The 72,089-nt window shown below is 38.6% G+C and overlaps 1 protein-coding gene across 1 annotated transcript; it reads right to left on the reverse strand.

Annotated features, from left to right (window-relative positions):
- Positions 1-11,299: 11,299 nt before the first annotated feature.
- LOC149181368 (protein ENDOPLASMIC RETICULUM-ARRESTED PEN3-like) lies at positions 11,300-44,705 on the reverse strand. Its single transcript, XM_089414169.1, has 2 exons — positions 44,106-44,705; positions 11,300-11,404 (listed from the first exon to the last, which is right to left on the reverse strand). The coding sequence occupies exons 1-2, from the start codon at positions 44,703-44,705 to the stop codon at positions 11,300-11,302; spliced, it is 705 nt and encodes a 234-aa protein (XP_089270295.1).
- Between the last annotated feature and the right edge of the window lie 27,384 nt (positions 44,706-72,089).

Here is a 72,089-nt window from a genome sequence, read left to right on the forward strand (position 1 = left end):
TGCCATATACTTTGTCAACAAAAACCTGTCTAAGGCAGAGTTAAACTATACTGTAACTGAGAAAGAGCTCCTAGCTGTGGTCCATTCCCTAAACAAGTTCAGACACTACATCACTGGTTATCAAACGTTCGTACACACTGATCATGCTGCAATTCGGTATTTGATGAATAAACCTGATGTAAATGCTCGTATCATTAGATGGTTTCTTTTGTTACAACAATTTGATTTGACCACTGTTGATAAGCCAGGAAAGGAAAATGTTGTTGCTGACTTTCTGTCTAGACTAGATTTGCCTGCAGGGGAAGAAGGGATGGTGGATGATCAAATGCCAGATGAACACCTGTTTGCTATTTTAGTACTCTCTCCATGGTTTGCTGATATAGCAAATTACTTGGTTTCAGCACAGTTCCCGCCACACCTATCCTCAAAAGAGAAGAGCAAGATCGTAAGGAAAAGTGCTCCATTCACTTGGATTGGGGGCAACTTGTTTAAACTTGGCCCAGATCAGATTGGGAGGCATTGTGTCAGGGAGGAGGAAGTTTTTGACATCCTCCTAACCTATCATGATGGACCTTGTGGAGGCCACTTTGCAGCAAAAAGGACCGCCTTCAAAATTCTACAGGCAGGCTACTATTGGCCCACTCTTCATCAAGATGTCAGAAGATGCATCAACCAATGTAACCGATGTCAAAGGATGGGGAAACCGACTCCAAGGGATGAAATGCCCCTCCAACCTCAAGTGACTTTCGAGCCATTTGAGAAGTGGGGCATGGACTTTGTGGGTCCTATCAACCCTCCTTCAAAACAAAAGTCTTACATCATTGTGTGCACGGACTACTTGACAAAGTGGGCAGAACAGAAGAAAAAGTGGCTGAGTTTTTGAGGGAAAATATCTTCTACAAGTTTGGTTACCCAAGAGAATTAGTCACAGATCAAGGAAGTCAGTTTACCTCTAACCTGATTGAAGACCTGCTCGCTCATCACAAGATTAAGCATAGAACTTCCACCCCTTATCATCCGCAAGCAAATGGGCAGGTGGAAGTCACTAATAGAGCTTTGGAAGAGATTTTGACTAAAGTGGTGAGCAACAGCAGAAAATATTGGGCAGATCGCTTGGTTGAGGCCACCTGGGCCTACAACACCACTTGGAAAACTACAACAGGTTTCACACCTTATGAGCTGGTCTATGGGAAGAAGGCTTTGCTGTCCATAGAATTTTAATACAACACATTGAGGTTGGCAGCTTAGCTGGACCTAGATCTCAGCCATGCACAACAGGAAAGATTGCTACAGCTGAATGGATTAGATGAACAGAGAATGCAGGCCCTCCTCCACTCAGAGGTGGTCCAACTCCAAAGAAAGATATGGCATGACCGGCACCTTAATGAAAAGAAATTTCAGCTAGAAGATTGGGCGCTGTTATATGACTCAAGATACAAGGATTTCATAGGGAAGCTGAGGACAAGATGGCTAGGACCATATACAGTGGAGAAATGCAACGACAATGGTTCAGTCCTTATCAGGACCATTGATGAAGAATCCATCCCCATGCTCGTCAATGGGCATCGATTGAAAATCTATAGGAAGCCCCTTTCTAAGTAGGAGTTCATCGAAACTCTGGATAAATCAGTACTGGTAGTGGAGCAGGCCCCTGTCTCCACTCCACCCACATCTTGAGCATAAAAAAAAAATTATCCTTGGGTGAAAACCTCTTGGAGGCGCCCTAGCTGTCTCAAAAAAACCTAATCTCTATTGAATAATTGCAGGTTGCAGGAAGGACATTGTAGTTTAAGAGAAATTCTTCGGCGTAAATCACAAGATAAATCATTTGTCGACTCGTTTTGAACCAACTAGTGTGGTTCATCGTCAGGACAAGTTGAAGAAACAGATCCAGCTTAGCATGTTAAATAGTCTGAGCAGAGCCTCCAACGACTATCTTGACCAACGGCTAATTTTGACTTTAGGACCAGAGACATAAAAATTATTATAATTTAATGGAAATTAGTTATATTAGGTGACCAATAAAAAATATATAAATATATAAAATAATTTAAATGGTGTTAATGGTTAGTTAAAAAGGTATTGTTTGATAATTAAAATTATAAGTTATTTAGTATTTAAATGGGAATTAGTTATATAAAGGACCTTTTCTTATAATATATGTATATATATATAAATATAAAGTAATATACATAAAAGTTAGTTAGAATTAATAAAAATATTGGAACGAGAAAATCAAGTTAACTTAAAAAAAAATAAAAAGTGTCGCTCGCTTGAAATACTATCAAGCGACGAAATACTATCAAGTTAACTTAAAATATATAATAATAATAATAAGATAAAAAATAATAAATAAATCAAGCGAGCGACACTTTTTATTTTTATTTTAAGTTAACTTGATTTTCTCGTTCCAATATTTTTATTAATTCTAACTAACTTTTATGTATATTACTTTATATTTATATATATATACACATATAATTTATACATATATTATAAGAAAAGGTCCTTTATATAACTAATTCCCATTTAAATACTAAATAACTTATAATTTTAATTATCAAACAATACCTTTTTAACTAACCATTAACACCATTTAAATTATTTTATATATTTATATATTTTTTATTGGTCACCTAATATAACTAATTTCCATTAAATTATAATAATTTTTATGACTCTGGTCCTAAAGTCAAAATTAGCCGTTGGTCAAGATAGCCGTTGGAGGCTCTGCTCAGACTATTTAACATGCTAAGCTGGATCTGTTTCTTCAACTTGTCCTGACGATGAACCACACTAGTTGGTTCGAAATGCATCGACAAATGATTTATCTTGTGATTTATGCCGAAGAATTTCTCTTAAACTTAATATGGATCACAGAAGCCTCAATTCAACAAAGGACATTGCAGGTTAGGAGGATCACACAAAACAAAGACAGAGGTCAGCACTAGGCTGCAAGCATCCCTCACAATCCATTCCTCCATGACCACTACCCTTTCCCAAGATTTGGTCTCATTCGGACTGAGATTTCACCTTCTACAGGAAGTTCTCTGTCTTTTACAGGAAGTTCTGTGTCTTCTACAGGAAGATCCTGTAGAACTTACAAACAAGCCAAGATTGATCTCTGAGGAGGACCTAAAGGTTGGGAATCTGTCCACAAGGCCTATAAACATCCTTGCTTCCGTCCATCACCATATGTCACCCTCTTCCATCTCTTTACACCTCCGTTGCACTCATCCTTTTATTTGTTCCTGCACAGTCACACACAGAAAACCCTGTTTTCTTCATATTGCCAGCAAAAACTTTTATTGACAAATCAAGCAGCAGTTTCTCACTCACCATACCTGTCACCCTCCATCTAGACTCCTCATCAGCCGAGACCCTCATCAACAATATATCCCTGCTCATTCTAGCTTGCATTCCAGGAGGAGAAGCAACTACAGGACATCCTATAGGAATCCTGTAGCAGCTGATCCCTCTGGAAGACATACTCCAGAGACAGGGACAACAAAGGATGGCAGAGGAGACATGCAAAGAGCTCGTTTTGAACATAAGAACATCAGCAACAGCCAAAGCCAAGCATGCAGTGTGCATGCAACAACAACAACCGAAGGAATGGGTTCCAAAACCCAAAATCTGCATAATACGGCCGCGACCACGTAGGTAAGTGCCTAAACTCATTGGTCAATTGCATAAATCATATTTTAAAAGCTGCATGCCTATGGGAATGGTTCAGATTGAAGGGAATCGGTGGCCAGTCAACTGGCCACCCTCGGCCAGTTACATATCCTCGTGGGATCCAAACGAGCCCTGCTACATTCAAAATTGCCGATTAGATGTGCAGCCAACACGTGTGGAGTGTCCATTCAGGGAGAAATCGTCAGGACTGGTAGTGGTGGCGGTGGATAATGGCAGAGCGGAGGTGATGACGGTTAGAAACACGCAAAAGCATTATGGCTGTGATGTCAGATCAACGGTCTGGTCCGGCCACCTCATCCCCTCACCACAAATCACACCGCAGATTAAAGATGCCTGGCTGAAACATGCAACAACTTCTGTTCATTCTGCACTCACAACGTCCTCGACTGGAGTACGCGTCCACCGCTTCCAAAAACTGTTAACCAGTCATCCTCCATGGGTTTTTCCACCTGTTTTCGAAAATCTCTCGCGTATCGGGCTTGCTCGAAAGCACAGTATCATTCTATAGGAACTGGGGGCCTTCTATAGGAAGGGTTCTACAGGTAAGGCAGAATAGCTCTGCGGAGGAGGAAAACCTGGGATTTTCGCTGAATTTGGAGCTTCAACAAGGTAGGCTCAAAAAAACTCATGTATGCATGATGTGTTTGTGCAAGGTGGTGAATTGAACGACATCAGATTGGAGAACCAGAGCAAAACTCTGCCTGTGTATTGGAAGTGAAACGTCTGCCTGCATAGTTCACTGAGTTTCCCCCAGTTTTTTTTGCATCAAAAATATCCTCCACGTTTTCTTTTTAAATTCTCTTGTAGGGAAGATATATGCAGCCGTAGAGGCCGGCCTATGTGTGTAAAAAAAATAAAAATAAATTTTGAATTTGCATATCTATCTGTGTGCTGAGAAGAGAACTTGTGTCCTTATGCTCTGTCTGTAAAAACAAAAATTCTTCCTTTCATAAACAGACAGTCGAGTTTTGGGTGACAACAGTCTTAAAACAAGGGAATTGTTGCTAGTTGATATTGAACACATGAGAAATTCCTTCTTGGGTTCAGGGGAAACCAAATTCAACTATCCTCTATTTCAGATTGACTATTTGGTTGCCTGAGCATTTCCTTTTCTGAGTAAAACATAAAAAGAGCACTCTCACCATGCTAGGAGGATTCATAAGGAAAGAACCCTCGGACTCTAGCAAACTGCACGAGCATCCTGAGGTGGTGGACCTTTTCACCCGAGCAAATTGGATATCCTTCTTTGACAAAATTCAGGGTCATGATGAGGAGATAACTGAGGAGTTTTTAATGTCCCTGAGACCTTAATTAAGGACACATGCCACAGTTAGTTTTAGGGGCTTGACCCGAGAACTTACCCCTGAGCTTATTAGTTGAGTTACTGGTCTACCATTGGACTCCCTTGGAGCAAAGAAGAGAGGTCATTGGGCCAAGTTGCTAAGAAAACATTCTTTCTGCCCGAGGAGCATCTTGTAGAAGACAAAAACGGGGTTAAAAGAACTAGCTTGCCTCCTCTTTGGAGTGAAGTCAGTTTTCAAATTATGAAGTACATCACATGTGAAGGGAGGTTTAGCATCATATATGGATATCATTTCAGGTTGTTGTGTGAACTAAGGCATGGGATTTACTTGCCTCCAGCCCAGAAACTGAGCATCCCATATTTCCTTCTTCAGTCACTAATTGAATGTGGTACAAAGTTAAATGAAGGGATCCCAGATCAGTCGGCCCATCATGGGCTCATCAAACTATTGGTGGAAGATGCTTTGCACACCTACATTGTCCCCATATCTTGGAAACTCATCAGAAACATGTCCAGGGATGACAACATTAGAACATTTGCTGAAAACATCACCCCATCCAGCAGTGAGGAGGGAGAGCACACTGAAGAAGGTGAGAAAAACAATGATGAAGGAACACAGGACATTCAAACACAAAAAGAACAGAAAGAAAAAGGGGAAATGGGCCAGATTGCTGAACCTAAAACGAAGGAAGAAACAACAGCAAAAACACCAAGGGAAAAGAGGATGCAGAGTAGAAAAGAGAAGGCCGAGAAAGCCCAAATGAAGGCTTCCCCAACCAAAGCAGGCACACAAAAACAAAAGGAAAAGACACACACTGAGATATCAACAACACGGACAGAAAAAATGGACACAGGGATTTCTATAGGAAGCATGGAAAAAGAACAGAAAGAGGAGAAATCACCTGAGATGTTGGCAAGAGAGGCAGTAGTTGTGCTTGCTGCCCTAAGCACACCTACAAAACCAAAAGGGAAGAGAAAGAGGCAAACCTCCATGTACTTTAAAGCAAGGAGAAGCACAAGGATCAAAGTGGGCAGACCCCAGCCATAATCAAAGGAGCCAATTGTCATTGAGGACACAACAACTAAACCAAAAGAAGAGTCTCCTTCAAAGATATACATCACCTATGAATGAGGAAGCCCAAAAACCTCCACCTAGAGAGAAAGAATCGGGATGATGGACTCAAAGACAACTCTACAAGAAGCTGAGACATCTCTACAAGAAACTCTAGCTAAGTTAAAAGAGACCGAGAAATTGGAGGAAAAGGTAGCCAAACACTCACAGGGACAAGAAAAGGCCGAGGAGACACTGGAACCAAGCCATCAGCCTAGCTCGGGCTCATACTACAACCTGTTAGAAGCTGGGAAGATCATTCCCCAGAAGTTTGCTGTGCCACTCTTCTTTGCATTAGAACAAGAATGGGTTAGGACTCACACTTGGATGAGGATTGCCAAATCCAAGGGTGTGGCAGACATAGGCCACCTAGAAGAACAACTCAAGGAATCAAGAAAAGAATTGGCCATGGTGAGGCACATGGAAAGCAGTCAAAGGGCCAAATTACAGGAGGAGAATGAGCTGCTGAAACAACAATTACAACTACAGGGAGGTCATCAGGAAGATAGGCCATCCATTTTGGGAGAGCGGCAGAAGAAATACAGTTTTTAAAACAATAGGTGCAAGAGAAAGAAGCCCAACTAGCCTGCATGGACAGCTGGGTAGTAGAAGCCTTACAATGTAGGCAACCTGCTAAGTCATATGCCTTATATCTTAAAGATCAATGGTTGCAATTTCAAATTAACACCTTGGCCCAAAGGGGCACCATTCCATTTCAGAATTACCATCAATTCATGGATTTGTGTGATAGTAGCTCAGTAGAAGATAAGGCCAAGTTATAAGAATTATATTTACACAACTTGGCCCTTTCAAACATGAACCTGTGGGACCCCAATGCTGTATTGGGAGATGTGCAACTCATGGCCATGACCTCTTGGTTAAACCATGAGGAACAGAGGGCAACAGAGATTCGAGATATTATGAACAGGGAGCTAAGCAAGCCACTCATGATCTTCGAAGAACCAGAAGATCCCTCAGCTTTAATATATGCCCATTAGCACCTGGCCAACAACCCTCAGGTTCTCCCAGATTACATTGAGAGACCAGCTCAGGCCATTGCTCACTTCGAGTACATGGAAAGACTGTTGGGGGATAACTACATTCATGCTTGCACAAGGAGATGGAACACACTGTCCCACAATCTAAAGATAAGAGAATGCCACTCCCCAACCAGGATGAGGGAGGCCTTGGCAAGAGTGCCACTCTATAGACAGTCAATGCAAAATTTGCAGGCCAACTAGATTGGCCTAAAGTTCAGTCCTCCCTTGCTTTTAGGACTACTGGAAGGGGTCAAAGAAGAAGAGGAGCACAGGCAGTAGGAGGAAGTAGAGAGAAAAGCAAGGTTTCATGACCGAGAGGAGGACATCACCTCGGACGCCTGGAATGTTAGAGAGGCAGTCAAAGCAATCAGAGATGAAGAGTTGGATTAGTTGCTCAAAGGATGAGCAACACATTTAGCAGGGGGGTGATGATGAGCCCCAAAAATGGGTATCTTATTGGGCTCATTTTGCCTATTTTTCTCAATTAATCCACCATTATTCATAGTTTATGCATGTTTTTGAATATATTTGTGTTAATTGAATGAATGAGAATAGTCACTTGACCATGAAGTCTAATACGTGCTATTTGCAGATTTTTGGACATCTTTTGGACCAAGGTCAAGAATTTATGAGCCAGTTGATAGCCAAATACGAGGGAACAAGGCTGAGGATTAGTAGGAAGGGTGTCTCCCGCACTAAATGGCCCCTTCCTCGAGTTCTCCACCATCATCTCGGAGTTCAACATCCCACCAAAGATGATTTCCAAGGGCAGCCGAGCAGCTTTTGTGAAGTGGCTGATTACTTGCAGTTTTGAGCAGCCAATCCCCTCAATTTAAGGAGGGCTATTGGAGGTCCTCGTGGGGCATAAGGAGGAGAGCTTCAAGCCTTGTTTTTTTTAGCTCTTAAACAATTGTATTTCGCACTTTAGTGCTGCTCTGCCTTTTAGCTCATTTTCGAGCTTTTGCTGTAAACATTTTTGTGACATGGTTATTTTTTGAGTAATGGAGATAAATTTCATTTTGCACCAGCTCTGAGCTTTTCACATGAGGCTGTAGCTCTTGGGGTTGGGCACAACCCAAGTGCAAGTACCTCCTTTGTGTACTATTATGTGTTTTCTTTGCATGCATAGAATAATTTCTGCTATTTAGGTTAAGATCTTGCTTTGTTACTTTTGATGATTAAGATAGTTTTTTCTGCTTCAGGTTGATTTGACAGGTTGATAACAGAAAATATCTTCAAAAAAGGCCATCAAGCAACCCTTGATCTCACCTCTCCCTCCTTGGGACCATGAGCTGAGACTAAGGTGTCCTTGCTGCCACAAAAACACTATTTTTGCCTCCTCATGCAATTGCTAGTGTTAGATATTTAGTTAGGAACGCTGATACCAGTTGTACTTGCATGTTTAGAATCTGTTCTTGCTTAGTTTCCATAGTTATCTTGCATGATTTTCTGCCAATAAACTTCTGTTCATCATTTTTCTGGTTTGTAGGTCAAAGTAGGTCAAAATAGCTAGATCTCTGGTTTTTTTAGTATTTCTTCAATCATTTGAGAAATAGTGTGCAGAGCATCCGTAATACCTCCCTGTATATCCTTCCTCCATCATACCACCTGCTCCAGCCCCTAATTCCAGATTCCTTCCCTTCATTCGCCACCCTTTTCCAACTTGACCTAATTTCCATATCTTTGTGCAACCTTGCTCCCTCCATCCTTGAACCAAATCCAACCACCTTCATCACTTCTTAGCTTCATTTACGAGGTCTTAGACCCCTTCACATCCTCATCCATCCTTCATTTCCACTTTCCCACAGTTTTTCCACCATTAACCCTCCAAAATCCTCTCTCAGCTCTTCCTGTAAAACATCCTGTAGAACCCCTGCAGACTTCCTGTAGAAGTTCACGTGAGCAGTTTTTCGAGATCTGATCACTGTGAAACCCTCTGGAAGGGTACTAGGGACCCCTTAGGCCCTCTTCTCACCTTCCCAACCTCCTGCAAGTGCCTACCCCATTTCCTTTCGTCAATCAACCTCTACACAGTTAAAAAGAGTTAGAGCACAATAATTCAGTAAAATTACTCAAAAATGAAAAAAGATGTTTTTTCCATATTTTACTGCAGAAGTAGCTTAGTCACATGCATTTTTCCTTTCTAAAAGTCAATGGCATCCATTTCCACTGCTTTCATTTCTTTTCTTGCACCGGTAGGGTTAATCGGTAAAACTAGGGTTTGCATTTCTTTTCCACTTTCAGCTTCTTTCTGCAAGTAGACTAGCCTCCTTTGAGTTAGCTTTCATCCATCACAGTTAAAAGCTTCTTCTAAGAGATCATAGAAGTTGGCTTAAGCTCCTAGCGGACTTGTGCCAGCTTCTCAAGTGACAGCCTGCGGCAAGAGCTAGTACTTGTGCGTATAGCACTATCGCTTCCAAGTTTGTTACGAACAACCGGGTTGATAAAAGTAAAGAAGGGAGTCCCAGGAGTTGCAACATCATTGCCGCAATACTGGAGCTCACTAGTCAACCAATGACATCAAACATCCCTCAACGAACTTTCCATACCTACCACGCTTACCATTCCATGGTTGGATGTTACCGGTCGTCATAAGACCGACAAATGTGGGCGTTGGTCGATCGACGACATCAAACATCCTTCGACGAACTTTCTATACCTACCATTCTTTTCATTCGACAGTTGGACACTTTGGTCATCATAATATTGACTACAATGAATGTTGGTCAACCAACGACATCAAACATCTTTCGATGAACTTTCCATACCCACCATGATTTATGCTCAACAATTGGAGGGTTGCATGTCATCATAACTCCGTCGATCACCATTGTCGGAAGACCAAAAAACTAGAGTATTTATAAAAAAAAAAATATGAAACAAAAACAATCCATATGACCCTTGTTAAGATCCTTTGGGATCTAACGAGGCTTATTCTTCCTATTAGTGATATCCATTAGAATGGTTACAATGAAACTACTCACATAGTTCCCATGGAAATGGATGTGATCCACAGGGCACTACCGAAGCAATGAGAATGAAATCTCATTTTTATTTGTGAAATATGAATAGGATTCAAACTATTAGGATTTGTTTCCACTAGCATACCTAGGAGGAACATATTGTCTAAGATATTAAAGGATCATCCTGAAACAATTTGGAGAATAAAACCTCAAGAGAGTTGACTCAAGGTTTAAACCTTTCCTAAGCTTAAATCTATTCGATAGCGCAGAGGAGCATGGAATATAATAATATGAAGCATTTTAGAGAAATCCATAGATGGTAGTTGCATATTAAATAGGAAATGAACACATGAGGGAAGGATGCACAATCAGGAAATAGGGAAATGAAAAAATATCCTCATACCTCCTTGTTATAAGATTAGGGTAAATATGGTCTTTGGGAAGCACAAGTACTAGTATTTATGAACAAGAAGGGATAAAATATGTATGTTGTTTGGATATAATGCATAAGTTACAATAATGCCAAAATTCATGAGCTTGTTGTTTTTCTCTTTACTAGGCATAAGTAGATAAATTGTTGGCTGAAAATGGATTTGAAGTGATTGAAATTGTGTAATATTGAATCTATTTTCTCAATATCCTTAGCAACCAGTTGGGGATATTGATACAAAACTATATAAGGCTCTATATCGAATAGGATTGGAAATCCAAAAAATCTATAAAGGACAAGTGCTTAGAAACTAGAGGGCCGAGATTCATTGTTTTTCTTTATAAGTAGAACCATTGTAGTCATATAATAGGTTCTATCCTAAAGGTTGTAAGATATATTCATATGTTAATAAGAGGCCACTGTTAGCCATTTTTTGATACTCTTGTAGATTTGTGCTTGTTGGTGGGCTATTCTTACCTATCCCACTAGAAATACAATGAGAGTCAATGCAACTGAACCAATGGTTGTCTATAAACTTAAAATCCAATTTCCAGTGTCTTTGAAGTAGGAGAATACTAGGTTTGGTAAGAGACAACTGAGATCAAGAGCCAAATAGAACCATCTAAATTAGGATACTTTCGAAATCCCTTTAATTAAATTTTGTTCATCAAATTGATCTGCTCCAAATGTTACGATACTGGGCTAGTAGCCACGATATCCTAGAGTTGTTGTATAAAGCGATATATCAAACAATTAAATTTCAGAAAATGAGGGTTTTTCACACCTTAAATTCACATTTCCACATCCAAATGGATTTAGTAAGAACACAGATGTTGACAAAGGCAAAAGAACAAGACCCTGTTCACAAATAGGACCAAGCATAATTAATATTCTTTGATGAGAATGATAATAATATAAAAAAACCTATATCCTATGTATTTTATGTCCTATAAAAAATTGATGACATATGCCTATAAGAATATGCATCTAACATAACAAAAAAGGGACAAAAATGCAAAGGAAATGATATGACATGTACTATTAGATATGTAAAGTATAATAGATGTAATGGCATTGACAATTACTCCAGAGAGGAATTGATCCACATTCCATATCTAGAAAATGAGAGTACAATCAAGCAATAATATTCAACTTGGAAAAATGCCTATTTAGAATTGAAACAAAGCATAAGTAGAAAACAAAATTATACATTTGCTACATTGGCTACATGCAGTGACATTCGCACATGAAACAATCCATATGATCAAGAAAGCATACTAAAATCAATGAATATGCTTGGAAGATATGGTGAGAATTATTCAAGGTGTCGATACCAACTTGACCATACCATGCTTGATGGAAAATTTTATGCCATAAGAAATTCATAGAGGTGGTGAGACAACTTTGGAGCATTGTAGATAGAAACAAGTTAAGCCAATTATTGTGAAATTTCAATAAACAAGAAATTTAATATCACAAAGATAAGAAATATTTTGCATATTGGCATGGTAGTCACAAATGATATCACACCACATGTAATATGTAAAGCCCTCTAAAGAAGCTCAAGATACATGGAATTTTTTTACAAGACATCCTATGAAACCAATGTTCTCCATTTTAAAACAAATTCTATAGTCTAAGGATGCCAAAAAGTGACCCAGTCACAAATCATATCAATGTACACAAAAATACAAGAGACCAAGTTATTTTTGTGGGTGAAAACCTATAGAGCAAGTATCTCTCCACTATAACCTTTAATAATTTGCCTTGATCTTCTCAAGTATTTATGAGATATTTACTAAGAAAATAATGGGGTTAGGTTAGGAATAAAGGGACTAATGGAGATGAATATTACCTTTATCTTATCTCCATCAATTTCTCTATCCAAAGAGAACTTAGACATTGATATTATCCACCAATGTTGCTAACTACTTTAGGGATTGTTTTGACCATGTCACAAGTGGCATCATAAGTGGTTTGGAGATGATTACACTCTGTTGATATAACTGATGTCTATAACATCGTGGATTCTTATATCTGTAACAATACCCCCCTTTCTAATATACTATCTTTATCATCATGATATCATCGATCAACCCTTCATCAGTTCATTTTATACAAGCCAAAATCATGTTACATTCATCCATAATGATTGGGATTATAACAACTCCTTAATATCACTAAGATTAAAGCATATCTTATCATTAATAGGGTAGTATTTTATTTTATTTTATTTATTATTATTATTATGTATTTATATTTTTTTATTTATTTATATTTATTTTTCTGAGGAAAACCTTGATGAGAAGCCCAAGGATGCTTCCCCACATTCACAAATGACATCCCTAGTAAACCTATTGTGATAGAATAATGCACCTTACCAAAGGACATTCAAACCAAGCACTTGCTGATATGGAACTAGCCAAATACCCGTCAACATTGACAATAATTGGTCGGGCTAACCACTTGGGCTAATTTAGTTTTAGACCTATAAACATAACAAGTTCACACCTAGCTTTAATAAATGATGTATTGGGTATTCTAAGTTACCCGTAGCATGCACCTCATGTTGTAATTAGTCATCTGCTGCCAATTGCAATGGGAGTCCAATAAATGTAAACAACAAGTTTATAATAGTAACAAAGAAATTTTGCCTGTTTTCTTTGGAATCTGGAAAAATTGGAAGATATTTTCTAGGGAATCACAAAGCTGCCCAAAGCATAATGCAAGACAAATAACATATCAAATATAAAATACATATCAGGGAAAAATATCTGAGTGTGTAATGGAAAATATCCAAGATATTATTCTTATTTTGGCTAAGAATAATTCTACATAGATCTTCATCTCTGCTAGAGGTCCTACAAATTCTTCCTCCTGTATCTTCAAATTTGTGTGGTCTACAAGGAAGCCAAATTTTCAACCATGAAGAAAGAAATATAATATTAGATATTTGAGTAGCCCTGTTATAATCATGACAAGTAGGTGCCATACTTATTCAAATTGAAAGTTCTATCTTCATCTCTACACGGAAATACAATGTAGCTATTTGTTGATGGTGTTGGATATTCCGCCAACAATAGGGGATCTCCCCAGTGTAAAGTCCCAATTAGACCCTACACCGTTTAGAGTGAGTGTCCCATCTAGAATGTCAGTTTGATTGCCATTTTCCTTGACTTAGGATATGCCTTGGCAAATATTAACAACATATGAGAGAACCACTATCACTTTTGAGACACACATGTAACATTAGCTTTGTGAAATGCGTAAGGATAATGTGCATAAAATGGTTCCATGAATAAACTGAATAGCATGAGCCTTTATAAGAACAATGTTAACACTACTCTAATAAAGATACGTGTAAGGAAATAATTGGTAATTGATTGTAAAATAGTTTACAACCAATCGCGATCATGAAAGCATGGAGACATACAATTTCAATTAAGATTTGTATCAAAGACAAAAACATAGTTTGTTCTCTTCAACACATGAGAATGAAAACAAAAACCACAACCATTACAAGAGAAGTCTTACAATGCTTTATGATATATGCGTGAAAAAGTTGCCCAACTCAAAGAGCTTATGATGATTACGTAGAAGTATCAAAATGCACAATTACAAAAGCACTCACTTGATCCAATAGTGGAACATGGAAGCTACTACTTTCTTTTCAAAAGAACAACAATATCTCTCTCATATGCTTACAAGAGAAGTCAAAGCTAAAATTCCTCCCTTTTCTTTGGCCATGAGGGTCTACTTATAAGAAATGAGATGACCTTTCACTTCCCATGTGAATCTTGGATTCCCCTCATGACTCTTCAACTTCTATGTGACCTTTGGACTTGCTTGTGGATTTTCGACTTCTACATGTATTTTCATTTTCTTCCCATTTTCTAATTACAAAATTGTAGCCAAAATCATGAAAATAAAATAAAACACATTTATGTACAAATTTGAGTAATTTGTAGTTCTAGCACTATGACATGGATCTCCTTTGTGATATACTCATACAATGCCTTGTATTTTTCTGCTACGTATTTCACTTTTTGTGATAGCTCGTGCGAAAATTCCAATCTGGAATCCTATTGCAACAACTATAAATTATTCTCCTAATTGTTAATTTTATTTAACAATTTATTTGCATTTTTCTACGACAAATACTGAATAAATCTTTGTAATGCCCTACTTAATCTTATCATGCTAATTTTTATTAGTGTTTAATTTATGTGAAAATATTGACTTATAATTATCAAGAAATATTGGTATATACCTACATTTGTGAAACTGTAATTTTATTTTACTGACATAAATTTTATTATTGTTATTATTCAATTCCCAACTTGTCTTCTCAAATTTAATTTTGGATAGGATATGGTCTCCTCCCATTTATTCCAAATTAAATATCCATATTCCAACTTGTCTTCTCAAATTTAGTTTTGGATAGGATATGGTCTCCTCCCATTTATTCCAAATTAAATATCCATATCCCAAGATGTATTTTCAAATATATTTGGGAGAAGATATGGTCTTCTCCAATGTAATTCTGAATCAAATATCATATTTTATTCCCAAAATGTCTTCTCAAATCTACTTTGAACAAATATATGGTAAGAAAAGTCAAGGATACTAAATGAAAGGATAAGGGGGTAGTCATGACATTAATGATAGGTGGTTGAGTTGGATGGGAGGAAGAGTCATAAAAGGGGAAGGATGATGAGAGGAGAGGGGATCCTTGGCCTTGGTTTTGGTTTTGGAGGATTTTGTTTTGGGAGGAATGTGGAGAAAAAGAGAAGGGAGAGAATGAAGAGATAAATAAGAGAATTCAAACTGGATCTAAAGAGTGTTTGTTTAACTTGGACACACTACATTTGGTTGGACTTGGGCTCGGAGGGCTAGGGAATTTGTGGAGGTTCCCTGGGCTAGGAAATAATTTCTAGTTGGCTAGGAGGCAAATTCAGTCGGGTAGTCGAGAGGAGCATCCCAAAAGAGCCAGGAGAATCTCAACCAAGCTATTGGAATATGTATTCTTCCATTTATTGATTACTTATGTAAATGGTTGCAATGAAATTCTTACTTGTTTAATATGTTGTAAATAAATTTTAATTGTATATTATCATCAAATAAATGTTGAGTTATAAATAAGTTATTTCCCTTCTTATTGTGTTTAAATAAAATAAATTTAGTTTGTAGTTGGAGGACCCTAGGAAGGATCCTCACATATGGTATCAAAGCCACATTCAAACTCTTTGGGACCTTATGGGCTTTGCATATGTTTCGACTGTCCATATGACTATACTCAATCATTAAATTCTGAATTTAGTTGCACGATAGAAAAAAGTAAAGTGGATTGTGCAAACATTACTGCACCAGAGTTCTCAAATTGTGGAAATATATAAAGTTATATTACCCTATTGTTTCCTGCCATTTTCAAAGATATATACAAACGTCCTACACTATATTAAGTGCCCTTGGGTATTCCAGAAAATGAGAATTTATGTGATATATAATATCTACATTCATAACCGTCAGTTATTCCATTATTAAAGTATTATGCGTAACCTAAACCTGACACATCCCAAGAGAGATCCAAACGATAAAATTATTAAGAGTTGTTCATAAGCAAGGTTGGTGTAAGTTGACTGTCGGTGTCGAAGCAGTGACCCAAAAGATGCCTCTGGTAGAGAATCAATTGAAGATCCAAGAACTCTCCAGGTTATTATCTACTCCATACAGTTATAGCGACTGTCTATAGTCATATACATGTGATAAATGTATCTATACTATATAGTCATCCCCGTATAATCTGAACCAATTAACATAATATACTGAAGCCGTTGAGAAACATATTTCACAGGACCGAGCTATTACTATTATTTTACATTTAACTCTATGCGAGAAAGAAGAAATTAATCAATTCATTCTAAAACTATTCATGTTAAAAGGATAATCGATTGATTGGGAAATCCCACTCCATTCTAGAATTTTGACCTCATCATTTTTATTTATTTTGGTTTGATTTCATAGTATTTGTTGGTAAATGAAGAATAAAGCCATACTTAGATTGCAAACCTTTAAAACGATAGATTTTAATAAAATGCCAATCATTTTTTGTTTGTTTGTAAATTTGGCAGTGCTTCCTCTATTTATATTAATTTTCCAAAATCAGAGACTTCCATTTATTCCAGTTGGCTTACCTGCCCGAAGGAAACTAGGTAGCCACCTGTCTACATTAAAACTTGTCCAAAATTTAAATAGGTTTCTTGCTATCCATCTAGCGGCATTGTCTTTACTGTCTATACTATTGCTCAGATAAAACAAATTAAACAAGTAAAAGCATTTCATCAAAAATTTATCAGATTTGAACTGGACTGCTGCATCAATCCTCATCCGAGGATATTACTGGGGCTAGCGCTTTGGCACTGGAGCTAAGCATCTCGCTCCTCTTCATATCTTGTAGTGTCTGCTCAATTCTTCCCAAGGCAAAGTTGTTCCTGTAGGTTTGTATCTAAACTGTTGTTATTTCCCTAAGTAGTTAAGCCCTTACTGGATCCTTTTCCTTGGTATTCTCCTTTGCCTCTCTTCTGCCACCCGCTGCTTGTTCTCAATTCAGGGTCATGGTTCGTGCCACCACATTCTTCATTACCCAATACTGTTGTATTGTTTACCTGAAGAGGGAGTGGCGGCCTCGAGAATTCCCTGGATCGGGAACCATGCTTTCCCACCCCTCCATGGGGATGTCTTGTTTCTTAATATTGTCATTAAGTTCTCTCTCCCAACCAGCAATTTGGGCTTTGATGTATGATGGGTTCCCTGCCATATATGTGTCAATAAGAGTTTTCATGTGTTCACTACCCAGCTTCCTCCCTCTTTTCCTTTGATCCTTGCTCGAACCACTTGTTCCTTCTTCCATATTTTTATCTCTCTTGCCTCTCTTGGGCGCCATGTTACTCCCTGCCTGCTTGTGACTGTATTCTTCTCGTTTTTATTTGTCTTCCTCACTGTGCTGGCCAAGGTGTGAGGTGAGACCTATCACATAGCCATTACATTTATCAGAATTATAATAGTAAAACAAAACAATTTCCCATTTACCCATTTCCTTTTTGTTATCCCTTCCGTTTCCAAAGTTTGTTTCCTTCAAGATTTCTGTCTTAATGTTGCCAATACTCTCCATGTTATGGGTTCCTTCCTTTCTTGATTCTCTTTCCATTTTTCCTCCACGACAACAGTTGACACGCGACCTGCCTGTTCTGGGCATCCTCATGGATTCTTCCCTAGGTAAGGTCGGTTTTCTGTTCCTCTCTTCCCAGGGTCTCTCTGGTTTGGCTACGTCTTCCCTCTAGGTGCTGGCTCTAAATTCCTCCCCTAGAGGTTTTTTGTTTCCTTGGTTCTCTTTTTTCTCTGTTTTTTTCTTCCTCGAGGTGCTTACTTGTTACCTTTTGGATCCCTCCCAGAGTTTCCTATAGGGGTGGCTATAGTCACGCTTTGTCTGAATTTATTTCAAGCTTTTGCCATGGTATAGACCTCTCCCATCCTGGGTTCTAGTCCCTCCCGCCTTAGTTTCCTATCCCGTGTTTTCACAAGCATTTCTACTATTTTGTCTAAACCAGGGTCGCAAGAGGGTCTGGGTTCCTCCTTGACAGACTCATTCTTTTTCCCTATCAGATTTCCTATATTCCTACAGATATTAATCCTGAGCCTTACAAGGTTGGGGAATAGAGGAACTACATACCAACTTGTAGGTCTGGTGTTGCTTCCGTCCACAGTCTGGATCGTCGCTCTTCAGCCACCTTTCCTCTCTCCAGCTCTCATCTCTGTTGTCTGCATGCTTCTAACTATGCCCTGATTTCCTTTAAGTTTTATTCCCCTCTCCTTCCTATCCCTTGCCTTTACTACCACATGTTTGGCATTATTACCTACGCTAATCCTACACCGTCACCTCAGAATTCTACCCTTGGTCCTAGCTGTCACCTCCTCTCATTAATCCTCACTTGCTCCCGACCGCTCTTGCCGTGTACGTGTTGTCCTTGTCTTGCCACTTTCTGACATCCTTCTGCTTGCCCCCCTGCTTACTACCCTGCCCTCTTCGCTGTCATGCTCATCCATCACCGCCCTCATTCTCTCGGGGGTTGTACCTTCTCTGCTCTGCTCAGCCACTTGCCTTCTTACCTGTCTGCTCACTTCATTTCCCTCATCTGTCCGTTCCCCCACTTGTCCTCTTCCTCTCCCTTCCCAGTCCCATCGCTCCGGTCCCTCTAGATTTCCTGTGTTACCCCCCGATCGGGGGTTCCCCTCTCCTCCTTTGTCATGTTCTAGGATTTTTACTAAGTTTTCCATCTCCTCCATTTGGAATAACTCTTCCTCGTTTGCGTCTAAGGTTCTTCCTACATGACTGCTCCCCCAATTTTCCAGGTTGTCTGCTGGTGCATTGCCTTTCCTTCTTACATGGGTGGGTAGGATGTAGTCTATCTGTCTGGTAATTTTTCTAATCTCTTGCACTAGCCAAGCGGTTCTCGAGCTATGGCTGATCTTCTCCCACTGGGTTCCTTGCTGTAGTTGGTTGACTATATCAATTGCCATTTTCGAGTCTCCTTCAACCCGTGGTTTTTCGTATTTCTCTCTTATTGCGATTTATAGCCCCTTTTTCAATGCATGAAGCTCTGCTTCATTGTTTGTAGCATTTCCACAGTCCATCTCATATATTTTGAGGGTCCTCCCCCTGTCATCTTTGAATACTCTGTCGGTCGCTGCCTCGCTGGGATTCCCTTTCGTAGCCTTGTCGAAGTTTAGCTTGATGAACCCCTTTTGGGGTCTTCTGAAGTGGTTGACCTCCTCTGCCTCATTGATTTTGTGTTTCTTGGCTGGCTTGTGCATCATGCTTGGTTTTAGGTTTAGGCATGTCATTATGTTTGTTTCCGTTGGGTTAGTTTTCCAATCCTCCTCAAACCAGATATTGGTTAGAATGGTCTCTCTGATGTTTTGGATAATCTGGTTCCATATTTCTATTTTTACTCTACCTTCCTCCTTGAATATCAATCTATTTCATTCTTTCCATATATTCCACAGTACAAATCCTAGCAAGAGTCTCCATGCCCTATTCAGGATCGTGTTCTAGTATGGTTTTTTCCTCCAGTTCTCTATTGTTGTTTCTGTTGCTAATTTCAAAAGTTTGCTGCTGTTGTTTCCACAGGTTTCCACTAACTTTGCAGGCATTGGTTAGGTGCTCCATTGTCTCTTCCTATTCTCTGCAAAGGGCACATCTCGATGGGCCTTGCATTCCTTTTTTTTTTTTTTTTTTTTTTTTTTTTTTTTTTTTTTTTTCAGTTGGTCCCACGTTAGTGCTCTCCCATGGCTCAGGGTCCAGGTGAAGAAGGCTATCTTGAACCATGTTTTTGTTTTCCATATGCTTTCCCATTTTTTTTATTTCTGGATGTCTATTGTGTCCTACTTTTATTTGGTAGCCTTCTCCTATTGTAAACATGCCTTTAATTCTATGGCCCCATCCTAGAGTGTTTGAACCTTCTTTTATCACTATTTTCCTTGTTGCCATTTCCTTGTCATAGAGTTCCCATTTGGGTGTTGCTGGCGCTTCTGGCCAATTTTGCTGTTGTTTCCACTTTCTCCAGTATCGTTTTGGTTTTGGGTACCAGTAATTTGGTACTGTGTTGCCCTCGTGTAAGCTGGTGAACTGGTGGATCTCTATGAGCTGCGGCTGGTTGTTGAGTTTTTCTCTCTGTTGCCACGCTTCTTCCCAGACGTTGGCCTTATCCCCTCCTCTGACTTCCCAGAAGCTATGGTCTCTAATCAGATCCTTGTTGGCACTGGCAAGATTCTAGATTGCAGAGCCTTTATTCTCATTTTGGCTTCACAACTTTCCTTCTAGGGACCTATGCATGTCATATTTTCTCTCCCATAGTTTTTTCCAAAGGTCTACCCCTCCTTGAATCCATCTCCACCACAACTTTGCCCCCGTTACCTGGTTCAGGATGTAAGGATCTCGAAGTCCAAGTCCTCCCTCTTTTAGGGATTTGCTCAGCCAGCTCTAGGATAGAGTCACCCATTTCTTTGTCGTGCTAGGCCCTTGCCATAGGAATTTTTTGAACATGTCTACCATTTTCTGGCAGACTATTTTAGGGGTGGCTTGACTGGTAAGTTGGTATATCGAGATGGATTGAAGCATTGATTTTAGCAGAATGATTTGGCTCGGAGTGTTCAACTCTTTGAATGTCCAGTTTTGCATTTTCCGTTGAATCTTTCCCATCAGGGTACTCCAGTTGGCCACTCTATTTTGCTGGTCATTTAGCTGGATACCCAGATACTTTATAGGAAAATTCCCAATTCTGAATCCCATGGATCTTGCCAGGAAAGCTTGGGAGGGTGCTGGGGTGTTGAAGAAATATATATCCGATTTCTCTTTATTTATCTCTATCCCAGAGGCACCTGTGAAATCTGTGAGAATTTCCAATATTTTTTTGCTTCTTTGAGCGTTGCGTGTCCATACAACATGACGTCATCAACAAATTGCTGGTGAGTTATAGGGATATCATTCCCCCAGAGTCTTAGGCCCTTATATTGTTCGCTGTACACTTTAGCTTTAATGAGTCTTCCTAGTCCTTCGGGTGCGAGGATAAACAAGAATGTAGATAATGGGTCACCTTGCCTGAGCCCTTTGGTCGCATTGAAAGCTTCTGTAGGTGATCCGTTAAGCAGTATTGACAGAACTGGAGTGGTAATCATTGACATTACCCAAATTATCCATCTTTCATTGAAGCCAAATACCTTTAGGATTTTTTGGAAGTATCCCAAATTTAATCTGTCATAAGCTTTGGCTAAGTCAAATTTTATCAGCATCCCTTTGGTTTTTGAATTTTTCAATGAGTGTATTGCTTCTTGTGCCACCACTATGCCATCTGTTATTTGTCTACCCTTGACAAAACCTGTCTGCTCTTGGGATATCAACCCAGGTAGTATTGGTTTCAGTCGGCTCACCATTATTTTAGCTAAGATTTTATATATAACATTACAGAGAGATATAGGTCGGAATCCTTGTGGTTCTTCCCAGTGCTCTGTCTTTAGTATCAGGGCTAGAAATGTGGCGTTCAGGGCCGAATGCATCCTTTTGGTGCATCTGGATTCCTCTACTACATTCACTATGTCTTTTCTCATAAAGTTCCACGTAGCTTGAAATAATTTTGAAGTGAATCCATCAGGCCCAGGTGCTTTATTCTTTGCCATATTTTTGATTACCTCCTCCACCTCCGTTTTCATTATTACTCTTAAGAGAGCCAAATTATGATCTCTACTTACTAGTTTGGGGATATGTTGACTAATTTTGTGAATGATGTCCTCCCTTCTGATATTTGGTTATGTCAGGAGCCCTTTGAAATGCTGAACCAGCAGATTCTCCATTTTGTCCTTCTCTGTTATCCTATTGCCTTGCTAGTCCTTTAGGGAGAAAATTCTGTTTTGCTATCTATGTTGTACCATTGCTTTATGGAAGAATTTCATGTTTCTTTCTCCTTCTTTTAGCCATTGAATTCTTGACTTTTGTTTCCAAAGGTTTTCCTCTTGTTTTCTCCTTTTTTCCAGGTTATTTAGCACCAGTCCCTCCTCTTTTGGAAACTCTTCACTTCGTCCTTCCTCTATGATTTTTTGTTGTATTTGTTTCATCTTTATCTGGAGTGCTTCTTGTTCCTTCTGTATGTTTCCAAATTCTTCTCTGTTCCATTTCTTTATCCTCCTTTTTTAGGTATTTTAGTTTGAGTTGGAAGGTGTGCATTTGGTTTCTTCCTTCCATCCCAGTCTCAGTCCCTTCCCACAAATTCTTCATTTTATCAATAAAGGTGGGTTTTCTTAGCTAGAATGCTTCAAATCTAAAGGGTATATTCTGATTCTGATGATTCATAGCTATTTCTAGTTTAATATGCCAGTGATATGACCCTAAACATGGGAGGATTATTGCTTCATAGAAAATATCTTTTCCAATGAAGTGTTTTGTTGCTAGGAATCTATCTAACATGGATGCTATCTGTCTGCTCCCTCCCCTTCGATTGTTCCACATGTATTTTCCATTTATGGTTGGAATATCTACCAATTTTAGTTATGCTTGAAGGTCCCTGAACCTCTCCATCTTTGGTTCTTCCCTTTGCAGACCTCCTTTCTTCTCCTCTATTGATGTTGACAAGTTAAAGTCCCCTTCTATCATCGATAGTTTCTCCTCGTGGAGTTTTCCAAGCTGTTGTAATTGAAGGAGGAAACTTCCTCTTTCCGCTGGGATATGAGGGCCGTATACTGCAGAGACTAGAAACCATTCTCTGTTTCCGATTAGCCAGAATCGTCATGTGAGGATTCTTTTCATGCCTATCCAGTAATCTATAGTAATCTCTGTAAGATTCCATAATATTGCTATGCCTCCCACACTTCCTTTTGCATCTATTGGCATGCATTCATATTTCGGTTTTATTTTATTTAGGATTTCCTCCATTTTCCTTCCTGAAATTTTTGTTTCTTGTATCAACATTAGTTGAGGTTTTTATTTTCTTAGCCTTTCCGCTAAGTGTCTCTGTTTTCCTTTACTATTAAGGCCTCTTATATTCCAAGATGTGATTATCATTGGGTTGCTTGGTTAATTTGGTGGAATACTGCCGATAGCGGTACTACCCTCCCTGTATTTACTAGCATTTCTCCCATGATATGTATCGATTCCTGTAGGTTTCTTCGACCTCTTTTCTTTCCGCCTTTTGCTTTGCTATGGTGGTCTTGAGTTCTGTCGTGTTGAAGGCCTAGTTGTTTTGCCATCTCCATTTTCCCTTGTCCCTATTTCGCTTGGTACTGCTGAAATGTTTCTCTGTGTAGTCATTTTTTCTCTTCTGGAATGAATCGTTCAACCAGGTCTCTCCATTCATTTAGTAGTTTCCTCAACACCTCTTCTTCTAAGCTTAGTTCTTCTCCTCTGCTTGTATCTATTTCCATTATAGCGTTATCTATCTTCTCCCTCTCTTCCTTTTCCTCCTTCTTTGTCGGCTTGCTTTGGGCTTTCCTCTTGGGTTTTGTTTTTCCTTGGCTTGTGCTGCTTTCCTTTCCTTTTTCCCCTTGATAGTCCATCGTTTGGGTCTCATTGTTATCTTCTTCTTCTTCTTATAGTACTTCAAAGATGTTTGTATTACTGGGCTGGGCTTGTTGTTCTTTCTTTCCCCCACTTGTGTTCTCTCTTGTTTGTCTTCTTTTTCTTTTTACTTCTTGAAACCCTTCCTTGTCTTCTTGGTTTTTCCTCTGCTATTTATGCCTATGCTCCCCTTCTTCTATATTGAGTGGGAATTCCTTAAAAAGATGTCCATACTCATGACATCTTCTACATTTGAATGGTATATGTTCATAGTCGAGGGCTTGCTGCCAGACCTCTTCATGATACTCTAGTTCTACTGTATCTGGAATAGGGTCAACCATATTCATGTAAACACAAATTCTAGCGTATGAAGTGTATCTTCCTTTTTTTGTCATTTTTGCTATTTTGAAAAAACTGCCTATCATGTTTCCTATGCCCTCTACAATCTCTGGGTCCCAGAAGTCCATTGGCAGGGCAAATAACCTAACCCACGCCGAGGCTGCTAGGAATTTTTCCTTGTCTGGGTTATAACATTCTTCCCAATATCTCATGAACAATCCAACATTATAGTGAAAGTAAGGGCCGTTCTCAAAAACTTTTTCTTTATCTTATAGGTTCGAGAATATTACCGTGAAGAAGCCTCTTGCTCTCAACTTTAGCTCGATGTGGCCTTGGGGTTGCCATTTTTGCTGAATCCATTTGGTGAGGTCCTTTTCCGTTGGCCATACTCCAATGAAATTTCATATGAGTGCATGATCTTTCATATAAATTCTATATCGCTTCAGTTTGTTCATTGGGATTATGAATCTTGGTTTCTCCATCGCACATGGTAGACATTTGCCTTTGCTGCCTACTTGCCATCTTGCTCCAAGGACTGGTCCTGGTTTTCTTGTTTCTCCCGCTTGGTTACTGATGTTCTGACCTTCCCCTACCGCCGCATCTCGATAGGAGGGGATCTCTCCCCCCTCTCCTCCTCTGTCATTCTCCTCTGATTCTTGGTGTCTGGGTCTGTCTCTTGCTGCAGTCTGTATTTCTTCAAAGCGTCGCCTAACTCATGGACGCCTGACCATTAGGGTTGCAGAGCTCATTTTTCACACAATTTTCTTCAATCTCGGGTGAACAAGTAAGATATTCAAAATGCCAATCATTTTTAATCCCATTCCGAACTTGATTATTACAATTACTAAAGATATTATATTTATGTGTGATTACTTTATGAAAAAATAAAACTAGCATATTGAATGATAGATAGAAGCGAAATAGGTAGCTGCGAGCATTTAATTTCAGGCCCCATTTGACTTTCCCAATTAGTATTTGTCGACCAAGATGCGATGGGTGAGTTAGAAAAATTTGAAAAGACTGCACATTAACAAAAACTCGGAAACATTGTTGTGTTGAATGGAAGATGAAAAATGAAGGAAGCAGATTTATTGACCTGAAGTTTTTTGTTTTTGGTAGTGGCTGCCTTTCTCGGTATTATTGTATTAATTTTGAAGGTTTGTGTAACAACCACCACTTCCTTAAGTTTAACCTTTACGGTTGATGTCTTAATTTAATATGATAGTCATAATTCTAAATTAATATAATAGTGTATAGTCATATTAGTCTATAGTCACATAATAATATTTTAAATTAATGTTTATTTATTAACATATAACATTTAAATATAATTGGGATTAGTTTCTGTAATTATTTAAAAATATATATGTATAAAATAAAATCAAATTTATTTATGAGGTAAATTTACATAGGAGTTTACTGAGGCTAATGCCCACCAAAATTACACTTAGATAGCTAAATATGTTTACCAAGAGTTATTGCCCACCATAAATGACGCAATTCACTACATAAATTTACAGAGGAGTTTATTGAGGTTAGTGCCCGCCAAAATTACACTTTGATTGCTAAATATATTTACCAAGAGTTACTGCCCACCATAAATTTACATAGGAGTTTTCCGAGGTTAGTGGCCACCAAAAGTTATGCAAATTGTGGCAGAACCTTTAGATAGAAGAATTATTGACTTAGTAAACAAAGATAACCTATCTATGTATACAAGAAGGTTGTAATTTCCTATAGAGTTAAGTCCCTTTAATAAAATCGAGATTATTTTTTAAAAATTTAGATTAACATTAATATGTTTACCAAGAGTTACTGCCCACCATAAATTAAGCAATTCACTACATAAATTTACATAGGAGTTTACTGAGGTTAGTGGCCACCAAAAGTTATGCAAATTGTGGCAGAATTCACTACATAAATTTACATAGGAGTTTACCGAGGTTAGTGGCCACCACAAGTTATGCAAATTGTGGCAGAACCTTTAGATATAAGAATTATTGACTCAGTAAACAAAGATAACCTATCTATGTATACATGAAGGTTGTAATTTCCTATAGAGTTAAGTCCCTTTAATAAAATCGAGATTATTTTTTAAAAATTTAGATTAACATTAATAAAAAGAATATTATTTTGGAGAAAAAATATTTTCTTACAGCGATATTAATTCATATAATGACAAGATTTAGTGAGAATGTTGACCTTTTAAGTTGCATTAAAACAAGTTGTTTATTTATTAATAATATTCAACAATCTAAATGAACTTAAGTGAAATTTTTACAAGTTACTTACATTATGCTTATGCCATGCATATTTCTAAACTTTTTTTTAGATACAACTTATTGAAATTTTCTTTAGACACAACCATAAATTACACAATTCACTACATAAATTTACATAGGAGTTTACGAGGTTAGTGGCCACCAAAAGTTATGCAAATTGTGGCATAACCTTTAGATAGAAGAATTATTGACTTAGTAAACAAAGATAACTTATCTATGTATACAAGAAGGTTGTAATTTCCTATAGATTTAATTCCCTTTAATAAAATCGAGATTATTTTTTAAAAATTTAGATTAACATTAATACAAAGAAATATTATTTTGCACATTTTTTTTTTTCTTATAGCCATATTAATTCATATAATGACAAGATTTAGTGAGAATGTTGACCTTTTAAGTTGCATTAAAACAAGTTGTTTATTTATTAATAATATTCAATAATATAAATGAACTTAAGTGAAATTTTTACAAGTTACTCACATTATGCTTGATGCCATGCATATTTCTAAACTTTTTTTTAGATGCAACTTCTTGAAATTTTCTTGAGACACAATAGAGTTATATTAGATATTGTCATAGTATTAATATGCATATGTTTACAAAATGGAAATCCAACATATTCAGATTAAAGTGTCAAAGGTGAACACCAATTGATTAGCACATTAGAACCTCCTTTAAGACAATATATAATATTGAAATATTAAAACATGTAGCACTAGCCATTCTATATATATCATTGGGATAGTAAATACCTAACAATAATGTCAGTGTTGAGTTGATTGAGGCCATTAGACACCTACTTTGAAATCACAAGGATAATATAATAATAATAATAATAATAATAATAATAAGACAATCTAGGATTATTGATGGAATTTCAAGAGGACATCTAGGTATAATAATGTGATTAAAAATGGTAAGTTAATGTTTATGTGAATGCTAAAAATATATAAGATGGATTTAGGATGATTGTTTAGGGATATCTAAAGATATTTGAGGGTGGCTACCAGTGCGTCGTAGCACTTTCTTAAATAGCAATGGGAAAGGATTTGGTAGATCCACGATTATCTTCTCAATATTAGAAATACTCGTTTACAAGCATAACAAAAGGAAAACTTATACCTATCATTATGCAAAACATGTGTGAGCTGAGTAAGAATTGACAAGGCCCTTAGTTGTGCTAATAAGGATTGTGTATCATACAGATGTTTGAACAATTCAAAATGGCGAGGACGTGAAGAAATCAAGGGCAAGGAGGGTCATCACAAGGAACTCCTATAAATAACCCATTATCTTCACCGGAGTTGGCTCTCATCTTGCATTCCCTAGAAGAAATTAATGAGACTTTAAGAGGGTGCCAAACAATTGAAGTGGAAGTGGAGCACCCTCCATTAGGATTGGAAAATATCGAGCGATCAAGAGACTCTGATAGAGGACCTTCAATCGAGGACATTACTTGGGAGCTCCAAAAGATTAAGCTCTCAAAGTTTGTTGGAGGTCGTGCCAGTGAATGTGCAGAAGCCTGGTTAGAAGGAATGAGAAGGTGCTTCGCACTAAGAGATTATACTTCCAATTCAAAAGCTAAAATAACAGTATTCCAACTCAGAGATAGTGCTATGAATTGGTGGGGTAATTTAGAGCGTCAACTACATCTCACTCCAGACACAGTTACTTGGGAGTTATTTCAGGAGAGATTCAAGAAAAAGTACCTACCAACATATTATGAAGAACAAAAGGTAGGAGCTTTCCATGCTTTGGTACAAGGAAATCGTACAGTGGAAGAATATGAGATTAGATTCATGGAATTGGTCAAGTATGTCTCCTACATGGATACTGATCAGTGCCAACCAGATCGTTTCATTTATGGATTGAGCCCTAATATTAGGGAAATGGTGTGGATGTGGAAACCATACTCAAGTGAAAAAGCTGTGGAACATGCTCGTTATGTTGAAGAGCACTTAGACTTAAAGGGTGGAAACAAAACCACTTTTCCATAACAACCAAGGTTTATGGGGAAGGCTCCTCGCACCTTCCCTAGGGGGGGAGTTTAAGGACACCACCATATGGAAACAGGGTTGTACCCATAGCACCGATAGTGGGGATTTCAATGGTTACTAGTGCAACTTCACCCTCAACTTCAAGGATTTGTGCAAATCAAGGTCATACACGAGGAGCAACAAGTAGGGGCCGGGGTCCCAAGGGAAGGAACCCTTACCAAAGAACTCCACAACATTCTGTTCAAAGTATACCAAGCATCACTTGTTGGGGATGCGGGGGACCTCATTACTAGTGTGACTGTCCTGAGTTACGAACTGGTAACAACCGTAGAGAAGGAAAAGCACCAATGGGGGGAGCAAGTAGCCACCATCGAATCTATGCAACAGTTGATAACCACAAGTTGAACACCAATCTACTGTGGTAGAAACCTCAGGTATGATAAACAAAGTAAAAGTTAAAATTTTGTTTGATTCAGGTGCTACATATAGTTTCATTTCACCAGTTGCATTAGAAAAATGTGGGTTGGTAGCCTATGAGCACGATGAATTTAAGAAAGTTGAGATGGCTTCTGCGATAAACCAAGCAGTATGACCTAGTGTTGACCAATTTCAGGTAAACCTCAGGGTGTGTATAACTAAGTTGAAGGCATACGTCACAACATTGAGGATGTATAATATAATTATTGGAATGGACTGGCTAGAAGCTAATCGAGCTTTGGTAGATTGTTTCAAGAAGAAGGTGATTTGTTTAGATGATGAAGGTAGGTCAATTGATATTTGTGGAATCAAGAGAGGAGTGTCACTATGATTCATATCCATGATGAAGGTAAAATGTTGTCTCTAACAAGGTTGCAAACTATATGTGGTCAAGGCTGTAAGTGACCAGAAAGGACCCTCCCTAGATCAACACCCAATTTTGTCAGAATTCAAGGATGTTTTTCCTAAGGAATTACCTGGATTACCTCTTGTAAGGGAGATTGATTTCAAAATCTACCTATAACCTGGTGCAGAACCAATATCTAAGACATCCTATAGGATGGCAACTCCAGAACTTTGTGAGTTGCAGATGCAGTTAAAAGAGATTTTAGACTTGGGATTTATTAGACCTAGTATTTCACCTTGGGGTGCAACAATGGTTTTTGTCATGAAGGAGGATGGTTACTTAAGGCTATGCATAGATTATAGAGACTTGAATAGGTCCACAATAAAGAATAGGTACCCGATACCTAGAATAGATGACCTATTTGATCAAATGAAGGGAGCAATGGTTTTCTCAAAGATCGATCTACGATCTGGATACCACCAATGTTATCACCCCAAGAAACTCTCCCAGGTTGTAACTCGAAGATGCTCGGGACATTACAAATTCAACTTAATGTTGCAAATGGATGACTCCAGACATGCGTGAACACCCCCAGACTACAAGGCTTTAGACCACCAATTACTCACAGTTTAAGGATTGGGTGAATATGGAGAATACTGACCACACCAGCAGATGCACAAGACCTTGTGATGGCCGGCTGCAACCAGTAAAGAGGTCTGCAAATCTAATTCCCTAATGCACAGACAGGATGACAACTCTCTGGCATTAGGTGAGAAGAAACCTAAATAACACATTCACTGATACATACACGATTTTAACACAGAGGTAGGATGACAACTCCTCTAATGCTGAACATCAAGAGTTTAGGAAAACTGCATAACAGGCATAGCCTAGAATAGAATAGGAGTGGAAAGTGAGCAATTAACAGCAAAAGAAGCTTGTATTAGCTAAAAATGAAGACGAGACGCTGCAAGTATCAAAGAAGTTACAGTCTCCAGAAGTTGAACCTTACATCAAAACAACAACCATAAACCCTGATTACATCTTGTTTCTGGATATATATAGAGTTTGAATTACAAAGGCACTCGGCAATTCTAAGTATGGAGGGGTCATAATTGACCACCAACCACTTTAACTACCTGATGGAGTCTCTGGTGCAATTTTCCCGCTTCAGTGAACAAATTCGATCTTCTCAGGTGCTCTGCTATCCTCTCAGGTGGCTGGAGTGTCGTATGGAATGAAGTCCCATAACTATTAAATGCATTTACCTGATCGGGCTCTATCCTTTTCCTTCTCAGCCTTACTATCTCTTGAATGTGGTTGTTGAGGAACTACTGCAAATAGTACCGAAAAGTGGTTATCTTCATCCTTCGGGTGCACGGAATGATCAAGGGTCGCGTACTGTATAGTAAACGGACGGGTTGGATGACGGTGGAAGATCAGCCGTAGGATCTAGAAAATGGACGACTGGGATTGTTTGGCGGAGGGTATCGGGAGATACAGGAGCGGGATGATCGTGGGCCATTGGATCTTGGGCGGACAGATCCAACGGCTATCGGTCGGAGGAGACGTGCGGGAGTTAACGGGCGGTAAGTGGTATTGCCCGCACCACTTTCGGACACAGGGCTGTAAAAGGACAGTGGCATGCGATTCCATTCAAAGGGTGATGCATGTCAGCAGAAACCGCTCTCCATCGCGTGTTAACGGGCTGTCACTTCGTGGGCGCGGGAAGAGCGAATGCCGTTCGATCGCGGTGGAGATGATCGGACGGTGGAGAATCAGTCGAATAGGTTTTTCATCGGAGGTGACGGGGGACCGTTGGATCGGGGTACGACAATCAACGACTGCGATGACTGGTGAAGAGTTTGTGAAGGCACATAGTCATATGGGCGTGGGCTTTATGTGGTTTTAACGCCCGGGGCCTAAGGAAAAGAGTTTTATGTGATTTTTTAACAAAAGCATGGGTAAAGGAGATGAGAGGGGAATGGGTGAGGTAATGGAGAAAGGTGAGGATAACCATTTCAGGCCTTTTTTGAGCACGACCAAGGACCAAGTTGGCCTTCAGCTTTAGAAAATCCTGATTATATAGCAGAGCTAACATTGGCTCCTTCTGGGGATGAGATCCTCACTGTGAGGTCTCAAGAACTGCAAATCATTGCCTTTCCTATGAAAACCAAACTAGCCAAATTTCCTAGTGATCCATTGGGCATGGAGTCTAACTGAGTCTACACTAAAAACTGATAAAATAACATATTTACACCCTTAAGGCTAGAAGACCTTAAGCAACATAAATTTTCAAAAACCACCCATTAACTGGGCCATCGAAAACTGTCCCCCCTCCCATACTTTGCAGTATGAAGGTACTGTTCCCTTGGATCTGAGAGATGATAAAAGGCCCTATCCAGAAAGCATCAAACTTCCCATGGTTGCCTTTCTTCTCTTTTAGTGCATCCCACTTTAGAACCAGATCTCCAACCTTAAAACTATCTGCTTTTGTCCTTCTATCAAAGGCTTCATTGATCTTCTTCTGATGTGCCACAGACCTTTCAACCAACTGTTCCCTGATTTGATGTACCTCTACTAAATCAATGATTCTTTTTGCCATGTCTTCTTCCTCATTCTGTTCTTCTTGTAAGAACTTTTCCACAGGGAGCGTTAACTGAATTGGGAATACAGCCTCAGTGCCATATACCAGCTTGAATGGAGAGTTCCCTGTGGATTTCTTGGTGGTCACTATGTCAGCCCACAGTGCATACCTGAGCTTAGAATCCCAATTCTTTTTGTTGTCTTCCAGCAGCTTTTTAATCATCTTTATCAGGCTTTTGTTGGAAGATTCTGCTAGACCATTGCCTTGAGGGTAGTATGAGGTGGAATGGACTAGTTTAATGCCCATTGAATTGCACATGTCCACCAATTCTTTTGCTTTGAAGGCTGTTGCATTGTCTGTGACCAACTTATGTGGACAACCAAATTTGGTGAAAACATTTTCTGTTAAAAACTTCATGATCACATGGTGATCAACCTTTCTGGAAGGGATTGCTTCAATCCATTTAGTGAAATAATCAGTGGCAACTAAGATCCATCTGTGTTGGCCACTGGAATGTGGATGGATTTTTCCAATGAAATCCAAGCCCCACTACTAAAAAGGGCCACTAGCATGTATGGGTTTTAAGGGCAGGGACTTCAATTGTTGCTTCCCTTCAAATCTTTGGCACCTGTCACATGATTTAAGAAATGAAAAGACATCAGCAAACAAGGTGGGCCAATAGTACCCAGCTCTGAGAATCTTGTGAGCTGTAGTTTTCCAATAATGGTGTCCTCCACACATGCTGGAATGAAACTGCTGCATAACTTCCACAGATTGTTCTTTGTCTAGACATCTTAAAAGAATCCCAGAGGGATCCCTCCAATAGAGCAGATTTTCATGGATGCAATATTTTGCTGCCCTGAGCTTAATAGTTCTGGCTTGGCTTGGACTAAGACCTGGAAGAACTTCTAGCTTCAACAAGAATTGAGCTATGGCAGAGTACCAATCACAAGAAGCTAGATTTTCTGCCAATGACTACTTTTTCCTTGGTTCAGCCGCTTCTTCTTCTTCTGTCTGACCATTTTCTGAAATTGTGCCCATGAGATTTATGTCCAGTGTTCTACAATTTTCTTCAGCCAATAATCTGGCAAGGCCCTGACCTCTGACAAGCTTGGTGGGCTTCAATTCTATGCTAAATTCAATCAACTTTGCAATCCATTTAGCCCTTCTTCCATTAACATCAGGCTGCGTTAGGATGTCCTTTATTGAAGAAGAGGGTACATATGCAATTATCTTGGAATGCAGAATGTAAATTCTGAATGCTTTCAAAGACTTGATGAGAGCATATGCCTATTTCTCAATGATATCATACCTCAGCTCAGCGTCCCTTAAGGTTTTGCTGAAGAATGCCACTGGATGCTCTGACCCTTCCTCATCTTCTTGCATCAAAACTGCTGCAAGGGTGTCATTAGAGGCAAATGAAAATATATGGAACTCCTTGCTGTAATCTGGACTGCTTAAAGTAGGAGCTTCCATGATAGCTTTCTTAATGCACTCAAAGGATCTTCTTGCTGCATCAGTCCATTTGATCTCTGACCCCTTTTTCAACATCAAGGTAATATGCTTCACAAGTTCTGCAAAATTTGGGATGAACCTCCTCACAAAATTTATTTTGCCCAGAAAGGACTGGATATCCTTCTTTGATCTCGGGACAGACAAGGTTTGTATTGCTCTTACTCTTTCTGGGTCAATCCAGACATCTGCAGCAGAAAAAACATGTCCTAACAACTTGCCTTCTTCTAAAACAAACTGTGAATTTTTAGGATTGACTAAAATTCCAAACCTTCTGCACTTCAGGAACACTTTCTTCAAATGCTGCAAATGGTCCTGATGGCTACTAGAGTATACTGTTATATCATCAATGTAGATAAGGACAAAATTATCCTTCTCTTCCACAAATGCTATATCCATAGCTATCTGAAAGGTGGCTCCAGCATTCATCAGCCCAAAAGGCATCTTGGAATACATAAAAGTGCCCCAAGGAGTGGTGAATGCCATCTTCTCTTGGTCATCTTGATGTACAACAACTTGGTTATACCTTGAAAATCCATCCAGGAAAGAAATCACTTTGGCTCCTGAGACCTTCTGCAGCAGATGCTCCATCTTGGGTAGAGGATAATTATGTTTCTTGGAGCATTTATTTAAGTTTCTGAAATCAACGCAGAGTCTGATTTCTCCACTTTTCTTCCTTACCACTACCAAATTGGCTACCCATTTTGAATATCTGAGAGGGACTATGGTTTTGGCAACCAATAATTTCTTGATTTCTTTTTCAATCAGAGGAAGGAGCAAAGGGTTTATTGGTCTCAGCTTCCACTTGAAAGGGATGGTGTCTTTCTCTAGAGGAATTTTATGCTGGATGATCTTTTTTTCATATGTCTTCAAGTCACTATATTCCTAGGAAAAGACATCAAAAAATTGCTTCATTAAATTGTAGTATTCAGCACTTTGGGCAACAGATAGTCGAGTGGACAAATTTATATATCTTGCCTGATCTAGATTTCCTATATTATGCTTACAGACTGCAGATTGGTCTTCTTTTTGGGTAGCCTTATAAGGCACATCATTTTGGTCAAACATCTTTTCTAAAGGAACTAGACCCTTAGGTATCTGAATGTTGGGCAGTTGGACAATGCTATCTTTACCAATTTTGTTTCTAAGCCAGAGCTGGGGGCTTTCTTCCAAGGCTTCATTCTCTTGGTCAATTTGCATTTCAGAGAACTCATCAATGACTTGCAAAAACCTATTCACTTCATCATCATCTTCAAAAACTTTCCAATGCTGGACATTATCAGGCAAGGATGGTCTATATTTCATCTGGACTTCATACACTAGTCTGGGAGGCATAAACATGCTAGCAGACATAGCATGGGAATCAACAAGCTGATTTTTAACTTTGGGAATATATTAGATACAAAAATTATCAAAAGAATCTTTGAGTCTCCATACCTCATCTCTATATGCTTTCAGCCTTGGGTGCTTTGCTTGAAAAGTTTTGTTCACTTGCTGAATAATAAGACCAACATCTCCAAACACCTTTATGCTTCTGATTCCTATTTCTTTTGCTGTGTTAAGACCCAATATCAGAGCCTCATACTCTGCTACATTTTTTGTGACTTGGAAAGACAGCTTAAAAGACAGATGTGTGCTTTCTTGTTTTGGGGATATCAGCACTACCCCTGCTCCTGCAGTCTTCCTTGAACATGCTCCATCAAAGAACATCTCCCAAACCCGACTTCCTTGCTCTTCCCCAGCCTGATTCACTGGTTTCTTAATCTGCATTGAGGCCTTCTGAGACTCTTCAATTTGGAGAATACATGCTCCAAAGTCAGTGTCCACAGCATAAATGGGATGATTGGAAGGATTCTCCTCATCACTGATGATGTAGGCCAGTTGTGCTTCTCTGTACAATCTCCTGCTTTCTCCCCCAAAGACTGGGACAGTGGCATAAGATAAATCATTCTGTAGTGTCCCACCTAGTCTCTTAATCCATCCCTTGGAAAACAACATGCCAAACTTAGGGGGGACATCTGCTACTACAATGTCCATCACCATGCTCTTCATGGGCAGCTGAGTTAGGGTAATGGCCAGGTCTTTGATTAATCCTAGGCATTTTACCTTTCTTGAATCAAATGAGAATAAATCATGATATGGTTTGGTGATATCAAGGCCTAACTCTTCCATGACAGCTTTAGGCATTAGATTGTGGCTGGCCCTTGTGTCTAGTAGGAAATTGTGGAGAATTTTGTCATGAATGGTCAAGGAGACATAAAATGATGGAGAATTATCATCAACAGGTTCAGTCATTGGGCTAAGCACAACTGCAGGCTTATCATCTTGCAAATTGACATAGTCGGTGTCGTCTTGTATGGCTTTCAGCTCAAGAGCATCAAGGATATGCTTTCTAAACACTTCACTCCTTGCTAGTTCTATCAGAGGCACATATATTTTTAACTTCTGGACTTTTGATTCAAAGCTGAAAAGGGAAAGGGACTTGTCAGGACCTCTTACCTCTTGAGCTGGTGCTTTGAGGATGACTGGGTCAGCTGCTGGTCTTTTCTGTTTGGTATTCTGTTGCTCTGTTGGGACAACAGCTTTTTGTGTAAGATTCTCCTTGACATTGTTTGCTCTTGACCTCAGATTGTATCTTTGCTGTTCATCAGTCTGCAGAACAACCTCTCTGTCCCACCTTTGACTATTTTGGTCCTGCAACAATGATTCTTCATAGGCAACCAATGTCAAAAAGGCAGCACTGCCTTTATCTTCCATGCAATGAATCTCATCCTCTTCTTCAAGTTGCTCCTCCTCCATGACCACATTTTGAAAAGGAGCATTGATCTTTTGTTCTTTATTTTCTTCTTTACCCCTCTGAATGATTTGCAACTGTTCATTTGCTCTTCTGAATGGATTTGGGTTTCTTGGAGCAAAAGTGTTTGGAAGCCTTGTTTTTCCTGAACTCTGCTCAACCTTCAGCTTAGATATCTCGGCAGCCAATGACTCTATCATTTTAGTCATTTTGTCTAATTTAGGTTCTAAAGATGAAGCAGAGGAAGAAGAAGCGTCACCTCTCTACCTCCTTCTATCAGTTTGACTTTTGAGTTTCTTTGCGGCCATGATATTTGATTCTACCTCTAGGGCTGCATCTTGCATTTCAGCTAGAGTAGCACATCTTCTTTCCCTCAATAATAGGTAGAAATCAGAGTCAAAAGCACTGGCATAGGCAAGTTTGGTAGAGGTGGGGGTAGGCTTTACTTCAGCTGGTATCTTACTATACATACGATTGAATCTTTTATTAAAATCAGGCAATGATTCCCCATTCTCCCTCTTCAGGTTTCCAAACTCGGTATGGTAATATAACAAGTATTTTTTATCTCCCTAGTGCTTCAAAAATGCATCATCTAAGGCTTCAATGTCAGCAATAGACCCAGGGGCCAGTTCTCTGAACCATTTTCTAGCCTCTCCATCAAGGCTCTGGACAAATACTCTCATCCACACATCATCCTCACTGATATCCAGGTTATCAGCATAGCTATAAAAAGATTCAAGGTGTTCTTCAGCTGTTACTCCCTCTGTGCCAGTGAACTTAGGCATGTATTTCTGGTATTCTCCTGCAGGCATGGGATTCAAAGGAACAAGCAAGACTAAGGGTCCATACCTAGCAGCTATGATTCTTTCCATCTTCATGGGTGCTTGCTAGCCTGCCATGACTGGGGTAGGTGGAAGGATACTAGCAGATTGGATGGTAGGGAGCAGTGAAATAGATGACAGAGACAAAGGAATATGATAGACTGTGGGAGGTTTTCTTTGGATTGAGATCCAATGGGGAACTAAATGAACAAGGAGCTTTATGAATCTCTGAGGGTATTTCTTCACTAACAATACTAGGCTCTATATCTTCAAACTGTATATTCTCAGCTATAGGCCCTTCTTGCAGAGATACATAAGGTTTTTTAGGCTTACCTGATCCTGATGCTCCTTTTAGTGATGTTTTCTTCTGCTTAACAATATTCTCAGGGTCAGGCACTGGGCCAGCTGGTGATTTCTGAGGATTTCTCCGGGTATGCCTCACAAACTGAGCCATAACTGTGATGTGGAGTCGCCACTAGGTTGGTTCTCTAGTAGAGTCGCCAGATAGATGATTACAACCAGAAATGTGTCCAGGCCTTGTCTATCATCAAAGCTGGAACTGTGTCGTTCTCCCAGGGAAGCTGAGCTTCAATCTCCTCTCCCTGACAACGACACCAATTAATGTTATCACCCCAAGAAACTCTCCTAGGTTGTAACTCGGAGATGCTTGGGACATTACAAATTCAACTTAATGTTGCAAATGGGTGAATGGAAGGAATGATGCTTGTTCAAGCCAGATAACCACTTCTACTTTTCTTGACTCTAGACATGCGTGAACACCCCCAAACTACAAGGCTTTAGACCACCAATTACTCATAATTTAAGGATTGGGTGAATATGGAGAATACTGAACACACCAGCAGATGCACAAGACCTTGTGATGGCCGGCTACAACTAGTAGTCAGGTCTGCAAATCTAATTCCCTAATGCACAGACAGGATGATAGCTCTCTGGCATTAGGTGAGAAGAAACTTGAATAACACATTCACTGATACATACAAGATTTTAACACAGAGGTAGGATGACAGCTCCTCTAATGCTAAACATCAAGAGTTCAGGAAAACTGCATAACAGGCACAACCTAGAACAGAATAGGAGTGGAAAGTGAGCAATTAATAGTAAAAGAAGCTTGTATTAACTGAAAATGAAGATGAGACGCTGCAAATATCAAAGTAGTTACAGTCTCCAGAAGTTGAACCTTACATCGAAACAACAACCATCAACCCTGATTACATCTTGTTTCTGGATATATATAGAGTTTGAATTACAAAGGCACTCAGCCATTCCAAGTATGGAGGGGTCATAATTGACCACCAACCGCTTTAACTGCCTGATGGAGTCTCTGGTGCAATTTGCCTACTTTAGTGAAAAAATCCGATCTTCTCAGGTGCTCTGCTGTCCTCTCAGGTGGCTGGAGTGTCGTATGGAATGAAGTCCCATAACTGTTAAATGCATTTACCTGATCGGGCTCTGTCCTTTTCCTTCTCAGTCCTACTGTCTCTTGAATGTGGTTGTTGAGGAACTACTGCAAATAGTACCGAAAACTGGTTATCTTCGTCCTTCGGGTGCACAGAACAATCAAGGGTCGCGTACTGCATGGCAAACGGACGGGTTGGATGATGGAGGAAGATCAGCCGTAGGATCTAGAAAATGGACGGCTGGGATTTTTTGGCGGAGGGTATTGGGAGATATGGGAGCGGGATGATCGTGGGCCGTTGGATCTAGGGCGGATAGATCCAACGACTATCGATCAGAGGAGACATGTGGGAGTTAACGGGCAGGGACAGAGGACGGGCAGTAAGTGGTATTGCCCGCACCACTTTCGGACACAGGGCAGTAAAAGGACAGCGGCATGCGATTCCATTCAAAGGGTGATGCGTGGCAGCGGAAACCGCTCTCCATCACGCATTAATAGGCTGTCACTTTGCGGGCGCGGGAAGAGCGAACGCCGTCTGATCGCGGTGGAGATGATCAGACGGTGGAGAATCAGTCGAATAGGTTTTTCATCAGAGGTGACAGGGGACCGTTGGATCGGGGTGCAGCAATCAATGGCTGCGATGATGGGTGAAGAGTTTGTGAAGGCGCATAGTCATATGGGCGTGGGCTTTATGGGGTTTTAATGCCCTGGGCCTAAGGAAAAGAGTTTTATGTGATTTTTTAACAAAAGCATGGGTAAAGGAGATGAGAGGGGAATGGGCGAGGTAATGGAGAAAGGTGAGGATAACCATTTCAGGCCCTTTTTGAGCACGACCAAGGACCAAGTTGGCCTTCAGCTTTAGAAAGTCCTGATTATATAGCAGAGCTAACAAGAGGATTAAGGAAGGTGAAATCTCAAAAAACTGCATTTCGAACTCGATTTGGGCACTACGAGTTTTTAGTTGTTCCATTTGGTTTGACCAATGCACCAACAATATTCATGAGCCTCATGAATGGTGTGTTCAGGAAGTATTTGGACCGATTTGTGCAAGTCTTTCTGGACAACATTCTTGTATATTCCAAGAATGAAAAGGAGCATGAAAAGAATCTAAGGGTTGTATTGACTTGCTTAAGGGAAAATAAATTGTATGGAAAATTATCAAAATGTTCCTTCTTTCAGAAGAAAGTTTATTATCTTGGGCACATCATTTCAGGAGAAGGGATTTCAGTTGACCCAGAAAACGTAAAGTCCATAACGGATTGGCCAGTACCGAAAAATGCTCATGAGGTGCACAGTTTTATGGGGCTAGCAGGTTAATATCGCAGGTTTGTGGAAGGGTTTTCGAGGATTGCAAAACCCATCACCACATTACAGCGAAAAAGGGGTCAGGTATGAATGGACATATGAATGTGACACTGCATTCACTGAACTAAAGAGGTTACTAACTAGTGCACCAATCCTTTGAGTACTGGACATGGACAAAGAATCCACTGTTTGCACTGATGCTTCGAAGAAAGGATTGGGAGAAATATTGATGCAAGAAGGTGGAGTAATAGCTTACGCATCTAGAAAATTGAAGAAACATGAAGAGTTGTATGCTACCCATGACTTAGAGTTAGCAACAGTGATGTTAGCTTTGAAACTGTGGAGACACTACCTTGTTGGGAGAAGATTTGAGTTAAGAATAGATCATCAAAGCCTAAAGAATCTCTTCACTCAAAGGGATTTGAATGCTAGACAAAGGCGGTGGAGCGAATTCATGAGTGAGTATGATTTTGAGATTTCATACATTAAGGGAAAGGAGAATGTGGTGGTCGATGCACTAAGCAGGAGGCCACAAACCTTCTCCCTAGTACCCTTGAGGGTCAATTTGAGGGAACGTGTGTTGGAGAAACTCTTTGAAGATAGTTGGTATCTAAAGGTTATATCAGCACTCCAGAGTGGGAAGCAAATAGAACCAAAGTTTGAGGGATATGTCCTTGAACTAGATGGACTATTGAGATTTCAAGGGAGAATGTACATACCTAAGGAAGGGGGTATAAGAAGAACCATCCTCGAAGAGTCACATAGAGCACTCTATTGTGCACATCCTAGAGTGAAGAAGATGTATGCGGACATGAAGAAAATCTTCTTTTGGACAGGAATGAAGCACGACATAGTCCATTTTGTTGCCAAATGTCTTGAATGTCAATGAGTGAAGGCTGATCATCGCCATTTAGTAGGACTCCTACAACCTTATGACATCCCTTTATCTAAATGGGAGGTAATTTCTATGGATTTTGTTGTGGGTTTTGCACTCACTTCACAGAGGCACAATGCTATATTGGCTATAGTTGATAAATTGACCAAAAGTGCCCATTTCATCCGAGTAAGAGACACTTATGATGTTACTGATGTGGCATGAGTTTTTATAAGTGAAGTTATTCGATTACATGGGTTACCCACAAAGATCATTTCTAATAGAGACTCTCAATTTACATCTAGGTTTTGGACAAGTTTGCAGTCAGCACTAGGGACTCAGTTAAACCTAAGCATTGCATATCATCCAGAAATAGATGGGAAAACTAAAAGAGTAAACCAGGTTATGGAAGACATGCTTAGAATGTACGTCATGGCTAATTAGATGCAGTGGGAAAGGTACTTACCATTGGTAGATTTTGCCTATAATAATAGTTACCATAGTTCAATCGGGATGCCTCCTTATCAAGCTCTATATGGGAGGCCATGTAGGATGCCATTGAGTTGGGAAAAGTTGGAGGATTGAGTAATAGTTGGGCTGGAATTAGTTCAAGAAATGGAGGAACAGGAAAGGAAGATTTGACAAAGGTTAAAGGAAGCGCAAGATAGATAGAAGAGTTATGCTGATTCACATAGGACTGATCAAAGTTATGAAGTAGGAGACCAAGTTTTTATTCGTATCTGAATGAACAAAAGCACCATTCGGTTTGGGAAAGGGACGAAGTTGTCACCTTGGTTTATATGACCTTTTAGGATCAAGGAGAAGATTAGACCAGTTGCCTATCATCTTGTACTCCCACCCCATTTTGATAAAACTCATGATGTTTTTCATGTATCTATTTTACAACATTATGTTTCTGATGAATCTCACAAACTGGATTGGAGGGAATTGCAGGTCTTAGATATGGGAACCATAATGGTTGAACCATTATGCATATTGGACCATAGGGTTCGACAGATTAGACGTCGCATGGTGGACTAGGTTAAGGTCCAGTGGGACAAGTATGGCCCAAGATCTGCTACCTGGGAGGATGCAGAGACTATACGTTGTGACTACCTCCCACTTTTTGAGCATCTGTGATGCCTATTTTGACTTAGATAACTACCTATGCTAAAGCTCTATTTGTAGTTCCATGTTATTTATTTATGTTTGCTATGTAATATTGATGCATTTAGTTGGACATGTGAAACTACTTATATAAATCATTAGATGGATTAGGTATTGATGATTGAAATGTTTGATGTATGACCTAATGTATGACTTACTTGGTTATGATTTATCTAGTGCATGACTTATCAGAGTTATTGTTGTTTCATGTATGGCTTAAGTGGATATGATTTATCTAATGAATGACTTAGTGAAATTATGATTTATCTAATGTAAGATTTATTTCCAGTATGAACTACAAAATTGACACGTGGATACTAGACTTAATAATATGATGTTTAAGATCACGTATCTATATCTATTTTGTTGTTATATATATGCATGAATGAGAACTAACCTGCAGATTGGAAAGAACTATATGATAACCAAGATCTACTCTTCCATTGGGGAAGGTCGAGACATCCAATGAGGAATGGTATGATGTACATTGTTCTATTACATTTGGTATCTACTTGATATGCACTCTTATGACATGGGTAAAATGTAAATGGCAGGTGACAAGACTACCTGACTGGATTATTTGATGACAAGTATCCAACCAGCATTGTAGTGTGGTCCATATTAGGGTGTTGACCCTAGTTGTGAGGAGGGGTGGAGGTATTTCCCACCGTGTAACCTCCAAACCTGGAATCATGGGAGGGCAGTGATGGACACGCTCCCCTAGATGTGTGATGATGATTGCCAGTTGCCTGCTAGGGAAGTTAGGTCGATATAGTCGACGCTTCCGCCATATTGGTTTTATCAGTGGTTAGATTGGTATAGCCGATGCCATAGTATATAACAGAAAAGGATGGAAAGGGTGGAAGCGGAAGTAGGTTAGGAAGGATAGGAGGATATAGATTAGTTGGAGACTCTTGATGGGAAGTGGTATCATTTTTTTTTTTCTCGGTAAAAACTAAATCTATTAAGAGAACATATAGTACAGAGTGAAGTTACAGCCATGAGAAGCAAGAACATAGGTAGCCGGAAAGGATAGGCTATCCACCTCGGCTCCTAGAAGAAATGAGAAGAGAATAAAAGAGAGCAGGAAGTGACTAGAAGAACCGGGGAGCAAAAACCGCATAGGATTCTACCCAACATGGGAGGAATCAACTATTCGGCATTTTTTCCCTTTCTTTTTACTAACTTTGACCCATTCAGGTGGGCCCTGCTGAGCTGGCATGAGTTGCAAACTGAGCTGGGCTGGCTGTGAGGTTTCCTTATCTGAATCCGAGGTGGAGGATTCATGATTCCTTTTCTGAGAGTTTGGCTGGACAGACAGATCCTCAGGCTCAGCCAAGGGCGGATCCTGTGCCATCTTTGCTTCCACGTCTTCCTCACTCTCCTCCTCTTCATCCGAACTGAAATCACAATCGTCCATGGGGGGAGGGTCATGAGGCTTCCAGCTTTTGGATTTCTGCTTAGGATTGGCTCTCTTCTTTTGGGCTGGCATCGAGGGACAAGAGCTCTGAAGGTGCCCTGTGTGATGGCAGTTGCGGCAGCGGAAGGCTGTGTTCTCGTAATCCAAGTTCTGAGTCCAATGGAAGTCTCCAATTTTGAGATTGATCTTGTCAGGGAGACCTTTGCTCATGTCTATTTCTGCACAGATTCTGGCAAAGGTGTAGAGGCCCTTTTCCCCTCTAGAAGTGTCTGTGTCTAGAAGGCGGCCTAGAGTATTGCCGATCCCTTGGAATACAGCAAAGTGCCATAGATGCGCCGGGAGATTAGGAAGTCTGACCCAGATTGGGAGCTTGGTGATGATTGCTGTTGAAGGATCGAAGTCTGGGAACCAGGGGGTGAGGAAGAGACCTGCTGACCCCCAAAACCATGGCCCTGCTTTTAAGGCTCTTTGGTAGTCCTCCTCAAAAGCAAACACTGTAATGAAAAAGCCCTTTGAGCATAACAAAACCTTACAATTGTTGGTCCAGTTAGAGTGAATCCACTGGTAGAGGTCTGCTGTGCGTGGCCATAGTCCATTGAATCTGCAAATAATTCCATGCTCCGCAAACTTTTGGGTTTGCTCATCCAGTGATGGGTGCTCTATTTCAATGGAGGGGGTTTCCTCTAGTTTGTCCACCAGAAAAGGTTTGGGAGCCTGTACTGGCAGAGCTGTCTTCTCCTACTTTTGTGCATGGACAACATCTTTGTATGAAAATGCCTTGTTTGAGGAAGTTTGTCCTACAGCTCCCCCTCTCAAACGAAGGGCTAAAATAATAGAGGCATTTCTCTTAATGCTGTAAAAAGAAAGAGGGTAGAGATCCTCAAGTTGTTTACCTTCGTTGAGAAGTCGTTGAGCTGCAGAGGGTATCCCCAGCTTGAGTTCCAGAGCATGCTTGAGGTCCTGCACTAGATCTGAAGAGCTCACCCATTGTAGCAGAGTTTTGCCAGAGATGATCTTGATTTGGATCTGAAACAAGGCAGGAAGTTCAGGGTTTCTCCTTCCTTTGCAGATCTGAGACGAGAGGGGGCAAGGGCTTTGCAGGGCTTGAGATGACCAGACCTCCAGATCCTCTCCCCTGCTCAAGATCTTGGCAACAGGCGTACCCCCTTGAACAGCCAAGGCAGGGTTCGTCTCTGTAAGAGGAATCCGCGGGTTCCTCGAGTCTGACAATCGCCTGAGGTCGGCCATTGCAAGATTGCCCCTTATATCGTTCACCTTGACGAGACTGCCAAGATCCTCACTCACCAGCACATCTGCGAAGCTGTCTCGTTCTATCATCCTCGGATCCGCGTTAGCATTCGGCTCAGTCCAATCCCACACAGTCTTGTCGGCCCTTGCATCGAACAGACGAATGTAACCGCTGAATCCGAAGGCGCCACCATGTACGCCGTTTTGTCGGCCGACCTCTCGAGAAACCTCGAGTTTTTCCTTGTCGACAACCAGGGTTGTGTTATCTGTCCTCTGCCCATTTTCGAAGCTCGCGAAGATGGAAGAATCCGTCGAGGCGATGGCTCGAACGCAAGGTTTGTAAATCCGTGTGTCGGATTTGTCAGACCAAGGCAGGCTCTTCATATGGGCCGCATTCTTGGTATCGTATATGTGCAACCCTGAAAAATCCTCTGCACCGACGGCCGCTAGGGTTTTTGAAACTCTGTTCATGGTTTCGACATGGGAAGTGGTATCATTATCTGACTTACTTAAATTTTTTTTTTTGACAGAAACGACTAGTATGATGTATTAATTCTCGGCAGATATGCCTCATTTCAGGTTACAATAAAATAGGCAGAACTCGGTTTTCTCCTCGGGTAGGAACCAGATGGTTTCCCCCCTAGTGAGCCTGCAAATTCTGTAGACTATCATTCAATTGATCTTCTCTATCTTTCCTGATTTACATATGTAGACAAACTGCTCCAATAAAAGACAATAAAACATTTTAAACTAATAGTCAAGGGATAGGATCCCAGCCTTCATCTTCGTTTCTTAGCGGGACTCCGTGTGAGAGGAGAGCCACTTTGTTGGCTTCAGCATCAGATTTTTTATTGTTGTCTCTCTTTACATGAAGGAATTCTAGGTTCTGAAAGGAGTTTATCAACATTCTAATTCTGCTCATCAATCTTGATAGCCTTAGATCAGTAGGAAGAGAGTTGTCCACAATGATCTTTATGATGGATTGGGAGTCCCCAAAAACAGTTGCCTCTTTGATACCCAGAGAAGTGAGCTGTTTGAGACCCTGAAAAGAGAGCCAGAGCTTCGGCTTGGATGCTTTTATTGAAGCCCACTCCCCAGGCAAATCTTAGTTCAGTTCTGCTCTCTGCACTTTTGCTTACTCCACCTGCATCGGATATACCAGGATTACCTTTTGCTGCCCCGTCAAAAAAGAGAGTGTTTCTTTCCTTCTTGCTGCAAAACTCAGAAAATTCTGCAGCCTCAAGACAGATTTGCCATTTTTTTAAGAGAGGAGGGAGTCTGGCAATATCAGTGAATTGGAGATTAAGGTAAGCGCCACATACAACTTCTTGGCTGCTTAGATCTGCCCTATCAAGCTGATCACCCAAACAGTCTCTTAGATGACTTTTGATTTTTTCCCGTATGATCTTGAGATCACTCTTTTTGTCTCTGAAAATTCTTTGATTTCTCTCCAGCCATATATGCCAGCAGATTAGTTTAGGGAGGACGAGCCAGGCTTCTTTGATGTGGAAGTTCTGGGGGGAGCCACCTGGGTACCTTAACTTCCAATTTTCAAACAAGTCTGCGTAGCAGTTTGGCAAGGCGAAGTCTACGTTCCACGGTTTTAAGGCTTCAGTCCAAAGTTCAACAAAAAAATTGCAGCGGAGCATAAGATGGGGGGCATTTTCCTCATCGACCCCACATAACGAGCAACGGGATGGCCCTATGTATCCTCTTCTTCGAAGCCTGTCATCTGTCAATATTCTTTGATGGCATAAAAGCCAACGGAAAGTGTCTATTTTTGGAATTGAAGACCGAGACCATATACCTTGCCAAGGCTTCGAGTCGGGGGGGACATGAGGTCGAAGGGAGCGCTGTTTATAACCTTGCGCAACTGTGTAGTGTCCAGGGGTTGGACCCCATCCCCCGATGTCGGGCTTCCTGGTGTTTAATGGAGCTTTACCTGCTAAGAGGGAACGGAAGGAGACGAGATAACTGGAAAGATTGTGGGGAACCTCAAGATTGATCCAGTTCTGCCATTTTCCATTCTCCCAGTGAGAAATATCCCACAGCGTTTTAAAACCCGCTCTGTCCATCCAATCTCTCAACATAACCAGAGAGCGATATTCAGAGAGGGGCTCACTATCCATGATGTGGTCATCCCAGATGTTGATGCGCTTACCATTTCCAGGAATCCAGTGCGCGTGGCAGTTGATCAAGGGGGCCACTTTGATGCACGATTTGTGGACCATCGTTCTAGTTTTTGGTTTGGGTTTGTCGAGGCAGCGGATTCTCTGCCCACCGAAGTATTTTCTCCACATCGCAACCTGAGCCCAACCCGGATTTGGGGCAATTATCCTCCACAGTATCTTTGCACCCAAAGCTATGTTTTGCTTACTGAAGTTCTTGAAATTGAGGCCTCCTTCCATTCTGGGCAGGGAAATTGTGTCCCAGTTTAAAAGGGGAATTTTTTTCTCGTTATCTTTGCCGCCTTTCCAAAAGAAATTCCTGATATAATCCTCCATTTTTCTCATAATACCAACAAGGGCCATCATGACTGCAGATTGCTATATGGGAAGGCTGTTCAAGATAGCTTTGACCAGCACTGTCTTGCCAGCCAGATTGAGCCAGTTGAAGCCCCAGGAGTGAATTTTGAGCCTAAATTTTTCCAATAACGGCAACCAATCTTTGCTGAGGGCCCTTTTTTGGAAAACAGGGAGCCCCAAATACTTGAAAGAGGTCCAAGAAGAGGAGGCTGCGAAGGCAAAGCAGTTGGAGATAGCTTGAAGGAGTCTGGCAGAAGAATTCCAACAGTAGATGTGGCATTTTCCTTTGTTAATTCTACTTCCTGAGTCTTCACAATAAGTATCCAGCACTTCTTTGAAATGATTAGCCGTTGTCAAGGAGGCAGCACCCAGCAGAAGGGAGTCATCCGCAAATAGCACATGATTTATATTCTTTATACCTCTTGCAATGTTCAGTCCCATTATTTCTTGTTCATTCTGTTTTTTGTTTAGAAGGAAACTAAGAACAGAAGCTTGGAGGACAAAGAGCAAGGGGGCGAGGGGGCACCCTTGTCTCAGCCCTCTAGAGGCTTTGAAAAAGTCAGTAGCCCTCCCATTTACCAATGGGGCAATCCAGGGCTCACTAATACAAGCCTTGATCCAATTGATGAATTTGAGTCCAAAGCCAAATTTGTGAAGGACCTCGAACAGGAATCTGTGTCTTACCTTGTCAAAGGCACTTTCAAGGTCTAGTTTAATAACCATTCCTTTCTCTTTCCGATTCAGGCTTGAATGGATCGCCTCTTGGACCAGAATAAAATTGTCAACAATCTGCCTTCCCTGGATGAAGCCTCCCTGATTCTCGGGGATGATGTCAGGAAGGATGATTTTTAATCTGTTTGCAATCACTTTTGTTATCAACTTATAGCCTATATTGCAGAGGGAGATAGGGCGAAATCTGGTGAAAGAGTTGGCACCTTTTTCCTTAGGAATAAGGGCCAAGAAAGCTGAGTTGGTGCTTCCCCCAATTTTCTGACATGCTTGAGATTTCCGGACCATTCTGCATAAATCTTTTTCCACTATCTGCCAACAGTTCTGCAAGAATCTGGCAGTGAAGCCATCCGGCCCCGGGGCCTTATCTAGCTCCATTGCAAAGAGAGCGGTTTTTATTTCATTGTTGGTGACTTCTGCTTCCAAAAACTACTTCTTTCTGGTAGTGATCAGAGAAGGTACCTCGTCCACTGAAGTTGATGCAAACCCCTGTCCCTCTTCTTCATTATACAACTTTTTGAAATGGAGGTAGGCAGCCTTTTTTATGCTTTGTATGTCTTTGTGACTTATATTCTCTTCCTTGATTTCTGAGATGGAGTTGAAGCTTTTTCGGGCTTGGGCTTGCTTATGGAAGAAGGAGGAATTTCTATCTCCAGCCTTGAGCCAAAGCCTACGGGATTTAATCCTCCAGTACTCTTCCTCGGCCAGACTTGCCTTGAGAAATTTTCCTTGTAGCTCGGCTTCCTTATCTAGAGTTTCTTTTGTGATTTCTTCATTTTCCGACTTCATATGATGAGTCTCAAGACATTCTTGGATCTTTTTCCTTTCCACTGCTGGGTTAGGAAGGGATTTGACCCAAGATTTCAATGCAGCTTTCACTCTCCTGAGCTTTTCCTCCCATACAAAGAAGGCAGAGCCGTTAACTGGTTGCTTCCAAGTATCTTTTACTAATTGCATGAAGGTCTATTCTTTAACCCAGAGGGGACTGAATCTAAAGGGAATAGGGCCTTGATTCATGTGTGCCAGTAGATCGAGCTTAATGGGTCTGTGATCAGATACACTGCATGGAAGAATATGCATTCTAGAATCTAAACCAAGGAGAAGAAAAGTACTTTGAACAAAAAAGCGATCTAACCTTGCAATGATGTGTCCCGGACCGAGTCTTTTGTTGGCCCAGGTGTATTTGCCCGATGAGGGTTTTATGTCAATCAAGTCCTAGTCCTGAAGCAGGTCCTCAACCCATTCTCGCGCCGGATCCCTTACAACGCTTCCTCCACGCTTTTCAGCCAGAGAGAGGGTAAGGTTAAGGTCCCCTGCGATGATGACATTCCTTAAATCTTCTGAATCTGCCATATTTCTGATGGATTCCCAATAGCTCTTTTTCTCACCTGCGTTGGTTGGGACATACACATTGAAGAGGTAGAGGGTCTCATTTGAATCCACATGTTGTAGCTTAGTGAGCAGCCAATGGGTGTTGGTGACATCTTTAATCTTTGAAAATTTATTTGAATTCCAAAGGGTGCCCAGTCCTCCTGATGCACCACGGGCTGAAACAACTTGCCCTTCACTTCTTTTCCACAGGTTTCTGACAATATGGAGGAAGGCCTTATCCTCCATTTTAGTCTCCTGGATGAGGAGTATATCAGGAGATTCAGTTCTTATCAGGCTTTTGACGACTTCTTCTTTTGTTCTGCTCCCCATACCCCTACAGTTCCAGGAGACGATCTTCATCACTTGATTTTTGAGTGGGGAGCTCCTTTAGAGCTCTGAGACTGGTTTCTGGTCATCTTCGGAGTTTTTGCCAAAAGTTTCTCGAGGGTTGGTTGGCTCCCTTGGAGTTTATCTTTGTAAGTCTCCTGTTCTCTTTTCTCACGGGCTGATTTTCGGCCTCTCAGGGATCTTCTAGCCGAATTTTGTGAATCCCCTATTTCACCTTACTCTTCTTAGTCCTCCGATCCTTGCTCTTCCTCAGCCTCTTCTGTGGGTATCTCTTTCTGTTTGTCTGAGTTAGGTTCAACTTGCTTTGATCCCGAGGGGGGCTCCATGTGAGGCGATACTTCATTCTGAATCTCTATTTCTTGAGGGTCTTCTGGTGCTGAACTTAACAGCGTGTATTTGTTTCCTTGTTCTTCCATGGGGGGGATTGAGCCCCAGGGCCTGACTGGGGGGCTTTGCCATTTTTATTTTTGGTTCTAGTATTTTTATGAGCGGGTTTGGTCCTTTTGACCTGTGTCCATCCTTCCTCCTTGCTTTTCTCCCCTTCACTATTCTTTGGACAGCCTCTAGCAAAGTGGCCATAGACATGGAACTTTCTGCACTTAAACGGAAGCTGCTCATAGTCCAGCTTTTGAAGATGCATCCAGTTTCCAACCTTTATCTTTATTGCCTCAGGCAAGCCCACCTCAAGATCCACTTCAATGCAGATTCGAGCGCAATCGAATTGGTCTTTGCTGTTGGCTCAATCTATAAACTTGCCCAGTGTATTACCAATGTGTTTGAGGGACTCCCAGTTCCAACAGTGCATTGGCAGATTGGGAAATCTATCCCACACAGGGACGGCTGTGGGAACGTCAATTGCTGGATCGAAATCAGGCATCCACTTGTTGAGATACATCCCTTGAGGGCCCATGAAATAGGGTCCATTGCGGAATATCAATTCCTTATCCTCCTTTTCAGAGAATTCGAAGAGGAAGAAACCCTTCCCTAGAAAGTATGAGGTGACTCTGCTTTTGATCAGCGGTGCCCAGTTCCTTGCTACCCAGCTCTCCGTGGTTTTGGGGGAGGGCCAAAGTCCAGTGAACTGTCCAACCAAAGCTCGCTCTGCCAAAGAGAGGGCGACTTGAATCGGCCCCTCAGGAGGAAGCTAAATCTTAGGAATGCCATCCAAATGCTTGACAAACTTTGTGGCTTCAGTCACTTTCTTCTTTGGGAGAGATTCCAACAACTTTATGAAAGCCTCAGCATCAGTAAGGGGAGGCGATGTCAAGTCCATTTCACCGGCAGCTTAGCTCGGATGGGGCGAGCTTGCCCAGGCTTCAGATCTCATAGTTCTTCAGTCCAACCCAGATGAGTAATGGGACCCCGCATAGGTTGGGGATCAACTCGAGGAGGGAGCGTCAGGTAGGAAGAGAGGCGCCACGCAGAGATGGATCCGCGCAGGGAACCTTCGAGGCGGCCACAGGGCCGAGGTAGGTTTCGAGTGTAGCGGGTGCAGAGTGGGTGGGTTCTTCCACAGATCTTTTTCCGAGTATATTTATCTTTCTTATTGACTGCCCTGACTTACTTAATTTTACTACTATAACTCTCTCTCTATTTTTTTATGCCTTATTGTCAAACTTCTTTCGAACTCCTTGTATCCTTTTCACTCTAACTTCGGGACGAATTTTTCTAAAGGAGGGGTGTATGTAACTCCCTACTTAATCTTATCATGCTAATTTTTATTAGTGTTTAATTTACCTGAAAATATTGACTTATAATTATCAAGAAATATTGGTATATACCTACATTTGTGAAACTGTAATTTTATTTTACTAATATAAATTTTATTATTGTTATTATTCAATTCCCAACTTGTCTTCTCAAATTTAATTTTGGATAGGATATGGTCTCCTCCCATTTATTCGAAATTAAATATCCATATCCCAAGGTGTCTTTTCAAATCTAGTTTTGCAATTCCCAACTTGTCTTCTCAAATTTAGTTTTGGATAGGATATGGTCTCCTCCCATTTATTCCAAATTAAATATCCATATCCCAAGATGTCTTTTCAAATCTACTTGGGAGAAGATATGGTCTTCTCCAATTTAATTCTAAATCAAATATCCATATTTTATTCCCAAAATGTCTTCTCAAATCTACTTTGAACAAAGATATGGTAAGAAAAGTCAAGGATACTAAATGAAAGGATGAGGAGGTAGTCATGACATTAATGATAGGTGGTTGAGGTGGATGGGAGGAAGAGTCATAAAAGGGGAAGGATGATGAGAGAAGAGGGGATCCTTGGTCTTCGTCTTGGTTTTGGTTTTGGTTTTGGAGGATTTTGTTTTGGAAGAAATGTGGAGAAAAAGAGAAGGGAGAGAATGGAGAGATAAATAAGAGAATTCAAACTTGGATATGGAGAGTGTTTGTTTAACTTGGACACACTACATCTGGTTGGACTTGGGCTCGGAGGGCTAGGGAACCTGTGGAGGTTCCCTGGGCTAGGAAATAATTCCTAGTTGGCTGGGAGACAAATTCAGTTGGGTAGTCGAGAGGAGCATCCCAAAAGAGCCAGGAGCATGTCAACCAAGCTATTGGAACATGTATTGATTACTTATGTAAATGGTTGCAATGAAATTCTTACTTGTTTAATATGTTGTAAATATGATTTAATTGTATATTATCATCAAATAAATGTTGAGTTATAAATAAGTTATTTCCCTTTTTATTGTGTTTAAATAAAATAAATTTAGTATGTAGTTGGAGGACCCTAGGAAGGATCCTCACAATCTCACCGCAATCTACACAAATAAAACTACTAAAGAATAAAATGTTGGAAGAAATGCTAGCACACACACATAAAAATAACACAATTATTTTTGGACAAAAGTCCCCAAAAAAACCCAACATCGGAAAACTAGTGCAACAGATGAGGGTTTTATTATTATATAGTAGTGAAGAATCTAAATACAATATGGATGCCTGAAACTGGAAATCCATAGCAATAAAATATGGGCAAAATACTGAAGTTAATTTCCCTTCTCCCACAGGTAATATCTGGCATGACTTGCCTTTAGCAAACTGGCCATCCAAACCCCAATGTGAGCCCTTCTACGTTGTCTCCCACATGTTTGGATTGAAATTGCCTCTAATGAAGTTGTTCTGCCTCTAGCTGCTGAGGAAATCATCTCTCTGACCTTCTAGAACCTCTGCCCGACCTCTTGAACTGAGAACGGTTTTTCTCATCAGCAAATTGATCTTCCTTGCTGAATATGCTGCACAGAGCCTCTACACTGCCTCTCTGGGATAATTTGGCCCTCTTGTTGCTGCCTCTCCAGATCTGGAAATATTTCCTCCAGACTCACTATCCCTACCCCTCTCACATTGCTTCGATCTCTAGATCTCTCTCTGACAACTATCTGCTGCTACTCTGGAAATCAATCTTCTCATAAATCAAACCTCTCAAGTATCTTCTCCATCACCACATCAACCTCCTCTTATAATCCTCCATTGGAGCACCAACAACTAGGATTGAAACTTAATCAATGGCTAGGATCATCTTTGGATTGATCCGTGTGATTTCCTAGATGATTCTCATTGTGACATAATTAATTTTGATTAATTAACCATATTCCCTAAGTTTAGACTTAGGAAATATTTAAAAATTGGTTAATAATCTAGATTAGGTCATTTCTAGGTGAAATTTACTGAAACGATTTATAGGTTTTGGAGATCTAATGTATTCTAGCATCTCCAAAAAATTTCAAGGCTAGAACACATCTGATTATACAAAAGCTAACACTCACTATTAGTGAGGAATGTGTTCTAGTGCTACTACACACCTTGTAGCAACATCCTGTCTCTGCATCATCTCCTGTCATGCTACTGATGTCTGGCCATATTGCCCACCCACCACTATGAAACTCTAATATATGCTCCATATGTGCTGCTATTGACACTGCCACACTGTTACCAACACTACATTTGCACTACAACTCCCTCTCATCTGTTGCTGCTGCAACTACAACATCTGCAACTGAAAAACGTCAAAAATACTGAATCAACTGCGATAAGTATGATGCATCTGTCTCCCAAGTCTATGAATGCACTAGTATCTACACTCTCACTGAAGAATTTGTGTTGTTGGCACTGTGACAACTGTACTACTGCCAACTCTGCACTGCACTCCCTAACATATGATTGCTACTAGTTTATGCAACTACCACTCTAGCATCTGATTGCATCAATTGCCACTGATCCATCTTGCTACTGAATACTGTGGGTCCCCATAGCTAGGTATTGATCCATGACGTGAAATCCTCAAGGATCATGCCAATTTGTAGCACTTTGGGGCTACAACACCAAATCACCCCACCTCACTCCTAGAGGTATATCAACAAACATGGTGAAGTATTCCTCTAGCTTGGAGGAAATCCCATCGAGTTTTGCTGAAGCTGCATGCTCATCCTACTTCTCCTCCTTTTCATTCTTCTTGAGAGGATACTGGGTACTATAGTGACCAAGCTCACCACATCTGAAGCACTTCAACTTTGACAAGTTCTTCTTCTTCTTCCTCTTCTCCCCCTGTCTCTGAATGGGAGCCTTAGATACGAGGGCCACATTCTCCTCCTCCACCTGTTTCGATCATCTACTGCTGCTACTAATGAAGCTCGTCTCAACTCCTCCTGCTACAAAGCAGCCCACATCTTGTCCCACCTTGGTAAGGTATCTCTACCCAAGATACTTTGGATGAATACCTGCCACTCCTCTGAGACACTATTGAGTGCCAATCACACTAGCTCCTTGGGTTAAGGCACTGCCCCAATGACTGACAACTGGTTTCGGACCTCCTAAATCCCAGCAAGGAAGAGATCTATGCCTTCCCCCTTCTACATCCTGATGCATCTCAACTTCTCCTCTATGTACATCTTTTTCTACTCGGAAGTACCTTGGTCTAGCGTGGAGAGTGTCTCTCACATATTTTTGGCCGTTCCCTTGGCCGCTATATGTGAGACGATATGATCCTGGACTCTATCTAGGATCAAACTCTTTGCCTGTGCCATCTCCTTTCTTTACTCTTTTAGCTGATTTTCATCCATGGGAACTGCTACCACCACATCAATATAGGATTTTAGGCCATATTCATCTACAAGGAAGGACATCCTTTCCTTCTGGATGACATAGTTGGAAGCTTCGTCCAACCTCTCTTGATCATGAAGCCCAACATTGACCATATCAATGATCTTTTGAAAACTTCCTCTTTATTTCTGATTGGATTTTGCTTTGCTAGTCACACTCCTTTCTGGAGTGAGAAGATCTTCTCACAACCACTGTCGATCTGCATGGAAAATAAAAATTCTTGAGACTAGAAGTTCCTTGAGGAGACTTTCCCCTCTGTATGTGCTCTTCTCTCTTCCACCTTGATGATGTCTCTACTCTACCATATCGTTGCAAAACTTTTGTGTCCATCTAGAGATCTTCTCAACGAAAAATCTAAGCTACGCCCTCTACCTTTGGAATCACTCAAGCTGGTAGGATCAATTTTTTCTATCCCTCGCTCAGAAAAAATGAACCTCCACAAGTAACTCAATCTCCTGACAGAATGACTACACTGCCCTTGGGAATTTCGGCCTACTGCCCACATTGAGTAGAAAAATTCCTTCTCTTTTCGCCTTTGAGCTCTCCATCTGATCAACTGGGCTTCGATACCATGTGAAAATTCCAAAATGGAATCCTATTGCATCAACTGGAAATTATTCTCCTAATTTCTAATTTTATTTAACAATTTATTTGTAGTTTGCTACGGAAAATACTAAATAAATCTCACTGCAATCTACATAAATAAAATGCATAAGAATAAAATGCCAAAAGAAATAATAACACACAAACATAAAAATAAAACAATTATTTTTGGACAAAATTCCTCAGAAAAACCCAACTTGGGAAAGCCGGTGCAACAAATGAGGGTTTTATTATTATACAATAATGAAGAATCTTAGTACAGTCTAGATGCCTAAAACTAGAAATTAATGGTAAGGAAATCTGGGTAAAATATTGAAGGGAATTTCCCTTCTCCCACAGGAAATCTCTGGCATGACTTGCCTTCAACAAACAGGCCATCCAAACCCTAGAGTGAGCCCTTCTGTGCTACCTCTGTGCTGTCTCCCACACGTGTGGCTCGAAAATCCCTCTGATGAAATCATTCAGCCTCTAGCTGTTGAGGAAAACTTCTCTCCAACCGTTTAGAACCTCTACCTAGCCTCTGGAACTCAGAACAATTTTTCTCACTAGAAAATCGATTTTCCTTGATGAAGCTATTGTGTAGAGCCTTTGAGTTGCCTCTCTGAGATAACTTAGCCCTGTTGCTGCTACCTCTCCAGATTTGGAAATCTTTCCTCTAGAATCACTATCCCTGCTCCTCTCACACTGGTTCAATCTCTAGCTCTTTCTCTGGCAACTAACTATTGCTACTTTGGAAAACGATCTTCTAAGAAATCAGACCTCTCAAGTGTCTTCTCCATTACCACATCAACCTCCTCTTATAGTCCTTTGTTGGAGCACCAACGATTAATATTAAAACTTAATCAATGGCTAAGATCATATCTAGATCGATCCTTATGAGTTTCTAGACGATTCTCACCTTGAATTAATTAATATTGATTAATTAACCACATTCCCTAAGTTTAGACTTAGAAAATATTTAAAAACTGGTTAATAATCTAATTAAGTAATTTCTAGGTGGAATTTACAGAAACGATTTATGGGTTTTGGAGATCTCATGTATTCTAGCCTCTCCACAAAATTTCAAGGCTATAACAAATCGGATGCTACAAAAAATAAAATCTTGGTAATACCTCATTCTTCCCTCTAAAGCATCTAGCAATATTGTCTCCAAGTCCACTTGTATCTTGTTCCAGAGTGCTATTAACTTAGTATGCAAATTGACTGGTTCAGAAACATATAGAAGAATAGTCTTCTTAGTTATTTCCAAGTCTTCTTGAGTAGCTACATGCTTTATGACATCCAAGACATCCTCTAGCTCTTGTTTGATGACTTCTCTGAGATTCACCTCTCTGGGTATACCAACTGAAGGTATCACATGTGCTCAGACTAGAGCGTCCAATCTACTATGCAACATCATATAGCATGATATAGTGTTAGCTATGCTATTTTTCAGCTGATCATGAGTTTGCACAATTATTTTTATCTCCAATCTATCTCTCTCAGCCTCGACCCCTCCTCTTAGATAATTCTGCGGATGCAATTAGGTATTTGGTGCCCCACTCTTGAATAAAGTCTATAGCCATGTGAGTTATCTTTACAATCATCATCCTTTCCTGCAAATCCTTTTATTTTTCAAACAAAGGTGCTACTACCTTGTGATATGCCATAATTTCATCATATACCTACCTCATTACGTCTTCCAACTCCTTTAGTTGCTCAAGTATTTCGGATTACAAACCTTCTCTATTGGAACTGGTAGAAGTCACACTCTAATTTTCTATAAGGAGTTGTTCATTTTGTTTTCTTGCATCAGCCAAGTCTTTCTTCAATTTATCAACTTCAAGAATGAGACAATCAATATTCCTCTCCATAGCTACTATGAAAGCCTTTCTCGCTAAAGCTATTTCTTTTGGATTGGTTATTGTATTTTGCAATGATATCCTTCTTGCGATTTATTGAAATTGGACGATCTGGCTCATTCGGGAAGTATTTACTCCTTTCTAGAGTGATATTATGCTTGAGATGATCGATTGTGAAATTGTAGATATCCAATATTTTGTCTTCTCCTGGTGCTCGGATACGCATTTCTTTGAGAGGGAGATGTCTTCCTGTGAGAGGAGTTAGAGGCTGTATGTTTAACATGGCTACAATCGATTCAGATTCCATATCCTTTGATCTTTTCTCCTTTGTTTTATCATCAACTAGCTCTTAGGTGATTAATTGAGGCTTATATTTTCTTTGACATTTCTTCTTCTTATTTTCTCTTTCTCTCCTCTTCTTAAAGTTGCTTGCTTCTCTGTTCTTTCTCTTCCAACTGCTTATTTAAGGCTTCCTCTTCTTTCTTGTTTCTCATTGCTTCTTTTTTCTTTCTCATTAACTCTAGATTCTATTTTTCGTGCTCCTCCTTTTGTATTTCTTCTTATTTTTGTTTCTTCTTTTGAGATTCTTCATTCTCTTCCTTCTTTAACTTCCTTCTTAGCGTCTTTGTCAGCTTTGATATTTTTACTTCTCTCTCGTGCAAATTCCTTCTCTTATTTTCTCTTCAGTTTAGTATTGTCTTCAATGTTCATCTCCCCTTGGTCTCCTCCTTCTGGCTCATATGGAACATTTGCTAGGATGGAAGGACATGCTTCTCCACTTTCTCCAATTTATTTGGAGGAATTTTAATGATTCTTGATTTCCTCTTCCTCTTTCGAGGAGACTGAGGCATACACCCATGTATATATTAGTTTTGCATAATGATGCATAAATATGCCTCTAGGATCATACCAATGATATCCCATTTTACCAAAGTTGAGGTGCTCTAGTTCTGAAGTTTGTTTTTTTACTACCTTCAAGCTCTTGAGGCTATATGACCCTATATGCAGAGGTGAGATTGGCCATAGAGACTTATTTGACTTCTATGGCGATCCAGACAACCTTGTAGAAAGTTGATAGACGACTTCTTGCATCACAACCTTTTCGTTCACAAATAATGGCATAAGATGTGAGCTTCTATATGCTCCAAAGAATTTGATAAATGTTCCCTTGGGTGGTGTGAAACAATTTTCTATGTATGCTAGTGATTCCCTCACCTTGTCTGACATGCATGGTGCTTCAGTGCCAAACAACATATGATATAATGTTGACATGAATAATTCAATTCTCTTTGCATATAAACTCATATAGCTCATTTCCCACAATATCTTGGAATATATGTGCACCCACGATATTTCTTTAGTATAGGACCATTTCCATTCCATCCTTGGTAATTCATTATTTGCACATACACTGTCTAGAAAATATGAAGACATGTAGAATTCTGGTTGCTCACCTTCTACCACATTCTTTTCTTTTGCAACAACATAGCTATAGGATTAGACCAATTGCAAATAGTTCCTTTGGTAGCACAAGGGTGCACCATAAAAACCCATTTTTATTTGAAGAATTTGATGTTCTCGCATCCATATATCCTAGAACACATGTCCATCAGGTACTGGTATACTTTACTTAACATATTGGTTTTGGATATACCTTCAAGCTTTTAACAAAATTTACTTGGCTCCTACCACCAAGATTTGAGGATTTCCTTAGTACATTTTCTGAAACTGGCATACCATCTAGAATTGAGGTATTCTTCTTGCTTGGGGAGATTGTAATACATATGAATGTCATGAACTTGATATTTAGCTAATACTTTTCCCTTTGAACTCCTGATAGTCATATTTTTAGGGTCAATACGTTGTAGGATCCATTTTATGGTCTCCGCAGAAGGAGATGCAGGATAATGGGAACCAACCTTATGAAACCTGGAATTGTTAATGTTAAAGTACACCTCCCTATCCTCCTCATTTTTTGAGATTTATTTCCTGGTGAAGTCTTTGAATATTTTTGGCTAAGATAGGGATATCAACTTTTCAATGAAACATGTCGTGTATTTGAATATTGACAGTTTGGGCTTTGGACTGTTCACTACACCTTTGATACTACTCTCATCTGTTTCCCTTATTGGTCCTTTTCTCATCACCAGAGACATGATTTTTGTAGAAAATGATACACTGATACAATGAGGATTTCCTATCCCTAGAAATTCAAAATAATTCATGGCAAAGATGCACAATTAGTCTAAAAAATATTTTATCCTGCCTCTATTCTGGTTGTGTAATTTTCATTGTTAAAAAAAGTGTACTAGGGCTTAGCATAGGTGCACTAGAGAGAGGTAAAGATAACTTATATTGGGAGTTAGAGATGTGTAGTGCACTATCATAGGGTTAGAAAATAAACAAGGCATAATGACAATTTATAGGCACAATGGTTCTAGGGTAGGCTTATGCGATGTGCGAGTGTGACTGGAAAAGCAATGACTCACTACTAAGCGAATTCAGAATTTCCATATCTAGGGTTTTCATTGTTATGTATCTATATTGTGTGGGTGCACCATGTCAAGAGGAAGGTCCAATATTGGCGCATTCACATCTTTCAGAGGCTAAGTCATCTGGTTAGGACTTTGGATTTCACAGGGGCACTCCAAGGAGGCTAGGTGATAGTATGAGTGTAAGAAAAGTTCTTGGAGGGTAGACCAGGAATGTGATGGTTATGATATATGTAAGTGTGGTGATTTAGACTTTGAAAATTTTTGTTTAAAGGAAATCAGGTTCAAGGTTTGTAGGTAGACGAAAACTCAAAAAATTGGCTAAGTATAAAGAAGATTGATATTAACAGGGCACAAGTAAAACATTTAAAATGAAAACCTTTTCACATATATATGTGTATATATGCATTCGATCACTCATAGGGATACAAAAAGCTTTGGATTATAAATGGAAAAATTAGGACAAACTTTTAGAAATCAAATGTTAAAACACCAATTGAAAACTCAAGGAATGAAAGAATCGAACCTACCTGAATCGGATGTGTAGCACAATCGCACTTTGGAGGAATACGACGAGATCTTGTGATAAATAAGTGCACAAAGCTTGGAAATGGGTAAAATGAAATAGTGAATTTCCAATTGGGGCCACCCCATTATATAGACCACTCCACACATGTAACTTATTCGTACTTCAAGATGCAACTAAGCGCACGATAGTGCAACAAGTCCTAGGGTTGGGATATTGCTATAAAGTGCATCCACACTAGCAAAGAGAAGTTCACTAGGTTTTGAAACAAAAAGCGTGATTTCATTTAGAGATTGATTCAGAGAAGCCTATGGTGACTTCAAACACTTATAAAATTTATAAGCATGATATTTCAAGATATTGACAGGGGACCCAAAATTAGATTAAGTTGATAATTTTGGAGGGTTTTTGTAGAATCTACAACAATGTTATAACAAAGAAAAATGATCCACTTATGCTGAATCACACAATAAGTAACATAATAAAGAATAACTCCTAACACACCAAAAAATAAATACACACCCATTATTTCCCACCTACCAAAATCCTCAGTCCTTTCACCTCTCACACGTACCTGAGCCTCTATGTGTTTGACACTGTATCTACAAACTGCTACATATAGCTAACTTCTGTTTCCCATGGAAAGTAAGAAATCCAAATAATAATGGCATAAATTAAGGAGAGTATTTCAGGCAATACTAAATAAACTCAATTTCCAATCTACCATATTTGCTACAAAATGGCCTTTATCTAATCCTAGTGCAATGATGAAACTACATATGAATATGACTAGCTTTAATGGTAATTGTTATGACTAATGACCCAATGAAAGTAAAAACGTAACAAAGACTTCCAAGGTGAAATAATCAAAATAAATCTAGCATAACACAACAAACCAATTTCATATGAAGATTATTTGTGTATAAGGAAACAAATCATTTTTTGAGGGCCTACTTCAACTCAAAGACTAAAGTTATTCCATAAAGTTAAACTTAGAGTTCTAGATTCAACATTACCTACATTTGTATTCAGAAAACTATTTAGTGCTTAACTCTAGTAAGCAAACAAGTATTATAATTCATCACGAGTGGAGATGAGAAGTAAAACCGATTGCGTTTGAACTTTTCAATAATTGTAGAAATGACACCATTAATGCATTGTTAAAGAGGGATTGGAAAATATGTCCTCATTTGCATTTGTTTGGCAGGGAAATATTATTTTCATTACTTCATTCCATATGTGAAGTTCCTAGGCAATGTAGACCACTTTATTAGAAGTGTTCTATAGCCTAAATACTTTATCAATATTTCTTTTGATTCATAAATTACCTTCAAATTACCTCTTGAAAACAATATTATTCCTAATATTTTTTCTTATGTAGATAGTAGGACCATAAAACACCCTCCTTGATATAATGGCACATTTCAGGACATAAAGTGCTAATATATATCTTATTTAGGTAAACAAATGTGTATATAGCTCAAACTAGATATAAACATTTGAGGGTCTAGCAAGGATTTAGATGGGCTTCAATTCCCAAAGAATCCCCATGGTGGAATTGGGTCCACGATGGAACAAACCATCTATATAGTTGTGACAAGCCCTATATCCTTCAACAAAATATCTGCAAAAAAGGTAAAAGTTGAAGACAAATGTGAACAAATATTGAATCAAGGTTTTCATATGATGTCCACTTGCCAACATGACCTTGGTTCGCTGGTGAGGTTCACAGAGTATTCCACTCTTATTGTGATCTAACTTCATTGAATGACATGTCAAATTTGGTAGAATAGAGAATCTTTAGACTTGACATATAAGTGAAAGGAATAAACATAGTTATGGATGAAACGGGTAATATTACCTCAAAATGGGTACTCGAGCCCAAAAACCCCAAAAAAACATGAAAAACAACCTAAAAATGAAAAATTTTTATTCCAGAACGATGTTTTTTTTAGGGTAAATTTTCAATATTTTTTTAAAATGGAAGTAAAAACAATTTTTTTTTGAAAAATGGATGAAAAAACACCCTTAAAAAAATTGTTTATTCCGGAATAACAAAAGAAAAATCAGGTTACAATTTTGACATTTTTTAGCAATGGAGTTAAAGAGAAAATATCTGGACTTTGAAAAACTGTAAAATTCCAACAATTCTCAGACATGATGTTAAAGATAGAATATCATGTCTCTAATCCTGACAATTCCAACTATTTCCATCCATGTTGTTAAAGATAAAATATTTTGACTCTAAAAAACCTTGAAATTGTAATTGTTTTCGACCATAACATTAAAGATAAAATATCGTGACTTAGAAAAACATTAAAATCTTGTTAATTTTTCAACCATGCAATTAAAATCAAAGATTATGACTACAAAAAAAATCTCAAGTTTTCAAAACATTTCAAGCATGACATTATGATTTTTTTTTTATGACAAAAAACTTTAAAAATGAACACTCAAGAGTAATTTATTTTTTAAATGCAAAATATATATCGATTTGACACGCGGTGTAGGTAAACTTGACCCATTGTAATGAAAACTTAAAGACCAACCATGAAATTGATACATTGTGGGGGTAGACTTGATTCATTATAACGAAAATTTTAAAATCAACTCTCAAATTGCCCATAATGGGATCAGGTTGTTAGACGAGCATCGACACAAACCCTATAGAAAAAAATGAAAATAAAAAAGTAAATGTTTAAAGAAATAAAAATGAAAAATACAAAAGAAGACAAAAATTCAGATATTGAAAAAAAATAAAAACAACGAAAAAAACACAAAAAAATAATACAAAAGTTTTTTGTTTTTGTTTTTTTTTTTGTTTGTGGTTTGTTGTTGTTGTTGTTGTGCTTTTTTTTAAAGAAAAAACAATGAAAGAAAAAACACAAAAAAAAAATCAAAAGAAAACAAATTTTAAATATTGAAAAAAAATAAAAACAATAAAAAAACATAAAAAAAATAATAAAAAAGATAACAAAAATTCAAATATTGAAAAAAAACAAAAAAAAACACAAAAAATAATACAAAAGATTTTTTAAATGTTATAAAAAATTAAAAATAGTAAAAAAAACATAAAAAATAATACAAAAACACCAAAAATTCAAATATAGGAAAAAAACAATAAAAAAACATATATATAGTTTTAAAAATAATAACAAGAAATAAACCATAAAAAAAACTTAAAAACATGACAAAAAAATCAACTATAAAAAAGACAAAAAAACCTAAAAAAAAATGTAAAAAAATAACATAAAATTAACTTATAAATATAAAAAATTAGACAAAAAATAAAAATAAAAAATAAAATAAAAATAATAATAATAATTTAACAAAAAATAAATAAATTAACAAAATAAAAATAAAAACAATTTTTTTTTAAATATTAAAAAAAAATAAAAAGTCATATATATATATATATATATTTTTTTAAAATAAATAAAAAAAAACTAAAAAATTATATTGAAAAAATAAATATATATATATATATATATATATATATATATATATATATATATATATATATTAAAAAAAATAAAAAACAAAAAAAAAATCAAAATAAAAAGACAATTGAAAAAAAACATGAAAAAAAATAAAAAAAATCAAAATCGAAAATCAAAATAAAACAATAAATAACTAAAAAAACGAAAAAGAGAATTCGTGCACCCCTGCCTATGCCCTCGGCCAACCCCGTCTTGGGGTGCATGAATAATTTTTTTTATTAATTTTTTTATTTTAAAATATTTTTTTAAACTTTTTATTTTTATTTTTTATTTTTAATCGCTCGGTTTTGATTTGTTTTTTAATTTAAATATATATATATATATATATATATATATTTTTTTTTTTAATTTTGTGCATTTTTAATTTTTCAAAATATATATATATATATATATATATATATATATATATATATATATATATATATATATATATATTTAATTAAAGTGTTTTTGTTTTGTTTTGTTTTTTTTTTTGTTTATATATATATAAAACTTAGAAAGATCGTTATGGTTGTATATATATATATATATATATATATATATATATATATATATATATTTCTTTAAATTTTATGTTTTTTTATAAATATTTTACCTTTTCTTTATTTATTTTTTAATATTTTTATTTATTTTTTATTTCGTATATCTATATATATATATAATTTTTTTTTTTTTTTAAATTTTTTTTTATTTTTTTTTTTTTATGGGTGTTTTTTTTAGTTTTTTTTTAATATATTTTTTTTATTATTTGAGTTTTTTTTGGTCATGTTTTTTTTGTTTTTTTATTATGAACATGAAAATCATGAACATTTAAAAAAAATATTCACACTTAATACATAAGAAAATTTGAAGTGTAAAAAATAAGCCCTCTAAACAAAAAGGGTTGATGCTGCATCAACCCTTTTCAAAATCAAGATGAAAATCACTAGCATTTAGAAAAGATGTTCATACTTGCTACATAAAAAAATTTAAAGTGTCAAAAATCAACCCTTTAAAAAAAAGGGGTTGATGTTGCATTAACACTTTTCAAAATCAGCATGAAAATCACTAACATCGAAAAAAAATGTTCAAACTTGATACATAAGAAAATTTAAAGTGCCAAAAATATGCTAAAAATAAAAAGTTTATTTTGGCAGCACTACTTTTCAAATTGGGTGATTTTTTGCTACCTCAAAAAAACGGGTACCAGTTCACTTTCTCATTTGATCGGTAACTATGTTAATAATGTATTAAGCAACATAACCCCTGACCTTAGAGCACATTTCTCATAACAACTTTCAAAGGCAACGATATCCCGTGTTTTGGGCCAATGAAATTCACATTTTTATTGTGATGATGTTTTGTTTAAACTTTAAAAATTAAAATATTAATTAATCTTCTATTTTTTTGCATCTCTATATGTAGAATAAATTTTAATTTTGACCAACCCTTGAATCCTAGGAATCTACTATGAATGTAAGGGAGTATGGAATGTTCCTAGATTTCCAGTTCTAGTAAGATGGGGTGGCACTGATACATGCTTATTATCTAGAAATGAAGGGGTTTATTTTCCAAAAATATGCAATCAGATATCTACTCCTTTGGACCTAAATCTGATGAGGCCCATGTTGCACTCCATTTTGACAATAATAAACATGTGTGATAAACAATGCATTGTCTCAAAGGTTTCATCGAGGAACATACTAAATTTTTAATTTTGACATCATATTAAAATTTGAGCATTGAGAAGTATTTGCAATCTCTCATGTTTCCAACCAGGCATTATGTCATGGTGGTAAAGAAAGGATAAATGGAGTTTAATGATACAACAAGATTCTTATCTACAAGGAAAGTTTGCAACTATTGACAAAGTCATGCAACATACAAAATGGGCATGGATTTTTGGAACCAATGCATGTACTCAAAGGTAGGTTCACATTTTCCTTGTTCTTTGGTATAACACATTAGGAAAAAATTGAAATAGGGATAGAGTCCATTCTTAAACAAATATGGGATATGACAATAATATTCATTTCGTGTAATTTGCACATTATTATCAAAAAAATGTATAAGGAGGATTACTATTACAAGATGCATTCTCAAATATTTTAGGTCAATGGGGATTAAAAAGTACATCCAATGTAAGCTTGACTAATGGGATTTTTATATTCACAACAAATAACTTGGAGGTATAGGACATTAACTTATGACCCAACTTTGAAAGATTGTCTAAAACCAATAAGGTACAAGACATAATATTATGATATATCAACAGAGTGAAGAATTCATTGAGCACAAGTATCAAGTTCCATCCATGCTAACAAAAAAAACATTTTTATGTTAGCTATCACTTAGACATGCTATCATTTGGATCCAAGGGGGCATCAACTATCCATACAAAATATCATTGAATTCTTGTGCTTAATGTCCTACTATCAACTAATATTGAATATTGTAATAATCACACTTATTGGTCCTTGTGGGATACTGATTTAATTGCACCTAGTTATGCCTGATAAAACCTTTGAGGATCAAGTTCTAACCATAAAAAAAATAGTAGCTTCGTAACAAGACTAGTGTGGTATGTATAAGAGGGGATCTATAAAATAACTTCATTGGAATAGTAACATCCCCATCACAATTTTGTAAAATCCTCGTTTGATAAGTAGCAAGTCTTTGACCCAAATGCATGTGATTATTTAGAGGGAATTGAACTTGTGACTAGAGAAGTTATGAGGCTGCATCCTTGTTGGGCCCACATATGGTACTTGTTTAGCAACGGCAAGTGGCATATATTTGGAGGGAGTCACTATTTTCTCTTGGCATGATGAGTAGTTTCTCTTAGAAAATTCCCTCGATAAGATAGATGTGATATATGGACCATAATGATAACGATAATAATACTTATGTATTTCACCATTAAGAAAAATAAGCTTTGAGCTATATTTATCTAATGATTACACATAAAAAAATTAAGAAATTTCTACAACACAAAAGATAAACTTCTAGAGTACATTAACCATTAGGAAATGATATCTCAGAAATTTCTAAAACATATAATATAAACTCAAAACAATAAGCTATTTGTGCCTCTGCAAAAGAAATAAGACTCATAATAGAAGCCATTTATGATGTTTCCTTAGGTGGCCTCTCTAGAGGAAGCCTAGGTTCCAGAGGTGGAAGTACATTTTGAGATATCCTCCAGTAGTTGTTCTACTGATTTAACCAATACTTAAGTAATCAACAAAGTAATAAAATAAATTAATAAACATTTTTATGAATAAATAATAATTAAAAATACTTGAGTGTATAGATACCTGAATGAGATCCTCTTGGTTTTGAGAATAATTTATTGGAGTAGTCTAATCCTAGAGAAAACCTCTCTCGCTTTGATGGAGCAACAACGAAGTCAACCTTGAATTTTCTATTTCTTTGTTCGACTGAGGGAGGTTTATTCAAAGATTATCCAAATCCTAATTTATTCTCTACTAAATAGGGCCAACCTTGTGAAGGTGGAAGCTTTTATTCCCCGCCCTCCCCCCCGCCCTCCTCACATCACTCACAATTCCCGAGTACCCAATCTATCTCCTAGAAAATAATTTAAAGAAACACATTAAGATTCATGCATAAACAAGAGCAAAACAAAAAATCATAAAGAAACCTATGTGTACTTGTACATAAAGAAACAAATAGAAATCATTCATTAATGTATAACATTCATTCATTAATCATAGACACAAAAATACTTCATCTCAATAAATTTTATCATAAAAAATATGTTTTCATAATATGGTACATGATGTTTTTAATTATATAAATAGTACAATCATTTTTTTTCTTTTTCTTTATTTTTGAGATGTATTGAGAAACGATGTGATCAGTTCCTTTTTCCCCTTCGGATGTTATGGTATCTGCAAGTCTTGTTGATGACCTAGTTGTGTACTCATGACGTCAAGGCTGCTACAAGAGGGGAAAATCATCAACTGCAATACGAAAGAAATGTTAAATTTATAGTTATTATTATTATTATTACAAGTATTTCATTAATAAAAAGAGCATTAGAGTGTTATTCACCTTCTTGAGAAGCAAAGGCAAGAAAAATAGTTTTGGATGCAGCCATATGCTCCTCTTCTTGTCTAGCCTCACCTATACCAACTTTGGAGTTGAAACATGAAATGTTATAATTAATACACCATTTGAAATTAAATAATTTTAATTGTAATCATCTCTCTACATGAAGAAAAGGTGAGGCTACCCCATTATTAGTAGAACAAAAGAAGTAGTTTTGATGCAGTTTAGAAACCAAGTAATAAAGGAATGGATGAATCCCAGGTAGATTAGAAGAAATATAACATATGTACAAAAAAGTATACAATATCGCATTCAAAGGAATTATCATTGAAGTAGTTCATTAATAATAAAAAATGCCTTTTCAATGTAATTATTTATGTGGTGCACTAGTCGACACCATTGGAAATGGGATGCTCTGTGCTCCTCTTTGGTAGAGGATCCTCATGATGACATGCTCTGCTATTGAAAGCACAAAATTTATAAGTACACAATCATCAATGAATAAGTAAAACAAATTACAAGTACAAAATTTATAAGTATGAAAATATTAAGTATATGATTAATCTACAACCATATTATCATCATGGGCCTCATCTGTAGCAATATCATGGGGTTGCACGACAACAACATGTTTTGGCTGTACTCCACTTTCAATGGAATGCTTGCTGATATTGTTTCTCCCCTACTTAAAACAAAGCAACACATTAAATTTATGGAAGATATAAAATATGATTGTATTTTACAAATGATGAAAGGTTAATGTGGATTGATTTTTATTTATCTTGTCCTTCAAACTGGATCTTAGCATTTGTCCCATGCTTATTCTACAATCAACAACAACTTGAAAGCCAAACTTGAAATCAAGTTGAAGGTATACCTCTGTGGAAGGTGATAAAACAAATAATATTATTAAGATGTTTGGGTACGTATTGTTAGTGTCAGTATTTTCACACTGTCATCAGTGATAAAAAAATCCTCTTTTCATATCATATTAGGGCCCCATTCTGAAATTTTTGTCATTCCACTAGGTCGTCATGCAAAAATTTGGTCACTGAAGGTTGAATTAGGGTTTCTTTTACTCCTTTTAGAAATTTACCCCTTGTTGACTCATTTCAACCTTGTTGAGTATCCATTGTCCATAAAGTTAATGACATCATGCCATCACATCAGTTACGTCATCTTGAAATTCAGTCCTTCAAGGTCTCATTAGGTCTTTTAGGGTTTTTGAAGGTTTCATTAGGTCATTAGGGTTTCCAAGGTTCCAATAAAACTCCATTCCATTGCATAAGACCGACAAGTAAAGGGTGATCAAATAACATCTCTTCACCATGTGAAGATGGTTTGTAAAGAGAAATGCTTATTTCATCATGTAATTTTATGTTCACTATATGTAATAAGTATTGTTCCTAAGATGTTTACTCAATTCCATTGCGAAAAGCTCAACATCATCCACCTGTCAAAGGAAAAAGTTAGAAGTCAAAGAGCATTAGTGTGAAAATTTGAAAAGTGACATGAAACATTAGAAAATGGGTTTTTCAAAGCATAAATTAAACCCATTCAAATATAAAAGCCCTCAAGGACATCAATTCAACATTCATTTGCAATCCTACACTCTCAAAGCATCCTCAACAAAAGGGAATTTTCAAGAAATTGGGCAAAATAGGGCTAGAGGGCGCGTTTTGAAACTGGAGGGCGTGTTCTGAACTAGTGCTGCGCGTCTGCCTCAAAACGCTGAGTGCTTTCTAAGGGTGTTGCACACCTATTAAGGGAGGGCACACTGACCAGATTGCTGCACGTTTGCCTGAAAATGTCCTGAGATTTCCCAAAGAGCACTACATCATCTCCAAGCTTCAAAATGTGCCACCATCATGCTCTAGCAAACAAGTAGGTTGAAATCATATCACTCCTCTCTTCCATAGTTGAATTATATGGTGGTTCATTGTTTTTTGGTGTCCTACTAAATTCAAAACCCTAGTAACATAATCCCATTCCTAAATTTCATTTTCTAGCATCCCACTACCATTCCTACATTTCAAAACTACCCCCTATTACCTCCCTCATATCACACATCCCCATTTTCGTCTCCTCAATTTCCTCACACCATTCCATAATCTTTACACCTACATTCCATTTCATCATCTCCCTAGGGTTTGACTCTAATAACTCATGTCAGAAGAAGAGAACAAAAGTCATAGTGAGGAAGAAAGACATGGAGGAGGTTATCTAAGAGAGGAGGAAGAATCATTAGACATGAGCCAACCAATACCAGAGAACTCATGGCATCTCCCATCACTGTGATAGGCTTTAAGAATGTGGGATGTTTTGAGTTTTGTGAGAAAGTACAAAGGATCCAACATCATCTTGTGTTGACCAAATTATTCATCACCAACCTCCATGACAACCAAGTAACCCTTGATGATGTCACCTTCACTGTATCTCCTACTATCATATCAATTGTCTCTAGGATCCCAAATGTTGGGGAAAAATGGTTTAAACAAGGAGAATTGGATCATTTCTATTATGAGCCATATCTTAAACCAAGGTACAAGAATGAGAGAAAGAGGATTTTTCCTTTCTCTTACCTCCTATACATATATGTTCCCATGATGAAAATCATTGTGAAGTACTTCACTTGTGAGGGTAGGTTTTCTAGGCTTAATTCCTATCATATCCGGATACTCATGCATTTAACAAGAGTCAAAATGCTCAATATGCCCTACTATCTTTACCAGAGCATTTACAAGATGTCATTCATTGCCCAAAAGGTAGATTGTGATCATCAAATGCAGAGTATCTTTCACCACTCCCTCATCAAGATGATAGTCCTCCATTACCTTGATCAGCTTAACATTGTATGGGACACCTTTATATCCAATGAGATTTTCACTGTCCCACCTATTCAGCATGGCCAAGAAGCACCTTCATCATCTCATCCATCCACCTCCATTCCTCCACCTCAGCCCATACATCATTCATCTTCATCTAATGAGTTAGCCACACCATCACCTCCATCATCACCATTTCATGAATCTATTCATCCACCTGGCAGAGATGAAGGCAGTGAGCAAGAACACATTGAGCATGGTGAGAGCAGCAAGCCTAAAAGGGCTGGTTTAGGTACCTTGACACATACTTATCAGAGAGGTCATAGGCAAGTGTTTTCCCCACAGATTGTGGGAGGGGCCTTTCCTTCTTCATCAGCAAAGCAGGTACATAAGGGTAAGGAAAAGGTGACAAAGGCAGAGATCTAGTAGTAGGAGGAGGACCTCCATGAGATAGAGTAGGATTTTCACTTAGTTGACCTAAGCAAAAATGATGACAGTGAGAACACAACCATTATCATCAAGGAGAATAATGCACTCATAGGAGAGCTCCAGGTCAACTTGCAAAGAGACAAATACATTATTTCATACTATGAACAGGAGAACATGCAGCTTGAGGTCAAACATGAGCTCATGGAGATTCAACTCATCAAAGCAAAGAGAGAGGCTGAAAAGGCAAAGGCCTTACTTGATGAGGCATATGGAGAAAACAGTGAGTAGATGGAGGAACAGGTGCCAAGAAAAAGGCCAAGGACTAGAGGCCTAAAGAGAGCTTTGGAGCTAGAAAAGCAAAGGGAGATAGAACTAGCTAATGAGATCACCCTAAATGAGCAATTTGCGAAAATGGTAAATGAGAACCGCGAACATTAGATCGAGAGGGTAAATGGTCATCTTGAGAAACTCCTAGTTAAGGCCAAAAAGGAGAATGATATTTAGAGAAGGATGGAAAAGTATTATGCCATGAGAAACAAAATTGCAAGAGCGAAGCTTAAAAGAGCCCATGCAAAGATTGAAGCCTTGACCAAACAAGAGGAGAAAAGGAGGCTAGACATTCTTGCTGAGGCATCACTCCATGCCTCAAACACATGATCAATGATCATCCCACCAATTTTGATAAGTTTTGAGCAAATTTTTGCAAGTTGTGAATTACTGTGTTTTTTGAGGTATTTTTAGCACAATGAAAAGGTCAAACTTGTAGCACCTAGGGTGTTGCGCTATTTTTTGAGGCATCTAATGAGAAAAAGGTCAATATCATTGGATTTAGAGTGATGAGGACATGCACCCTGTGCATTTTCTAGGCATTTTGAGACAACAAATCAGTCAAAGAGGTCAAAAACCACCAAAAAACCACCTTTTTGCCTCATTTCTAGCTTGGGCGCTGCGCGTTTACTAGTCTTGGGAGATTGAGTTTTTGACAAGGAAAATGAGCTCCAAATTGAAAATTGAAGACATGCCTGGAAAGTATACTTGAAGGGCTTTCCAACAAGCCATCTTGGAGAAAATTTGGACACCAGGAAGGCACCCAAAAGCAGCCCTGAACTTGGAGGGCACATTTGACAGAGAAAGGGTGCATTTGACAGAGAGCGTGTGTTTGACAATCTTCTCCAATTTTCTGAGTTTCTCTCCTGTTTTGATTTTCACCTTGGAAAATGATGATTTTACCTATATAAATGATCAAATTGGATGTAATTCTCATGTTTTTACTATTACCTAGGGTAAATTCATTAGGTAAATCAAGCAGATGAGGTGCAATGAGTCAATTCACTTAAGACAGGAATGAGTCACTTGGACCATCCTACAAGTTAGCTATCAGTTCAAATTTTGTGTAATATCTTCCTCACCTCATGGATTAGACCCCTAAGGATGAGGGAAGTGGTTTTCATGTCTATTTAGTCCCTTTATTCACCATAGAGAAGGGTTGGAATCAATTGG

This window comes from Pinus tabuliformis, chromosome 3_2 (genome assembly GCF_031772625.1).
Source record: "Pinus tabuliformis cultivar Carrire ecotype Pingquan chromosome 3_2, CPIR1, whole genome shotgun sequence".
NCBI classification, from domain to species: domain Eukaryota; kingdom Viridiplantae; phylum Streptophyta; class Pinopsida; order Pinales; family Pinaceae; genus Pinus; species Pinus tabuliformis.

Coding starts and splice junctions, on each gene's coding strand:
- LOC149181368 (XM_089414169.1), bottom strand. CDS start 44,705: ATGAACAGAGTTTCAAAAACCCTAGCGGCCGTCGGTGCAGAGGATTTT. Junction 11,405..44,105: donor GCAGGGGAGAGGATCTGGAG/GTCTGGTCATCT, acceptor ATTTGTGAACAG/GGTCTTGTTCTTTTGCCTTT.